Source organism: Leptodactylus fuscus, chromosome 4 (assembly GCF_031893055.1).
Source record: "Leptodactylus fuscus isolate aLepFus1 chromosome 4, aLepFus1.hap2, whole genome shotgun sequence".
NCBI lineage: Eukaryota > Metazoa > Chordata > Amphibia > Anura > Leptodactylidae > Leptodactylus > Leptodactylus fuscus.
The window spans coordinates 180,875,947-180,948,035 of NC_134268.1; the positions used below are offsets into that span (position 1 = coordinate 180,875,947).

General features: G+C 41.3%; 2 protein-coding genes and 1 long non-coding RNA gene across 3 annotated transcripts; 1 reads left to right on the top strand and 2 right to left on the bottom strand.

Annotated features, from left to right (window-relative positions):
* Positions 1-2,135: 2,135 nt before the first annotated feature.
* Positions 2,136-3,940, bottom strand: LOC142199909 (uncharacterized). Its single transcript, XR_012715422.1, has 4 exons — positions 3,847-3,940; positions 3,263-3,298; positions 2,905-2,986; positions 2,136-2,408 (listed from the first exon to the last, which is right to left on the bottom strand). It is a non-coding gene; the product is annotated as an uncharacterized LOC142199909 (long non-coding RNA).
* A 6,903-nt stretch (positions 3,941-10,843) lies between these two features.
* TOMM7 (translocase of outer mitochondrial membrane 7) lies at positions 10,844-23,020 on the top strand. The gene is made up of 3 exons (XM_075269837.1): positions 10,844-10,998; positions 16,289-16,337; positions 22,651-23,020. Exons 1-3 carry the CDS (start codon positions 10,896-10,898, stop codon positions 22,664-22,666), a joined length of 168 nt encoding a protein of 55 aa, XP_075125938.1. The 5' UTR covers positions 10,844-10,895; the 3' UTR covers positions 22,667-23,020.
* Positions 23,021-28,927: 5,907 nt separating this feature from the next.
* IL6 (interleukin 6) lies at positions 28,928-58,301 on the bottom strand. The gene is made up of 6 exons (XM_075272001.1): positions 58,263-58,301; positions 34,035-34,191; positions 33,148-33,317; positions 30,713-30,829; positions 29,846-29,989; positions 28,928-29,104 (listed from the first exon to the last, which is right to left on the bottom strand). Exons 1-6 carry the CDS (start codon positions 58,299-58,301, stop codon positions 28,928-28,930), a joined length of 804 nt encoding a protein of 267 aa, XP_075128102.1.
* Between the last annotated feature and the right edge of the window lie 13,788 nt (positions 58,302-72,089).

The window sequence follows — 72,089 nt, forward strand, 5'->3', positions numbered from 1 at the left end:
TTTTGGACTAGCTGGTACCCGCGACTTCGTCTGCGGTGATTGTAGAAGTGGGTATATACAGGCGCGGGTAAGGTTTTCGTACTGTGTATAAGGTATGGGATATAAAATGTAACTGTGTATCTTGTTGTTGCTGTAATTCTGAGAGCACATGAGACTTTTGTGTTGATTGTAATTTGTATTTCAGCCGCTATACGGTGTTGGTATAAACTGTACATAGTGACTTTGGGACAGAGGTATTTCAGGTTAATATACTTCGATATGCGATATTGTATGATTTATTTTCCGCCAGTACATGTAAGTTTTGGGCACAGGATACTCTTGAGTAAGCAACATAAAGTCTGGCCCTGTGCATGACAGTTTAGTAACTCCATGTGCCTCTTATTAATAGCAATTAACCCCATCATGTCCCTCACATTAACCCCAGTGTAAGAGTTACTGATAGAGATGAGCGAGTACTGTTGGGATCAGCGTAGCCAGCACGCGGGGAGTTAAGCGCGCTGGCTACGTCCAAGCGGAAGTACCAGGTGCATCCATTCATTTCTATGGAGTGTGCTGTTGAGATCGGCTGATCCCAACAGTACTCGCTCATCTCTAGTTACTGATATGTGAGAGACTTGGAGGTAATAATTAAGTATCTTCATTACTGAGGTCTTTTATTAGTACCTCCATATGTCTCACATAGTAGTAACCTTTATATGGGGCACACAGGGGTTAATATGAGGGACATGATGGGGTTTATTCCTATTAATGTGAGGTACATGGAGTTACTAACAATAAACTAATAACCCCATGCCTGACATTAATGAGAATAGGAAGTAAAGGAAGGGAGCTGTGTGTTTCTTACTTTCAGTTTGCTAGCAGCTTCGGCAGGAGCTATCACTATAGCAGGCAGAGACCTGAGCGATTAAGCTCCACCCCCTGGGTTTCCTGCACCCCTCTCAAAGGGGAGTGTCCTTATGCCTCAGCTCTAGCACAGACTTTATTTAACTCTTGCAGGTCCTGTGCTGCTGGCGTGCCAGTGAAATATGGCAGGAGTGCCACTCTTGGCATGTGTGCCAGGGGTTGCTGACCTCTGCTGTAGGGGGTAATATGAATTTTGTGGCTTGCTATGGTCCAAAGTGTGTGAGATTGCAGAGATAGTGATGTGAGTTTGGGTTTTGTGGGGGTCCTGGGAAAAACGTATGTGCGCTATTGTGACGAAAATAGCCCATTGCGCAATCGAGTGTAGGGACTATGTTTGTGGAAAATTTCAGCCAAATCGGTGGAGCGGTTTTTGCGTGATTGACCGCCAAAGATCTGAACATCCAAAGGGTCCTGGGAAAAACGTATGTGCGCTATTGTGACGAAAAGTAGCCTATTGCGCAATCGAGTGTAGGGACTATGTTTGTGGAAAATTTCAGCCAAATCGGGGTCCAAAATGTGTGAGATTGCAGAGATAGTGATGTGAGTTTGGGGTTTGTGGGGGTCCTGGGAAAAACGTATGTGCGCTATTGTGACGAAAAGTAGCCTATTGCGCAATGGGGTGTATTAACTATGTTTGTGGAAAATTTCAGCCAAATCGGTCAAGTGGGTTTTGCGTGATTGACTAACAAACATCCGAACACACAAAGCCACAAACATCCAAACTCACAAACTTTCACATTTATAATATTAATAGGATTTTGCAAATTGCCCCCAAGTCACAATAGGAATCGTAACGGTGCCAAAATGAAATACAACAAGGTGTGATTATGTATTTTGTGTTTATTAGAATAGCAAGATGATATCAATCTAAATATTAATAAACATTAAGGCCAGTCATACACTTTAGGGAAATCATCATGGACAACTCCTCCATATACCTGCACACTCAGCTTGACTGAACAGTATATGCTTGCCAATTGGGCAGTTGAAACCCAAATTCTTGACATCTACCATCAGAGAAGAGATGGAAGGAGCCCTAACCTTTACCTCGCAGGCAGGTTCATTCTATATAAACTGAGCAGGCTTTATTCTCATCTCCACATGTGTTTACGTTTGGGGGGTCCGCTTGGAGACCCCCCGAACGTAAACCTAATCTGCATTAAAAAAAAACAAAAAAAAAAACGGTTACCTTAGGAAACCCACAGACTCCAAAGACTACAATGGGGTCCATGTGGTATCCGCTTGGTTTCTGCATGAAAAATGCGGAGAAAAGTGCTGCTTGATGTGGAGAGGGGTATGGAATCCCTGAACGCAGATGTGAACTGGGCCTTAGGAGGCTGCTTAAAGGTTTTATGCTCAGAAATAATATTTCTTATTGAAGGCCCAAAACAATTAAAAATAAGAACTTGATCATTATTCCGCTTCATCAACTTTGCTCTTCAGTCTTGTTAGTCAGCTGACAATTCCACTGCTGTCATCCAGTTTCTTGATCTTGTCTGTTCACCCTAGTGGCGAAAAAAAAAACTTTTTAATACAGAATTAGTGGGAAAAAGTCTTGGTTGTGGCAAAGCCATGGATTACTGAGCCATCAATATTTCCCTATACAGAATAAGTTGCAAGTAGCTCATAACCATGACTAGCAAGCAGACTATAACCCAGTTCTTAGAACAGCATATATGTAGCCTCAGATAAATCCTTAAAAGCATCAACTGGAGGTCACCTCCTGTCAGGAGTACAATAATCATCAATGGCTACATATCTAGTCCAAGGCTGCGGAGTCAGGGTAGGGGTTGCTAGAAATGTATTGACTCCAAATCTAATATTAAAATAAAAGTTTAGAATATTTAATTTTCTGTAAGTCCAAGACCCCTATTGCTAAAAACAGTTATTTATAAGGATTCTGAGCTGGAGTCAGAAGTTGAGCTTTGATCAACTCTGCAACCCAGGATTTCTCATCAACGTAACAGCATTCATTACACTACAGGCATGATGCCAACTTACCATTATCACAATTGGGGGTTTTCTGGCAGGCTGGCAATGTTGAGTCTATGCCAGGTACAGGTCAGACTTGGATACTCTTGTGCTAAAACAGAAATAAATGGGCCAAATAAATATATGCCCCCTTACCCTGTTGTAATTCTAACAAAGAATCATGATCAAGATGCTTGAGATGTAAAGCGACACACATCCTTACATCAGATTGGAAACTATATGTAGCCTCAGGTAAATCCTTAAGGCATCAGTTACAGAATAACATTTCCGTTCAGGTGTACACTGCTCATCACTGGCTACATGTGTTTCCATCTGTCTGATGACATATATTCTATATACACACACACCCATGTGGGGGTTAACGCACCTTTCTATGGCGGAGCATGGTCATCTGTAATGCAACCTATTAGAGGAGTAAGGGGGAGGGAAGTAAAAAGAAAGGACATAGCATTAGTATGTTGCTAATACATCGATATGCAGCACACAGCAAATGAGAATCAGCTATTAGGTGTTACAAGTAGACCGCCAACCACCCGGTAAGGGTCAGGAGTCAGGCGATGTGCATAGTCTCAGGTAAATCCTTTTAAACATCAAGGATGATACAAGTCAGGGAGTACATAGTCTCATCACCGACTACACACATCACATCTACAGGATATCTAGAAGTCCTTCCAAATGAGCTACCTATTATTGCTGTAACCACACAAACCCTAGCTATAGCCGACTGCTTGTTAATACAGCTTATAGGACTACACTTTCCATGGTCACTTTTGTATAAAAGGCTTCTAGATCTAGATCTAACAAATCTCCAAACTTTGCGACTTCTTTTCCGATATATTACTATACAGGCTATTTATATATAGTACTAATACCATTTAAAATTTCCTTATCTCTGTGAAATTTACAACTGAATCGTATCTAGCCTTGTACTTATTTAGTGGATAATTTTACCTTGGCATCAGGTTTTCTCAGTAGACAGACACAGTAGGTGTATACCAATGGGCAGCACTGGTAACATGTGACGAACAGCCATCTTTGGGAAGCTGAAAGAAATAAGTATGATTGTATGGATAAGGCTCTGCAAAAACTGCAATACTACAAGCGATATCTGAATAAGGTTAAGGCCCAACGTAGCGAAACACAGTTTTGGAAAGAAGTTCTACAAATCTAGAGTCTGAACGAGTCCTAAAACATCTGTATCAAACAAGTTAGCTCCAAAACATCTTTACTTAGGTGCATAGTGGTGGTCTCAGGGAATTTCCTATTAAATTAATAGGAATGTCCCTGCATGCTCTCCCCATCCACTAGCACAGGGGTAGGGAACGTGCGGCTCTCCAGCTGTTGCAAAACTACAACTCCCAGCATGTATACTGGCTCTGCTGTTCTGGGAACTCCCATGGAAGTGAATGGAGCATGCTGGGAGTTGTAGTTTCACAGTAGCTAGAGAGCCAAAGGTTCCCTACCCCTGCACTAGCAGCATCTGGTACCTGGAGTGTCGCTCCCCCACAAATCACGTACTGATAACTTGTCCTGTGGATAGGATAGGCCATCAGTATATTAAACATTAATTTGGGTGGATGGATAACTTGTTTAACACATGCTTATTAATATTCCAATATGGGACCCCCAAATCGCCCTTATTTATAAAGTCCACTGTGCAGGACACTGATCTACTTGCAGAATGTACATATAGAAAACAGTCAGGATTACCAAAGAGGAAGTACATAGAGGCTATATCACCACATAATCCTACCCCCCAAACATACTATAAAAGGCATATACACACTTATGTGTTATATATATATATATCCTCACTTTATATACATCCTGCACATATATCAGTATAGAACCCAGTCAGCCATCCTGGCTGGGCCCTGAGGTTCCAACATGGAGGCCACACGTGGTCAGAGGGTGAAGTCCTGGCCCGTGTGAAGTGCAGCTCTGCAGTGAGTGAATATTAATTCTGCAGACATATAATAATACTTCTAGCATAGGATACATACTATCATTACATAGTAATATAACAGCACACACTGCCACGTTACCGACCTCTCCATAGTCACCGCGCCGACTGAGGAAGGGTGTAGCCCCATAGCCCACCCCTGTGCAAACTATAGACCCACCCATTTGCAGGGGCTGCCGGGCACACTAATATCCGGGGGGTTGTAATCCCTTCTAAACACCCCAGCAGTGTCTTATTCTTTACACCCCCGAAGTACAACATCTTGTCCTGTATATAAAGTCATATTTAAATAAACTTTAAAAAGTTTTTGTCACGTGATCGAGTGTTGTTCTACTTCTGTCCACCAGATGCCGCTATTGTATAGCTAGTGCAATGGAATGCGCTGCTGCAGCTTATTACACGTCACACCTGGCGGGTAGTGGATGTGATATATTAAAAGGAGACCAAGTCCTCTGTATATCATCAAGGAAGACTGTATTATTTTTCATATTACATTGTGCACTATATGCTTGTTGAGATACCAGAAAGCTGTAGGTTCAGTGCAGGTTGAATCTTGTGCAGGTCATATGGCAGTGTAATGTAATGCTTTAGTAGGGTCTTTGGTCACCACCGCAAAGAAACTTATAACTCACTGAGGCGAAGACTCCAATGCAAACCTTCCAGAGGCAAATGAATGCGCCATCCAAGTAGAAATTGTGTCAGGCATGTCAAGTACTTAGGCTATAATAATGTAGGTAAGAATTAGATGTTAGGATAATGAAAGTGCAACCATTGGGGCTCCACTGATGGCAAGAGCAGGGAGAGGGCCTGCACGACCACAGCGACACTCAGATGGGGTTGCAAAGAACCCCCATTTTATTATCGATGGAGGACCCAGTAGTGGAACCCCCATGTATGCCACAAAGCAAACACACCCTTTAACGTCTCTATTCACATGATAAAAACAGCCATGATAAATGGATGAAACGGTGCATTTGTTTTAGTAAGCGATCACTCACATGCCATTTCTATTGACAGCCATTAAAAACTAACCAATAGGGATTTTGTGGCTGTGAATATGGGCAAAAATAGCACACTCTCTATTTTTTGATGGTCTGATGGGGCTGCACAAAACAGATCTGTAAATATCCCCTCTGAAATCAATGTGATGTTATAACAGTCACAGTCGTTTTAGACATTTGTGTGAATAATGCTTTATTAGGGTATAGCAGTTGAGGTATATTTGGAGTTAATCCAAGGTCACACACAGAGGTAAAAGGAATCTGTTACTTACACATGCAGATCAATGGAATGGAATGAGCACCCTCTTGTGGCGGCTACAGGGAGCCAGAATAGCTATCACTGTCAGATCTGTGGAGTCCGACACAATCAGCTGTTTGAAGAGGTGATATCGTCTGGAGATACAAACCTGTGAAGCAGTGGTCAAATACATAAGTACTGCTACTGCTTCACACAGTTAGGCCTGGTTCACATTTGCGTTCAGTATTCCGTTCGGGATTCCCCAAATGGAATAACAAACACATCAAAAAGCAGCTAGCTAAGAAACCATATGAACCCCATAGACTATAATGGGGTCCATGTGTTTTTCACGTGGTGTCTGCACGAATCATGTGGAGAGAAAAGTGCCGCATGCAGTACTTTTCTATCCGCATGATTCATGTGGACACCGAGCGGAAACCACACGAACCCCATTATATTCTATGGGGTCCATGTGGTTTCTTAGCTAGCTGCTTTTTAATGAATTCGGTATTGCGTTCGGGGGGTCCCCAAGCCGACTCCCAAATGGAATACCAAATGCAAATGTGAACCAGGCCTTAATAAACAGGGCTACTGGGTGTTTGGTTGGTTATCTAAGTAGAGGTCATCAATATTAAACTCCTGGAAATCCCATTTAACATAGGGTGTCGCTTAGTGCCAAAATGCTGCAGAATTTTCACAGGGAAATTTTGTATCTTGTTCTCATGTAAGCCACCATAGCAAAAAACACCTGAGGTTTCTCTGCAGCCCCTCCCCCCATGGATTTTAAAATTTGGTTGAACTCTGGAGCAAAAATTGACCTTTCATGTCCTGGGGCACATGCGGTTCTATATACTGCTAGATAGCTGACAGTGCGCAGAATTCAGCGCTCTATCATCTTTCCCGTTCTGTGCCCTCACTGAAGAGCTATTGGTGCCGTTACCGTAGCTCTTCAGTGTCAGAAGGGCATTTAGGACAGTCTGTGAGGAACGCCCCTCCTGACAGTAGAGTCCATAGTGCTGTACTGTGAGAGGGCGATCCTTACCGCCCGGTGATGATACTGAGCGGTGAGGAACGCCCACCCCAGTCTATGGACGAGTACTGTTGAGGGGGGGTTCTTCACTGCTTAGCATCATGGCTGGGGTGGTAAGGATCGCCTCCTCACAGTACAGCACTATGAACTCTACTGTCAGGAGGGGCGTTCCTTACAGACTGTCCAAAACACCCTTCTGACACTGAAGAGCTACGGTAACGGCACCAATAGCTCTTCAGCAGGGGCATATAACGGGAAAGCCAATTTCGGCTTTCTAGCTGTATATAAAATTGTATATAAGCTGTATATAAAGCCGTATATAAACTGTATAAAACTGTATGTAAAACCGCATGTGCCCGAGGACATGAAAGGTCCTCTTTTTAAGATTGAAAACTAGCAGCACGTGAGAGGACTGCATTAACCATAGGGCAAATGGTGCATGTGCACTGGGTCCTATGGTAGTGGGGGGTCCGTCGGATGACCCTGACTGAGTCTGATTGTGCTGTCCTACTGTTTCGCACTGCAGGCAGTGACTGCAATATTATCTTTGTCTTTAGAACACAAACTTGAATACAACAACCCATTTAGTGGGAGCTCACACACAGCAGAATTGTATGCTTGCTTCCATGATAAATGGAAATCTTTTCTGATCTGCAGAAAATCTGTCTTATGTGAATTTACCCTTAAACTGCCAAATTTTTATTGCACTGTGCCAAATTTTGTATTAAATATTCTTATATAGGGAACCAGATCAGTCGCACGATCCCTGAACTCATACAGCAGAACAACATGCAAAGCTTCAGCACCCACTCCGCTCTCCTGGATATGGATAGGCTCCCAGAATTCAACAGGTAAAGTTTTTGCCATGTACTCCGAATATTCACTATTTATGGATCATCAAACGTCAGTACTAGAGATGAGCGAACACTATTCGAAACAGCCATTTCGAATAGCACGCTCCCATAGAAATGAATGGACGTAGCTGGCACGTGGGTGGTTAAGTGGCCCGCTGCCGGCAAAATCTACGTGCCGGCCGCTTCCATTCATTTCTATGGGAGCGCGCTATTCGAAACGGCTGTTTCGAATAGTGTTCGCTCATCTCTAGTCAGTACTTTATCTACTGTAAAACTACAACTCCCAGCCCCAGTCACTTGTGTGGGAGCTCTAATACGAGCGGAGCAACTGGGCATGCTGGGAATTTTAGTTCCACAACAGCTCTAGTGCTGAAAGTTGCCGACCCCATGAACTATATGGTATCCCTACACTATGTAACCCCTCCATTTCCTTGCAGGGTTCACTCACCTGGTGGATTGAGGGTAGTGACTAGAGATGAGCGAACAGTGAAATGTTCGAAGTTCGAATCGAGTAGCCGCTCAATACTCGACTGTTCGATCGAACATCGAACCCCATTATAGTCTATGGGGAAAAAATACTTGTTTAGGGGGAAACCAATATTCGACTCAGGAGGGTCACCAAGTCCACTATGACACCTCAGCAACTTCACAATGCGAATACAGACCCGGCATCCGCTGTAATAGAGAGAGGCGGATGTCGGGTCTCTATTCGCATTGTGAAGGCTAGACTGGTCTATGAGCGCACACGCAGGGCCAGCGGCATCTCGCCGCTTGGCTTTGCATATGTGACCCCGCCCACCAATGACGCAACAAAGCCGGAAGACAGAAGATTTTACAGCAATGAAGACTGGTGAGTATGCGACGTGGGAATACCCCTTTAAGCTGAGCTACCAGCAGAGATTGAGGCCCTTTAGGTGACTTCAGCTTCTTACCAGCAGAGTTTTAGGCCCTTTAACTTAGCTGAGCCTTGCACCAGCAGTGCTTTTGGCCCTTGCAGTGAGTCGAACCTTTAACCAGCAGAGTTTGGGAAAATCAGGGTGGATTCAGCCTAGAAGGATTAGAATTGTGCAACGCAGATGCTGTAGGAATATGAGGAGGAATTGTAGAGGTTGAGCGCAGACATGACAATTCATGTTGGGGTGCTTGACACTGGTGGGCACAAAAATGATGGGTCTATCCAGTGGCTGTTCATTTTGATGAAAGTCAGCCGGTCGGCACTCTCAGCTGACAGCCGGCTGCACTTATCCGTGATGATTTTGAATAGTGTTTGCTCATCTCTAATTATATTCAATGCGGCCTCCTACACCACCGGATATTTTATCCGTGGTGTGGCCGGGCCGCAACTGTGGTTCCCAATTTATAGAACATGTCCATAATGACCATGAATTTTGGCACTCCACTGACTCGCCCATAGAACTCTATGGGCGAGTACGGCAGGACACGGACGTCTGCGGAGTCTATGTTGCCGATCAGCAACTAGTGTTGCTGATCAGCAACTTGCGGACCGTACATTCAATACGATCGTGTAAGACCAGCCTGAGACTGCGGAGAGAGAGGCGGGGGAGCGTTGGAAGGTGAGTATAAGTGGGTTTTTGTGTTAAACATGGGAGAGGGGGGATGACATGACACTGTGGGCAGAGATTAGGGGACTTGAAACTTGGGGAAGAGATGGGGGTCATGAAACTGGGGGCAGAGATGGAGGGGGGACATGAAACTATGGACAGAGATGGGGGGACATCTGGGTGAGAGATGAAGGGGGGACATATAATGTGCTGGTGACTGTAGGAGGATTATACTGTGTGGGGGCACATGAAAAATGAATGAGAATGGGCGGAGTCCACATAAAAGTGGGCAGAGCTAAATTTGCCGACGCACATTTTGTCCCTCTTTCTGTTTTTCAAACGTTGGGAGGTATGCACAATAGTGAAGCACAAAGCTATCAGCTCCAGGCCGGAGACATCACTTTTTATTTTATGGGGTCCAACTGGTTTCTGCCCTTTTCGGGCAGTAACCAGTTGGACCCCATTCTAGTCTATGTGTATAAAGCTCCACTTAACTATTGGGCCCACCAGCTATTGGGAAGAGGCACCTTATGGGCCCCCTAAGGCTCCTGGATGAGACTGCACCTGCTGCACCATTCACGTTACGGCCCTGGCTCCACACTGCACGTTTTGGTGCAGAAACATTGTATATACATTGTATAAAATGATTTTATTTTATTTATTTATTTTTGTATGTAGATTGTGAGCCCCACATAGAGCTCACAATGTACATTTTTTCCCTATCAGTATGTCTTTTTGGAATATGGGATGGAAATCCATGCAAACACGGGGAGAACATACAAACTCCTTGCAGATGGTTTTTTGCCCTTGGTGGGATTTGAATACCAGGACTCCAGCATTGTAGGGCTTCAGTGCTATCCACTGAGCCACCGTGTGGCCCCTTAAGATTTTATTTTTTAAAGTCACATCTGCGCGTTACAGATAGGCAGGCATTGAAAAATGTAAAAATATAACAAATGTAACAGTGGGTACCTAACACAGATTTGCAGAATAATACACCAAAATGCATGCACCTGAGCAAAAGACAGGCAAGTTGTTTGGAGTTTGGAAAAGCAATGCTTAATCTTTTCTATTGACAAACTGAACAAATCCAGATTATTCTTATAGCAAATTTAATGTATAAAATACTTTGATTTAATACAAGGACATTGCAGTGCTGCACACTAGACAGTGAGGACCTATGGCTAGATTGGTTTGCAGCATGAAGTTTTTATGTAGGCCACCAGGTGGCGCTGTAGGATCTGAGCCACGCACCGGCGGACTCTCTGCCTCTGTCTCCTCGTCTCCCGTGCTCCTGTAGTGTTTCCGCTCCGGCTTCTTCCTTCCGGTTTTCTCCCGTGTCCTCCACAGCCATGCCTGAGCTCAGCAAAGAAGCCAAACAGCGCCTGCAAAAGCTGTTCAAGTGCGGACAGTTCACGATCCGCTGGGGATTCGTCCCCCTCGTCCTGTACTTAGGTCAGTACATCGTCTGTAATGCTGCAGCATGTCTGCCTGCTGTACGGAGCAATGTCACTGATGGCGACAGTGTCGCTATTGAACTCACCAGAGCTAAGTATACCTGGTGCCCTTTATGTAATGCAGCACTGCAGTAAAGTGAGACGTTTACACTGTTATTATAGATATGGTTAATACATATAATTGTGTATTTGCTGCAGGCTAATGTCATACCATGTTCCCGTCTAAGACTGTAATATAGACACATACTGTATATCATTGGTATATGCCATAATATTGTCTGGGGCTCCCACTGTTCACCTATGAAGGAACTAGGAGTTTGCAGGAATTCTCTCATCCCTTACGTCCTCCTGGGATGATAGGCTGTTTCTGGCTCCAGGTCATGTGATCAGCACCAGTAAGCAGCCCCTTATCACTTCAGCACTTCTCCCATGTTCACAGGTACTATGGGGACTGGCGTTACTAGTATAATGATGTGTTCAGCCAGCTTCCCCCGATACAGGTAACTGGGCGGTAAGGAGCGCCCCCTTCACAGTACAGAGCTACGGCCAGACTGTCAGGAGCGGCGTTCCTAGTTAGACCATCAGGAATGACCTTCTGACATTGAAGAGCTATTGGTAACGGCACCGAGATCTCCAGCCCTGGGGCACATAATGGGAAAGCTGTCAGTGTGCTGGTATATAAAACGGCAAGTGCCCAAGGACATGAAAGGATCTCTTTAAGATTATTGTATATTTTCGCTGGTTTCCGCTAATGCCGCAGTTTTGTGAAATGCACCAGCAGCAGAATGAGAATATTCACACATCCATGTTTTGCGACAGTCTTTGTAAGTCATAGCCAGGAGTAGAGACTACACAGGCATAAAGTATAATGGAAATTTTCATACTTTTCTGTGTTTTAAACCAGTCCCTGGTTTTGGTTTATGGTCACTAATGCAAAACCGTGTGTGAATAAGGCCTTATGTCATAATCTATGTTATGCATTTAAATGGAAAGCAGTTGGGTCTGGACAACCCCTTCAAATTTTCTGACAAGGAGAAGTGACTTCACTGATTCATCTACTTTGGTCCAGTGTCATGGAAAAGTGAACTTGCTAGGAAGCCGGGAGGTAGTATTCTTGCAGACGTTTGCAAAATGTGCCGGAATCTAAAAATGAGGAAGGAAAAGGCGAAATAGAAGTCTGAAATAAAAATGAAAGAAAAAGTATTTCTCACACTGTTGGTCTGAGTAATGTATGTGTACGTGAATGACATCCCCAGATGAATATAGGATTACTGGCAGGCTGGTAATAAATGGTCGTGCCCTAATATATAATGCAAAATTAAAATGACCCCCCCCCAGAGCTATAGTGACCTACTAGCTAAGTGTACGCAGCTCAGTGATGTCAGTGTGCAAAAATCTGTGATACTAAAAATGGCCATTTACAGGGCTTAAATAGGTTGTCCCAACAATACAAATGATCCCCTGAACACAGGATATGGCATAAGTTGTGGATCGGTGGAGATCTGACCCTGGGGTGTTTTTGTTCTCCATTCTTTAGTTATCTCTGGTAGAGATGAGCGAGTACTGTTCGGATCAGCCGATCCGAACAGCACGCTCGCATAGAAATGAATGGACGGAGCCGGCACGTGGGGGGTTAAGCGCGCTGGCTACTTCCAAGCGGAAGTACCAGGTGCATCCATTCATTTCTATGGAGTGTGCTGTTCGGATCGGCTGATCCGAACAGTACTCGCTCATCTCTAATCTCTGGTAGTCCCAATGTAATAAATGCAGAGGGGGACGCCCTTTTGTGTCTTTCACTGCATTCAGAATGGGGAACCAAAACAGCCCTGTCCTCATGGTTAGTGAGGGTCTCACCGATCTGCATCTCATTGCTTATGCTAGGTTCACACTAGCGTTCAAGTTTCCATTCTTCATATCTGCTTGGGGACCTGAAAAACGGAAACCCTATCTGCTTAAAAAGCGTTTGCCCCAGAAACCTGCAGACCCCATAGACTATAATGGGGTTTGCCAGGTTTTCGCCAGAAATCGCCAGAGGGAACTGTCCTGCTCGTAGGTCTGTACTTTATTACAACAGCTCCATATAGAGGCAATATATACAATGCCCATTCTAAGTGATATCTGTCCAGAAGAGCTTTCTGACAGCTTGCACTGTATTTCTCTGCATTTCTGATAGTTTTTTTTATAATTAACATGGCAATTTTTTTAAGAATTTTACTTAAATGATTATTTAGGAGGAGAACAGAGAAAGGAGCTATACACGGAGCGTTAGACTGTCTGCTCAATTGTCAGGTTTCTCTAGAATGGGACTGAGCCTCCTGTGAAAACCTGCAGGTTATGGAGTAAAAACTGATGAAAATTTTTAATAAAGGCCAATTAGAAAATTGTGATATCACAAAATAAGTATAACAATAATAAAAAAAAATGTTTTTTTTTTTTTTTTAGTGACGCTGGGTTCACACCAGCGTTCGGGTCTCCGTTCTGAGGTTTCCGTCTCCTGCATGCAGAAGACGGAAACCTGTCAGACTGAGTCCGGCCGTGAGCGCCGGTGAGTGTTTTATGCTCTCCTCAGCGAAACCAGGTTTTTTTTTTAAACCGGACACAAAGTCCTGCATGTCCGACTCTGTGTCCGGTTAAAAAAAAAAAAAAATGGTTTCGCCGCAGAGAGCATAAAACACTCACCGACACTCACGGCCGGACACTTTTCAAACCCATTCAAATGAATGGGATTGAAACATGGCGGCAGATTTGTCTTCTGCCCAGTTTCGGGCAGGAAACGGAAACCTGCAGAACGGACTCCCGGGCACAGATGTGAACGAGCTCTAAGTGCTTAGTGGAGAATTAGTCGGATGTGTTACTAATACAACCATACAGATAGTGAGCAAGTCAGCGGAAAATAATTCAGATAGTTTGGAAAGTTGTAAATATCAGCATGAAATTCATCCTGTTTCCATGAGTTATAGGAACTATAATAAGGAGGCAGATCTTGTACCACCCTTCCCCATAACTAGGACTTCTGCTTGTCCAAAACAACTGTATCCTTTATTACTGCCATATTGTAATGCACCGTACAAGATGGTCTAGTATTAAGTTGCCGGTGTATGGCACAGCTTTGGTTTTTTTTCTTCTTTTTATGACGTATTTGCTTATATTCATAGGAGTTGTTGCAAAAACGTCTGAAAACCCCTTCCATACATTCTCTTTCAGCAGTATGTGCAGACATATCTGTAAGCTGTGGAAATCTGCAGCAGAATAAAAATGTACAGCCTTTTTGGTTTTTGCAGATATGCTGTGCTGCAAAAGGTGAAATCTGCACTGAGAATCCACAGTATAAATTGTCATGCTGCAGACTCGCAATCTGCACCAGCGGTCACTGTACTGTAACATGCTGCTGGTTTTCTGCACGCCCTGAAAATCTTCTGCAGGATTTTTACAACACGTGAACATACCCTGTATGTGGGAGATACACCAGAGAAGATTGTCTGGAGCCTGCAGTGTTCACATTAAAATGGGATTCTGGGGTTGAAATATTGTTGACCTTTCCTTACGATAGGTCATCGATTTTATCTTGGAGAGTCCAACATCCAGAACTCTCAACAGATCATCTGCTTGAATGCCGTGACTTCTGCTTCAAGCCAGGGACATCACATCTATTTGTCACATGGCCTGATTGTTGTTCAGTCGTATTCGAGTGAATGGGGCTGAGCTGCAGTCCCAGAACAGCCACTAGACAATGTACAGCATTGTGCTGGATATTCATTGAACATGGCCGCACGCTGTGGTCTTTTTTTAACATATGCTTGGTAGGGGTCCTGGGTGTCAGCCCACTGCTGATTTAATATTGATGAGCCAATAATTACGCCCTAGAATACCCTTTTTATAATATTTGGAGAGTTGTTAGGGAGGCTTTGTCCTTGTTGCCGTTGGTATTTTTTTGATTTTGTTGTGTGTGCTGGTAATAGTGTCTAAAAGAAGTAATTTCACAGCTTAACAAGTTTTTTTGCAGATTTTTTTTCTTTTACCAAAACCGTAGATATCAGAGGTTTCGATTTGATAAGGTGTTAATACCAGTGTTAATGTGCCTTCCTGGCTTGTGGTTGTTCAGTATCGTCACATACAGACCGTAAATGCCCAAACTTAAAATATTATTCCGGAAAGGGTTGCAAAACTATTTTTAATGTCCGTGGACTCCGTCAGAGTACAGTGAGAGCAAATATATTCCAGAGGAGATAATGGCCAACTCCAGTTCATGAAACTTGGAGCCGGTTCTGGCTGATGCAAGTCCAAGACCGTCCATGGCATGATGTTGTCCGTTCCAGCCAAACTGCAGATCCATTCTCTTGTACTCAGATAATCGTCAGTCAGTACAGTTCAGCCAAGAAATGTGGTAGCCACACAGTCTGTTCCAGACTGCACATGGCTATCTGAATCTGCTTTAAGTTGACGCCCCAAGTTGCAGAAATGCAGCTTTTTTTGTTGCAAATTTTGCAGCATTTTTTATTGGTCCATTCCTGGCTTTGGCTCGGAAAAAAAAACCCACAGAAAAATATGCAACAAAAATAGCTGCGTTTCCACAACGTCCGAGGGTAAGATCACACAGAGATTTTTGGACCGGAACCTGAGGCAGAGGCTGCCTCAGATTCCGGTCCAAAAACTGGGTAGCCGTGACTGAAAGCACATATGGCTTCTTTCCTGTGCTGATGATGTCACTTTCATTGGTCACATGGTACAGCGGAAATGCCAAGCACTGCCCCTATACAATGCAGATTGTTATGGTTGGTGTTTGAGTCTGCATTGCAACCTCCTAACTCAATGCTGCGGCCTCTTCACCCAACTGATTATTGGAAGTCCGGGGTGTCGGACTCCCGCTTATCACACGTTGACAACCTGTCCTAATGATAGGTTGTTAATATGTAAGCCCTAGAGAACTCCTTTAAGACAGGATACACTCCCCCCCCCCCCCCCCATGCAGTTTACATTTCTTACATTGAATGTGGTTAATGGAGCCGTCAGGGCTCTGACACATATTTGATAGTGATGACCTGTCCACGTGATAAGTCATTACTATCAGATCAGCGAGGGTCTGACACCCAGCCCTTGCATCGGTGTGCTGTACTGGCCAGATATACAGCAGACAGTCAGATGTAGACTAGGTGGCATCTGTTGTATAGCGGCATGGCTATCGTACTGCAGCCTTGCTCCCATTCATAGATGTTGCCCATTTGTTGCAATTGGTTGTAACATTTTTAGTTTTATGAAATTTTCACCTTTTATTTTTTCCTTCTTTTTAGGATTTAAAAGGGGAGCAGACCCTGGAATGCCCGAACCCACCGTACTAAGGTAAATGTATTGCAAAGAAATATTAAAATGGTCACATTGCAATATGTGCAAATGCAATCTCTGTCGTTTTCACAATGAATGTGTTATAACCTCTTTTTCTTCTTTTGGTGAAATTGATTATAGTGAAAAGTAATGGTTAAAGGGGAAGTATTTAATTTGTGCCATGTTCACAAGGGTACATGAATGTCCGGTTATCTGTCTGCCAATACAGACTGCCTGTTACGTCAGCTTAAAAGGGGAATCTACCACCACCATATTCTCTTCTAAACCACTTACTGCTGTTGTAGGGACAGTTAGTGACATAGTGAACAGAACTTGTGTGTTTGTGTGTTCTTACAATTGACAAAATCATCTTTTAACTCTAATACAGATATGCTTTTCGGTGTACATGTGTCTGCTGGAGCATGTGGCAACCCGAAAGATTGACCAGTTCTCATTTGCTGCACTGTAGAGGTCCTTCTGGATATGTATTAAATGTACATTTTTTTTATGCCTTTTCTAGCATTAAAGGTATTTTCCCTGTCACTAATGGCCCCAATAACAGCATGTAAGTGGTTTAGAAGAGAATTTGGTGGTGGCACACTCCCTTTAAACAGAGAGGTGGATGAACGTGACTTTTTCCCCATTGAAGTGTGTGGTTATGGAGAGTGGCACGGAACAAACTCTATCTTGATTTTATATATAATGACATATCAATAAAAGACCCCCATGTATTAGACAGTTATGACATAACCTTTGAAAATGCCATAAATGTTTAAGATGGGAGTATCCCTTTAGTAATGCCAGGGCCGGAGTTGGTAGGCCAAACCACTGACTGCTCTATTTTTCCTCATCCCAACTCCTTCTCCGACTCCTCCATAAATGGCTGAGAGCCATGGTCAGACAGAAGTAGGGCTTGTTCACATCTGCGTTGTGCTCTCCGTACTGCAGGTTTCCATTTCCTGCATAAAACAGAGCAGGATATGGAAACCTGCAGGAGTCTCTCTCACCCATTCATTTGAATGGGTGAGAAAGCTGTCCGGCCGTGAGTGGTGGTGAGTGTTTTGCTCTCTCCGCCGCGAAACCGGGTTTTTTAATCCGGACACAGAGTCGGACATGCAGTACTCTGTGTCCGGATTAAAAAATCCGGTTTCGCGGCGGAGAGCATAAAACGCTCACCGCCGCTCATGGCCGGACCCGGTCTGTGCTTTCCGTCTTCTGGCATGCAGAAGACGGAAAGCACAGACCGGAGAGTAGAACGCAGGTGTGAACCTAGCGTTAGTGAGGATTCTCTAATTCATTAAAAAGCCAGTCATTGATTCCTACAAAAGTAAATACACCAAAAAACTCTACATCTAATGAATGCTACAATAATCATAATTGTAGAATATAATTAAAAATAACCATTTTATGCCGGGGTCAGTAACTTTTTTCCAACTTTACCCAAAATTGGCCCTGACTCGGACTCCCACTCCTCAGCCCTGAATAATGCTGGGTTTACTTTTTCATGTTGTTCAAAATATTTTTGTATTTTTTAACATTTGGCAAAAATCCTTTATGCTTTTGAGCTGATCCATAGAAGGGTTTTAGAAAATAAATCCCCCGCCCACTCCAGAAATCGCCACAAACTGATGGGATTCCCTTACAAACTTTCTGTTGTAAAGGAATCACATAGTGTGTATGGGCACGTATTTTTATTTTCCATCTCCCGTGGTTTTGATAGAACTAAATTTAGAAATTCATCTAAATCTTGACCGAAACCTCGTATTTAGAAGGAAATTGGTTTCTGCACATCCCTTTTTTTTTTTTTAGAATTGATTTGAGCCTTTATTTGTGAATATACTGTTGTATTGTATTTGCATTAGACACTTCCCTAATACCGTTTCCATTGGGGGTTTCACTTACTACTTTTTTTTTTTTTTTGGTTTTGCAAATTCAACTTGTCACTTCCAACAATAGCTGAAGCCTGCCTTCACCCTGGCACATAGGATGTTGCGTAATGCAAGTTTTATAACACCTCCTGTTATATACATCTCCTGTCCCTTTTAAGTGGAAACTCTTACATTTCACAAGGCTCTTTGTATACCAATACTTCAGATTTTCCACTTACAAACTTTAAGTTCCGTTAAAGGGATATTCCTATATTATAAAGTGGTGGATCGCTAGGATATGACTAGAGATGAGCGAGTACTATTCGAAATTCCTGTTTCGAATAGCATGCACCCATAGGAATGAATGGACGCAGCCGGCACACAGGGAGTTAAGTGGCCGGCCACCGGCAAAGCCGCTTCCATTCATTCCTTATGGGAGCGTGCTTTTTGAAACTGCTGTTTCGAATAGTACTCACTCCTCTCTAGACATGACACCACATTATCGATGGGGTTCTGGCCTCTGGGACTTCCAGTATTCCTGAAAATGAAGGGTCTGTAGCTTTGATTTTTTTAAATTTTCTTTTCGCTTACCCCTGGAAACTGCAGCATTGTTCTATTCGCTTGAATACGGAGAGAATATAGAAACCTCTGACCACTGAGCCACCTTGCTGCTCCACTTACTCTGTACAAACGGTGTCCACAGTTTTGTGCATCGTTTTATTATCCAGACCTATCCTTAAGACATAGTCCCCTGCCGATCCAAAATGAATAGCATGACTTTTAGTACTCCCGCAGATCAGTTGTTTATTTGGGACCACAGCTCCCGACATTACAAGACTCACTCATCACCTCCTTCACAGCCGTGAGTGTCCCAGATACACATGTAGAAATCAGGGCAGAATGGGTTAAAAATGAAACCTTACTGCTAGGACGATATTTTTTGGAATATGGGATGGAAATCCATGCAAACACGGGAGAACATACAAACTCCTTGCAGATGGTTTTTTGCCCTTGGCGGGACTTGAACACCAGGACCTAGCGCTGCAAGGCTACAGTGCTAACAACTGAGCCACCGTGTGGCCCCAATCAATGAGTAATTCTTGAACTATAATGGGGTCTGTTGAATATCCATTATTTTTATGGAAAAGTTAAGTTTGTAGGACTTTTGTGACAAAACTGCGCCGGACTGACACCTGGCACAGATGTGAAACCCAGTGTAAGGTAAATGTATTGCAAAGACCTACTCGAAATGATCAATTCTGACTTTTCAATTGAAATGTGACAAGACTGCAACAAAGAATAAGATTTATAGAAGCAAGCTGTAACATTCTGAGTTACTTTTCCACTTTTTTTGGCTTTCCGGAAAAATGACACTTTTATTTCCTACCTAAGGAAGTTTGCTATAACATTTAAAAATGGAAATATGAAAATTCCCGTATTTCACATTAAACAACCATTCCCTGTTCCCGGCTCTTTCACAGTGTCCATCAATGGATTTAAGGAGCGGAAGCTTACAGGAAACAATCCCACTCATAAGCTTATCTTCAAGTCTGAACTTTGGCCTATTTTTGTGGATGTCTTTACAACTTTGACACTGATGTCTAATGGCTTCAAAGATGGCTAAAAATAGTGTGTAATAGTGCCTATGTAACACGGAAACTTAACTGTGTCAGTATCCGCAGACTTTCCTCAGAATGCAGAGTCATTGCATCACACTTGTGGCATCAGAGTATTATGTAGCTCTAGGAGTATTTGTGCCGGCCATAGCCTTGAATTGTGAAATTCATGGTTTCCGCCTCTACCCACAGTATGATGTTACTACATTGCATCTGCCTTGCTCATGGGTGGCAGTGATGATGGGCTATGAGTCCTTGTACCTGGCTAATTATGATTAGAGGATTAGACTGGGCTCACAAGTTGTGCTGCCGATGCGGCTGAAACTGTGCACACATACGCATCGGTGCGGTTTTTGGATTGATGTGCGGTAAACTGAAGTTGAGCTTCAAAGCCATTTAAAGTTGGACTGCTTCAAGCATAAGCTAGGGCTGGGAAAGTGACCTGTGTCAAAATCTCAGTTAGTTGGGCATTTTACCTTGATTATAATTGATGGCGATTATTTTAGGACATGACCCTTATAAAACCACACCCCAGGTGAGCAGATTATAATAAGGACAGTAATGGGTTAAGGTCTGGGCCCAATGGCAAGTAATTATAATCTGGTCCCATTATAATCTGGTCTAGTAATAAACTGTATATACATCCACTAATACAGTTAGGGCTAGTTCACATGTAGGCAAAGGGGCGGATTTTGACAGCGGATTTCGCTTCAAAATCCGCCCCTTTACAATGGTGGTCTATGTATGTAGACCACCGGGCTTTTTTTTTCCGCTAACGGCGGGCTGCCGCTGGCGGAGAAAAGAAACGACATGCCCTTTCTTCAGGCGGAAGCCGCGCGGCTTCCGCCCCCGGCAGCTCCCTCCTATGTCGGGTCATTCATTTGAGCCGACAGCGGAGGGGAAAACCGCGATGGTCGCAGCAGGCGGGTTTTGACAAGAGAGAGACGCGGCTCACCGCGGCTCTCTCGGTGTCAAAACCCGCGCGGGCAGTTCACGTGTGAACTGACCCTTACTTACAGTTTTGGGACACTGGAATCTAATGGAGGTGAGTATATGTTGGGTGAACTTTGTGAGATTCGTCTTGCAAGGTTCTTACTGCAAATTTGTGGAGGTCCATGGGAGGTGAGCAAACATAAAATACTGTTACTCACCTCCCCTGTGCTCTTGTGCGGGTCCAATCACAGGCCTCAGAGGTCATACAGCATGCTTAGAATACTCTGCTATATAAGTCAATTGGGTCTACTTTATAACATTAGTGTCTATGGCCCATGGTCCATGTCCAAGAGTCGGAGTAACATGGTAAGTAAAAAAAAAAAAAAAACACCAGCAAATATTCTTTAATATGTCTTATATGAAAATGTGATTTAAATATTTGGTGATTTCCTGGTGATGCTTCTTATTTAAAGGAATTTGCCCACCAATACGACTATACTAAAATTGCGGATCATTAGGGGTTTGACTACTGCCGGGGGAATACCCCGGGGTAGATGCCATCGGTATCCGAATCTGGGAAGGATGGGTTATGTTACGAGCTCGGAGAACACAGAATACAGACCACTCACATGCTGTATATCAAAAGTTCTCATTTAATGGCGGGGGAAAAAGGTAGTTTTTATACAACATAGACAAGGAGCTGGCTCGGCTATTCTAATTAGTATAACATGATTGGTTATAGAGCTGTAAGAGAATCCTGGCACATGACTATTGGCTGAGGCCTAATGTAACTTGCATCTCATTATAACTTTCCAGAATGGGATGAACTTTCTCACTGAATAAAGAGAATACAGAATGCTTAATATGTGAGCTGACATCCTCCACACTATGCTCAGATGTATATATGATGACAAGAGAGATAAGGAGACATGCTTGGTGCCAGACCACAGCCTTGGATATAACAGACAATAGCCTACAGAAAGTCTGTGCCTACATCCCTTCACACTCTGAGTGACCTCACCTCATAGTATATGTGTTAGGATACAAAATGGATGACATATACAAAATGGTGTCTAAGAGATACATGACTATAATTGCCCCTCACACTACTATGGTTCATCTATCTTTGAAAAGTCCCATAGCCCCCTTCACTAGAGTTACAGGGACCCTTCTTTTGATTGGTGGGTGTTTCAGCTTTCAGACTCCTCTGATCTACAACTTATCTCCCTATCCTGTAGATGTGGTGGGGGGATAGATAAGTCATTTTGTTGGGTAAAATCGTCAGGTATCTAGTAGTATCCACATCAATTCTGTATCACAAGGGCCGTCATTTTGCTCTCGGCTTCATCTGGTCGGGGAATTTTAGGAGCAGGCTCTGTTTTCTGCAGTCAGAAGGAAACCTCTGAGCAAGCTTTACTTGGTCATGAGTTCATTTTGAATGGATTTACATAACTTTTTCTTACAGAGGAAGCTCCTTTTCTGAAAACTCCAATATAAACCAGAAGTAAATGGAATCCCTCTTGTCGTCACCACCAAATGAGAAGTGCAGGCAAATTTATTGTAATGTTGCTGTGGTATAATTCGCTGATTCGCACATTATTTACTAGTATTGTATGGACAGACAGGCCAGCAATATCAGAAAAATCCTTCTCCTTTGTGACATTGAATGAGTAGCGGTAAAACAACACTTAAAGGAAAGCTTCACATTTGTGTTGTGCCTCTACATCAATTCCTTGAGCATATCTAGCTTTTCTTGCCTTAGCTTCATGGCGTATTGCTAAGGTCTCCTTCACACGACCGTGTCCAATGTACTCTTCAGTAAAAACGGCATGGATGATGAAAGGATGAATAAAAATGACGAATGATCAATAATTTCTAAGGGATTAAATATTTGCATTCTCTTTTATATTTCAGTTTATTATGGGGATGAACGCCCTGACATCACCGATACCTGACATATGAAAATAAAGTAGAAAAGAAGATAAAAGATAAACTTACACCAATGACCAGTGTCAAACTATTGCTCTATACAACATAAAACATGGGAGATACTGCAAACTGATGGCGACCTCTGGATCAGTCAGGTCTCTTTACACATCGCTTTGTGCAACACGTTGTCACCGAAGGAGCGCAGAAGTGTGAAGCCTTGTTTGTGTATTATTTAAGCTTTTTTTTTACTTGTAATGTTTTATGTTGTACACACATGATATACTGCTGTATATTTCTTTCTAAATGTTATCATTGTGCATTATTTCAATAAAGAATAATGTGCAGGTATAATTTATGTCCCTATAGATAGAGAAAAATATTTGTTCTCGTGCCATGTTAGCCAGTGGGTAGGAAATATAAATAAAACCAAAAAAACTTGATAGTCTTCAGTAGTTTTGCATCCTTCAGAAATGGTTTTTAAATTTACTTGAGAAAGGAGCCTAGAGTTCCAAAACGTTGTAATCTGTTATCATTATTAGTTAGCCATTAAAAAGGTATCAACTACTGAAGACGCTCAAGTTTTTTTTAATATTTCCTATAGATAGACGCAGAGTTGAGAGATTTTAGGATGAAGATATTACTGTGATGATTTGGAGCCACACAAGATCTTGACTGTGACAAGTTCTGCAGAAATGTATAGTAGCCATTCCCAACTGGGGAGCCTTGGAAAGCCACCAGGGGTGCTGCAACTGTCTGGTGGGAAGATGGCTAATAGACTAAGACATCCTTAGGGTGCCAATATAGTTGGATACAGTGACCTTTTAGTAATGTCTGCGGCTCTATGTCGATCTGCTGCATCGAGCTGTAGACGAAAAGAACAGAGGAGGAGAGAGCTGTGGGAAAGGGGGTGTTATTTCATGCCTGGGGGCTGTTGGGGAGAAATATTAGGTGCCTGAGGTCCACTGGGTAAATACTGTATATACTGTGTGTTTGGCCACTGGAGAGCCTGATATTATGTGGGGGTCAGTAAGGGAGCATAGTCATGGTAAAAGATTAATAAATATATATGCTGGGCAGGGAAACATAGGATAGTGTAGCTGTGAGGATACATTCACACAGTGCAGTTAAAACTAAACCTAAACTGTATCTTGAAAACCACATACAGTTTTGGTGAAACAAATTTGACATGTTTTTGTTGTAAATTCAAAAACTGCTGGCGGTTTTTTTTTTTTTTTTTTGGGGGGGGGGGGGGGATATGTTTGGTAGGGATGCTCCAAGACGTTTTTCCTTTCCAGGGGTGCCCAGAGTCAGAGAAAAGGTTGGAAACACTTGTGTAGGCTTTGGTGTAATTGCATACAATGCTCAATAAGGGCTGAACAGCTCATGCTATCACAGTTTGGGAAACACCAGGCATATGTGCAACATGTCCATCCTAGCTGTAGGGTAGGAAGAGGCGACCAATCAAGTGATTCAGACCAGGAGACAGAGCCCTTGGCAGCTCTTACCTGCCCCATTGAAGATGCTCGACATAATGACTGGGTTGATATTTAGTTTGCTGGGGACAGACTTACTTTAAATTTGCACATTTAAAGAAAAACCTCCATGACAGATTTCTACTATTATTAAGAAAACATGTAATAATTCCTTGGTTCTTGACCACCAGGTGGAGCCAAAAGTTAAAGGTGTACTTCAGGTGATTTTTGAAGATGGACTATTGTATCTGTAGAGCAAGAGTAAAACTATTTCTGACTTAAATTGTGCAGTTTTAGCATTTTCCACTTTGCAGGCCATTCTGTAGTTTGCATTTCTATCTGACCCAGTGTATGGAGACAATCTACCATGCCTTGCACTCCGTAAGAGGAGGATCTGTCCCATAAACTCTCTCCTACTCAGAAATAGCCCCAAATTCACATAGGACACAAATTGAGCTTACACATGATCAGTATTTGGTCAGTCTTTTACATCAGTATTTGTGAGCCAAAACCAGGAATTTTTGCTCACAAATACGGATGTAAAATAATCTTTCAATTATATATTTTTTTCTGTGTTTTTGGTACCACTCGTCTTTCTGCTTACAAATACTAATGCAAAATACTGACCATGTGAAAATGGTCTAAGGCGCTTTCTGTTCCCCCATAGCTCATTTTCACTCCTCCATCTCCATAGACATGTAAAATCGGAGTCATGGGAACTGAAAGTCCAATTGACATAGCTATTTATCAGCTTAAATAATATATAAAACCAAATAAAATAAAATTCTTGTTTTACTGCTGGTTGCTACAATTTTGTGGTATGGCTTTTGGCCTTGCAGGTTGTACTAGTGAAAAACCTAAAAGGAAAAAAAAAAAAGGTGGTATAGTATAAGGCTATCAAATCTAACCTATAAACCTACCAAGTTGATCCATGAGGCTGATGCCACATCAGAGGAAACCATTCCTTTCCAACTCCAATTGAAGAAGGTCCCTGCATCAACAATCTATCCCAAAAATTTCTAGCTGCCATAACCTGTGATATTCTTACTTTCAAGAACAATATTCAGGCCCCTGCTGAACTTATACAACGGTGAAGAAGAATTTGGATGTAGAAGTGGTCACACAAACGTGCCCCATTGCTCCATTCATTGTCAGTACCAGAGCAACAAATCACATGCATGTCCACCAGAATTTGAGATGGAGACACCGCCACTGGGGCAAATGGCAACCATGTACTCATTACCAATCTAGAGGGACACTTTAATTTAAAATTAACAATTTTAGGATTACAAAAAAAAAGTAATACATGTAAATATATTAGTAAAAAATATATATATATATTTTTTTTTACAATAAGTACATTTGGTAATTTTTCTAAAATATTGTGAGGACTTGTTCTAAGGCGATGACAAGTTGGAATTCTGGAGGATGTTCAGATTGCTTCATACTTACAATGTAGTAATCTAGTCAGGATGCCCTCAGCATGAATTTGGCACATTGTGACGTAGAGGAAGTAGCTTTGACCACAGAACCAGTAATAGATTTACACTTGGAACTACCAGTTTTCTGCACCCCTTGAAAGTTTTCATCCAGTTGTGTCACTTTGGGCAAAGGAAAATACACAGATTACAAGAAGTTCTGTATATGGACCTCCTGTGCGGTGAGGTCTCCATATAGAGACATTAGTGTTATAGGGTTACACTTCAGAGTCAATGAGTTTCCACATGTCTCAAGTTGGGTGTAACCTTTCCAAAACCCAGACTTCCCAGTAAATATTTTTCAGGAGACTCCTAGATTACAGTTCTCTGGTTGAGTAACCGCTTAGGCCCACACTCACTGAATTCGGTGCCAGTTTATTGGAGGATGAGCAATTGACTGGCCCTGTTTGTTCTGCTGACGAGAAATCACCATACAGCATACTAGTCAGTCTACAGACTTCAGAGCTTTCACTTTCGTCCCAGTGGTTTGTTTGAAAAAAGTAATTTCTTGTTTCAGAATTACAATGCTGTGGCTCAGAAGCGATGGCCTAGGAAGGAAAGAAAAAAAGGTTTGGTAAGGAGCCTGCACACAACCCTGAGTGTTACTAGTAGGGTGATATAGAACGGCTGCACAACTTCCCCTAATACCAAAGTGAATCTAAGGTCATTGTCACATGAGCATATGCCTCTGTGTAGCAGTTGTATATGAAGTGCTAAGGACAGGATAGGATCATCTTGTGAGCTTCAGGAAAACCTTCCTAAACAAGATGCAGCCCTGCTGTTGCCTATAAGCATATGGCTTGCATGGAAAGTGACACGTGTGTCAAACATATTGTATTAGCTGAATTGGTATGAATTTTCCATGCAATTTTTTGGAAAAGCTAGTGAAGGCAGACAGCTCAAATTGCAAAGAATGGAGCACTTACATGCTTAGGGCTACACGCAGTATGTAGTTGTACAACTGGTGCATTACCACTTTGCACCTAATGATAGTGAATTGGGAACCGCGAGGTGCCATGACTACAGTGATAGTTGGCGATGATGGATTTCTCTGTGACTACATTTAGGGCTAGTTCACACGGGCACAGAGGGGGCGGATTATGGCGCGGAATCCACGTCATAATCCGCCCCCTCACAATGGTGTTCTATGGAGACCGCTAGTGTTCTTTTTTCGAGCTGCCCTTTCTGCAGGCGGAATCCGCAGCTCGTTGAGCCGTTGCGTCCGCCTCGCGGCAGCAACCTCCGGAGTAGGCTCAAATGAAGCCACGGCATACCTCTAATTCTAAACATTTCATGAATTAATATGGCATTTGAATATACTAAACTTTGTAATATACCTTATTAAAGAGATCTGTTTCCTTCATCACTTATTAAACGGCTTTCCTTCTCATCTTCAATCTGACTGCTGGTTTACATAATTCCTCTCCACATTCATCCTCACACAAAGTGTTCTAAGGAGAAAGAAGGGGTATAGTAGGAGGTTGCTGCCGGCTGGTAATTGATTTATTACCTTATTCTGTGCACTGGTAGCCTCTTATCTACTAGCTTTGCAGTGCTAAAAGTTCACATAATAGCAGTGTAACAGTGTAAACTATATAAATTTGATATTGCTGTGAAAAGTCTGACCAGTAGAATGAAGGTAATTGGTCACTTTTAGTGAAAAGAAAACCAGTTTTTTTCCCCAATTTCACCCAATTCAGATTTTTTTTCTAGCTTCCCAGTACATCATACAGAATAATAAATTGCACCATTGCAATAAAAAATATGGGCTTTGGAAGATGAGTAAAATTTGAAATCATAAAAACAAAAATTGGCTTGGTCCTGAATAGGTTAAACAAATCCCATCCACACACTGCTAGAAAAATGTGCAGCAAGTCAATGTCTAGCTGTGGGTCCAACATGTTTTTCAAGGCCCAACTGCAGGGGCAGAGCCCATAGGGAAAACTAGCTGATCTGGTGCAGGATCGTAGCCACTGCGGACCTGCAACATGTGGCCTTAGCTTTAAGATGCTTTACTACCATTGCAGGATCGCTAGGATGTGTTTTTAATTATTTGATCGGTGGGGTCTGATGAAACAGACCCCCTCCTCTCCACCACTGACCTTCAGAAAGAACAGGGTTCAACATTAGTTACAGGGGACGTCTAATCAGAGAATATAGAGGGCAGGCCTGAGACATTCTTAGATTATATGGACATCTATTCAGTGGAATTGTATGGCACGTTGCTTCCACGTTGTTCACTGGTTATGTAGTCAGCCGTCAGCTGATCATCATTCAGGCTTATTATGAAAGGGCTGATAAAAGTTACCGCCCTCTTGTATAATAAGAGTCAATTTATATGTGACTATATTTGCCATGTCTTTTAAACTGGTGGGCAGATAAAAATGAATGGCAAAATTTTGAGGGTACATTAACAATCAAATCATTAAGCATATTGTACTTTGTGACAGGTCCACTTTTTGCCACCTCCACCAACTCCAACTCTTTGCATCCATCAATAGTCATGGCTTCACCGATTCTGGTGCAGTTGGAATTGTTTCTCCAGTTTCAGTACAAGCTGTCAGGTGGGCGGTCCCTGTCTTTATACATAATTACGATCTACCTTCCTGTCCGCATGACTCTTGCGGAGACCGTGGGATAAGCACATGGACCCCATTATAGTCTATGGGGTCCATGTGCTTTCACTGCACACCGCTTGCCAATGCTTTCGGTAGTCCGTTCAGGGGGTCCCCATGCGGACTCCTCTTAACGGATCACCGACCCAGATGTGAACGAGGCCTTAACAGGGAGTAAAAATGCTGCCCTGTAAAGATGTTGCTATGTGTACAGCATGGATTATTTTATAAAAGCATAAAGGTATATAAAGATACAATTTGATTTTTATTACTTAAAAATAATTTATTAGACAAAATAAATAATGACAAGAATAAATAATAAAAAAAAAATAATCCTGATGTTATTTTCACTGAAAATACTTGTGTGCGATCACACTATAGGGTACCGTGACTGCTCACACTGCATGCTAACACATGCCTGGCAAACATGTCAAAGACTCTCTTAGGATAGGTTTGGTCTATAGACCGTATGGGTTGGTTAGACTTATACAGTACATTGCAAAGAGAACACTTCATACAAATAATATAAAATAAATACAATAAAAATATTACTGAAAAATAAATATTTAAATAAAAGAAGATTCGGAAATAGATTATAAATAAAATAATTAACATTTAGCGACATAAATCAACGTGGGTGTTCCGATAACAGAACGGCAGAGGTTTACTACATAGTAGTAATTTGGTGTAAGTGTGTTCATTTAGAAACCTTCACACTGTTACGTACAGCTCGCGCTGTCTTCTGCATGTACTCCGTGAAGGACTGCAGGATAATATAGCTTGTTTGAATCTGTTTCCAAGGATCTTTAGATCTTAAGTCAGCTACTGTAATCCCAGATGTGTCTTCCTTGGAGTCAGAAGGAATTTCTTCCAGCTAGAATACAAGAGATAAGTTGAGTATTATTATTGTAAAACTTACTATCCACTACTGTAATGTTATAATAATATACTTAAAGGTTTGAGGGGTTTTCAACAGAGGCAGAACTTGGGGTAGGTGGGTACTTAGGACACCATTGGAGATGGGGTACACGATTATTTTTTTAGGACGGACAAGGGCAACTTAACCCAAGAACCTATACTGAAACCCTTGCCTTGAGCACGAAGACTTGTTACATTATTAGTGACTCATCACAAAGTTCCCTTGTACGTTCTGCAACCTCAAACCAGGTACGTTGCGCTGCCTTTAGATGTCATAGCTATATTCAAATATAGCAAGCACAGTTTTGTACATTTTTTCGTAAGCAAAAGTTATTCTCCGATTGCACGCTCTGCTGCATATTATAGAGAAATAGAGTATTTTTAGTCCTAGATATAGATTTGGGAGGGATTATCTTGCTGAGTGAAATTGTTACTTACGTAAGGGGGTAGCACGTGTTACGGTAATAGCAATACCACATATTTTATATAGCAGGAAAGTACAGTACTCACAAAATGAATGTAAATGTAGTTATACCGTACAGTAAGTTACAGATTAGGGAATGGTAGGGACTATATTTCAAGAGTAGCTTGTTGGGTAGCACCCATGGCATATGCCGTCCAGCTATATCTTAAATTTGGCTTAAATTTGTTAAATTCGCAAAACAATTTCATATTTCAATCCAGAAATGAAACTTACGTCTTTCACTTTGTTTGCCAGCTCGGTGCTCCTGTACTGTATAAACTCAAGGATGTCTTTGTTGCTTGGCATGGCTTCCTTTAGAAACTCCAAATATGTCTGGAACCTCAGAAGATCACTGTAGATTTTGGGCAGACATTTTTCCTAAAGAGAAATAAATGTGATGGTGAATGACAATTTTATATTAAGATGGAGTAATTATTCTCATAGATATTAGCGTAAACTGACAGTCTTAGATCCCTTCTCAAGGATGTTTTAGTAGAGGCGGCTTACATTATATAGAGGTGACCTATATCCTCAGTTCATTAAATTAATAACTGTCATTAGAATTTATCACTTTAACTGTCATCCTTAAAGGGTATGGCTGAGATAGTTTAGACATTTAGCTTTAACGAAAACCTCTCACCAACTCCTCTAAGACCAGGTTTTTGCCTCATTTAATAGACGCTGCTCCACTGATTCCAATGCAGTTAGATTTTTACTGTAGCCCCCACAATTCCTGAGCAATAACTGCTGTTCATTTTGGTGCTTCAGGTCATTTAGGTTCTCTACTGTCAAGTGAGTAGTGTCAAGCAGAAGCAGGCAAGGGGTGTCATTCTTAGCTTTGAATCACAACCCCTTGCCTACAACTGCCCACTTGCCAGTAAAAAGCCTAAGTAGCATAACAGGCACCAAAACTTCCTGCACTGATTGCTCCCATTTTGGTCTTTTCTTTTGGTGCTCTTCTCTTGGACGTCAATATGATCCTTGTAAATAAGTGTTTTTTAATTTATGATACAGTCGTTTTGGTGTAAATGAGCTTTTTGTATTAAAATATACTTTAGTAATTGTATTATACTACGCTCAATAACATGAATATTTCTGTACCTTATTGAAATTGGTGCTCAGGCATCCAGACTTGCTGTGTTTAATTTCTGGGAGTTCCAGGTCCGCTCTTAGGAAATGTTCAATACTGCTACTACACAGGTTGGGGATTTTGCACATCTACAAGAAAAAAAAATACAAATTATATTTAATATAGAAATGGAGATGAAAATCAACAGGTTTCATTACTAATAATGCTCAGAATACTCTGTCACTCTGTATATAGAATGTGGTGACTCACATTGGTGACCAAAACTGGGACAATTTGCATCATGGCCAGTTCGCAGACAGACAAATCATATATATCCTCCTAAAATGGGAACTGATTGCACCATATAAAAGAGTGGGTTTTTTTTTTTAAAGGAATTTGGTGTTAACTCACAGAATGAGTGGAACCCGAACTCCATGCAAATGTAATGCTAACCACTGAGCCACCATTATATTCATATTATTACTAGAGATGAGCGAACAGTAAAATGTTCGAGATTCAATATTCGTTTCGAGTAGCCGCTCAATATTCGATTACTCGAATCGAATATCGAATCCTATTATACTCTATGGGGGGGGAAATGCTCGTTTCAGGGGTAGGCAACGTTCCATCAAATTATACTTACCAAGTCCACGAGTGAGGGTCGGGCTGGATCCTCCGAGAAGTCTTCTCCGTGCAGCGTCCCCGCGGCGTCTTCCGGCTCTGAATTCACTCTGCCAGGCATCAGGCATCTGTAGGCATTCCCGCACTACAAGTGGGCATGCGCAGTCGGCTCTGCCCAGGCCCGATGCCTGGCAGAGTGAATTCAGAGCCGGAAGACGCCGCGGGGACGCTGCACGGAGAAGACTTCTAAAGGTAGGAGAAGAACCAGCGTTGATTAGCCGACTGTATAGCATTCAACCAATCAATGCTGGTTCTGCATCGAACTTTTCCATTCGAATAGCGAGTGGTACTCGATCGAGTACGAGTATTTCGAATACCGTAGTATTCAATCGAATACCTACTCGATCGGGTACTACTCGCTCATCTCTAATTATTACCTATTTTGGTGCATCGTGGAACGATAAAACCACACGCTGGCGATATACAAAAGACCGACTGGGGGGCGCTGACTATGTACAAAAGACTGACAGTAGCATTTCATGAGAGTCAACTCTTTATAGTGAGCAGAACCAAATAATCCAGATCACTAAAAAGAGTCAAAATCCCCATATGTAGTTATTATTGACCTATAAGGCCTTATGTATCAAAACTGTCTAACAGAAAAATCACAATCACAGAGCGGTTGGTATTTCACCAGAACAACTTAAAAAATGAAAGTTTAGTTCTGATTGGTTGCTATGGGTAACATGGACGTTTTTCTGTTAGCCACTAGTATATCAGCTTTTAGAAAAATTTTATATTTGTACAGACATAAAGCTTAATGAAAGATTTTTTACAAACTGAATGTACAACATTGAGCAGTAAAGCACGTGAGCTCAAGATGTAAAATGTGCTGTGCTGAGACGTTTGTCTCCGGGAATATGGCCGCATCATAGTGAGCAGAAATGACACAATTGTAGAGTATTTGGTATACAGAGACACAGGAGATGTGCTTAGCTGCCTGAACACCCCAGGGACTGTGACAGCTAAGGCCGAGACACCTTGTAATATCTTATTTACTGGCAGAGATGTACAGGGAAAGCCAGAGAAACTATGCAGGGAAAATAGCGAAAGCAACCAGAAGAAAAGTTCACCGAGAAGAAGCAGCAATGCAAAGTATTACATCACTGACCCAAGTGACAAAGCTATAAGACTCTGCATCGACACTACTAAATATATATGGAATGTAGGCAGAGAGAGTATAAGGTACAAGTGCTCAAACAGCTGGTCAGTAGAGGTGCTGAGAGTCTGACCCTAACTGACCCAATACTCAGGATAGGCCACTAATATGCTGACCTCAGAATACCCCTTTAAGGGCTTGTGTATAAGGATCTGTTTTGTGCAGGGCTGTAATAAGACTTCCATAGAAGTACACAGAGCCTCTGCTTTACCTCTACATTTCTCTGTCAGGTTCCATACCAATATAACAAAAAATTGTGGCAAGCACCACCTGGATAAAATGTGCTAACTAGCCACATGGCCTCCATCCATTGTTGTATAGGCTGCATGCAAAGCTCTGCTATGTACTCAAACCCTAAGCCTCTATTTACTTGACTGTTTCATGACCATTTTGCATCTGTGGGGCATCTGATTCAATGGATCCCTAATAGATTTGAGTCAATTGGAGGATCTGAGAAAATGGGCAAAAATACATGTCCAAAAAAAAGCTATCCAAATAAATATGTAAGAAAATAAATGTAAGAAAATAAAGTAAATATATGTATATTATTACAGAAACCATCAATGATAACGTCAGGAAGATATATCATATTCTAGCAGCAAGGATATATAGTTTGGCGATATTCACCTCTGAGCATAGCTTGTCAGCCTCTTTGTATAAGACATTTGCCACGTGTTCAAGATCTCCTTTAGTCTGACCACTGGTTGGTTGTTTGGTGGATATCGGTGCTGACCACACAGCTGGTAACATTGCATTTATTGCCAAATAAACCAGGAGGCATGCCAATGACGTACAGCCTGCAATAGGAAATGATGACAATGTAAGAAACTTACTAATACTTGTAAGTCGTGGCTACAGTATGTCTTAAGAACCCTTGACATAACATGTTCACATATCCTCATAAGACTTCATTTTATTCTATGGTTCCTGGTCTGTGCAGAATGAAGAAATATTATACAGCTAAAAGGGAGAAGATAGATAAACCACTGTCTAAGATGTTTCTTGAAATTTCTTATTGTAGAAGGCAATCTGAATATTAGTTGCTGGTTTTGTAGAAGCCAACCCAATATTTTAGGGTTCCAGTATATAACATTGATCTGATTTATGCTACAGAATATGTTGGCGCTATATAAATAAAGTTATTATTATTATTTAACATACTGAATGGAATAACTTTGCCAATATACTATTGCTAGGAATAATAAAATGCATACAGCTAAATGTAGAATATAGGAGTTATTTTATATTATAGACAATTTAAAGATAAGATGATAGCTGGTTACTGAATGGGGGTTAATATTATGTTAATATGTGTGCCCATTTATCCAATATATATACACACACTTTGCAATTAACACCATAGAAGATATGTAGTAAACAGTTACTTCTCTCGAGAATATTGCATGGTCATGGTAATACGGGGTTAACTAAGCAGTTCCTGTTATGTAATGCCCTGTGAAGCAGCGGAGCTCCCTGTGTCTGATAGTTCTCATCTACTAATACATTTCACTTACTTGTACTCTCCATTTCACGTGCTGATTTCTTTTCTTTCCACACTTGAGTGGATGAGCCCCTGGAAGAGTTGCTTCTGAATGAATGATCTCCATGTCCTCTCAAGTTGTATTTATTGAGAATTCTTGGGGAAAATCCATCTGAGGGCGTGTAGTCAGCCTATTGTGTAAGCATATAGTAAATTAAGAAGCTGAATGCTGAGTTTTCTCTGACAATTCCTTGAACGCGTAATCTATCTATCTATCCATCTATCTGTAACTATTTTAGTATTCTGGGATTTTTAGCAATGCTTTTTTGTTCACTATGAAAGTGATGTCTTAATCTGGATTCTCGCTAGATACTAATGCCTGTGCTTTACATCAGTTGTGTCCCATAGAGTACAGTACCAGAACCCATCTTACTACCTCATAACCTTAGCTTGATTTAATATTAGTTTAGATGGAAAAAGGACCATACTTTATTTTAATATTGAAGTCAATGCTGATGGACACAACAGCAAAGTCTTCAGTTTGTATCCATCATTCTGATGTTTTTAATGTCTGTTGTTCTGATCCCCTGATGGATCAGTGCAGTAGTGAGAGGAAGGTGCTCAGCTCACCCCACATGTGCTCTTAACTCATTTGCACAGGAATAAAAAGCATCTTTTTGTCAAAATCAAGCAGCAATTCTACAAACATATCCTAGCACTGTAAGACTTCTTGGAATAAAATTCCTTGAAAGATATTGTTCCAATTTGGCCTTATTCCACCACGTTATACTGTCTAATTAAAAGGTGACGCAAATCATGTTGTATATCTTTCAGCTCAACAGGAATATTCGGAGACCCAGAGGGACCTTCCGAAAAAATCCTGGAAAGAAGACTGGCCCATTCATTTTCTTTAGTGAGAAAATCCATAATCGAACCCAAATATGGCAATACAAATAGAATTAAATACCAGTAGGAAAAGAACAAAAACAAATAGTATTAACTTATAAATCACCAGAAACGCCTGGCTGACAATAAAAAACCATGCTAACCCTCTAAAAGTGAGTATATTGAAATATACCGATATAGTTCTAATGTATAACAAAATACTCAAAAATTCAGAATAAATAATCGATTCATTTTATTTGATATTCAACAGCACTAAATAATAAAACTAATTAAAACCAATACACAGGGTAAAGGTCTCACTCCGCTCCAAATATGGACACAATGTATATAATAAAGCACCAAATGCTATCTAATACTGATAGTATGTGTCCCATAAGTGCCAAGATAAAGATAGTTACAAGATATACATGTATAGAGTAACTAGCCAGTGCAAAAATATATAAAAATCACATCCACAGCAATTATATCAGCTTAAAGTATATGCAACCACTGTGACCTTGTGAAATAATGCGGCAAGCAACAGGCTAGATAGACATTGCACTATAATTAGGAACAATAATGTACTTTAGGGAATATATAGCCATCAATATTACCAGCATGTGCAAAAAATCATGCATAACATGAGCAAATATAAGATAATCAATACACAACCAATATCTGTAAGAGATTAGGACCTGCACCACAAGCCCCTACATATGATTTGCCCCTTTTGCTTTGTCAGGGGTTTTCCAAATTCTAGTACTGAGCACTATAAGGTAGTGGAGCTGGTTTAATAATGATTTTGGTGCTGACAGGCTCCCTTTTACCCCTTGATACAAAATCACATACATGTATGCGATTAAAAGCATGAGTAGGTGTATGGAGAGGACAGAGGAGCTGAGCCCTCTCTATACACAGCAGATGCCGGCTGTATAATACAACCAGTACCTGCTGTTAACACTTTAGATGCTGCGGTTGAACACAATAGCGGCATGTAAAGTGTGCAGGCTCCATGGGCATATTTTCCCAATCACTGCCCTCTGGCCAATCATCAGAGGGTGGCAATCGGTTGCTATGACAGCCGGTAGCCTATGGAATCTCGTCAGGCTTGTCAATACTGTGGTTCTATTACATGCTGCCATACGCAGCGTGTAATATAAGTCAATGTATTTGACTATACACTGAAATACATTAGCATTGCAGTCTAGAGTATGAGAGATCAGACCCCCTAGAGTTCAAAGTCCGTAGGGGTCTGAAAATAAAAGTAAAAGAAAAAAAAGTTTTTAAAAGTATGAAAAAAACCCCCAAAACATATAAAAGTTCTAATCTCCCCCCTTTCCCTAGATCACATATAAAAATACATGAATAAAAATAAACATAAACACATTAGAGATCCCTGCGCTCAAAAATACCCAAATTATTAAAATGTTACAGTATTTATCTCATACGATGAACACCCTAGCGGGAAAAAAAATCTAAATAGCCAAATAGCGTTTTTTTCAACACTTTACACCCCATAAAAAATTAAACAAAAAGAGATTCAAGCGTCAGACCTTCCCCAAAATGGTATGACTAAAATAACATCTTGTCCCGCATAAAAATACGCCATACCCAACTCCAAACACATAAATATGAAAAAGTTACATGTGTCACAATATGACAGCACACATTTTTTTTTCTATTTTGCAAAGTTTTAAATTTTTTAAAAGGTGTGAAAACATTACAAATACTATATAAATTTGGTATGGCCGTGATCATACTGACCCACAGAATACAGTTAACATGTAATTTTTGCAACATAGTGAATGGCATTTTCAGACACAGAGATACCTAATGTGTATGTGTTTCACAGTAATTTTCTACTTTTAGATGTATTCCAGGGAAAGGGGGTGATATAGAACTTATAGTTTTTTATATTATTTTTTTTAGATTTGTTTAAGACTTTTTTTTTTTTTTACTTACTAGTTTATTAGCCCCCCTATGGGGCTTGAACCTGCAATCACTTGATTGCAAGTCCCATAGACTGCAATACAACTGTCTTGCAGTGTATGGGAGATTCTATACATTACTTTCAGGCTAGTCATAGACCAGCTGCAATAGTAATATTCCTATGACAGGGCTGTGAGCCTTCATAAGGCTCCTGGCTATCACAGGAACAGGATGGCTCTTGTTATCTCGCCACGCTGGAGCTGACTTGCAACTTCAAAGGTACGGGGCTGGTGAGGACCAGCCCCTGGGACTGTTTTTACACTTTAGGGGGTCTTTGAAGTAGTAATGCCTGTTATCAGAGTGTACTCTGATCGCGGGCATTAGCTGCGGGTCTCTGATGTACATTACAGTGGAGGCCCGGTATCTAAGATGCCCGCTCTGGAGCCGCCATCATCTTTACACACCCAGCTTCTGCCGTAATAACATGGTGGATATTGGGATGGCTTCGCTGGGACACTCTCTCCTCCAAGCCTAGGGCCCGCACATTGTCCGACTCCTGCAGCTGTATGAATGCCCGCTGCAGGAAGCCGGTGGAGGCAGGAGTGGGGCAATGCTGCGACTCTGCTCCTCCATCTCCACAACACTCACATTCGAACTATAAGACACCCCCCCAATTTCCTCCCAAATTTTGGGGAAAAAAGTGCCCCTTAAAAAGTGCCCCTTATAGTCCAAAAAATACAGTATGTAGACGCAGAATTAATATTTTATGTGTGACTAAAGTTCTTAAGGTATGGGGACACTCGTCCACATTAGGGAGAGCGTGTGCCTACATAGGCAGTACGGAGACTTACAAGTCATTCCTGCTCCGCTGGGGATTATGGGTAAAAAATATGCAAATCTATTCTCCAGGATGGAATTAGGAGAACAGAGTGCACTCTGTACACCACCCTATAGAGAGCAGCATCCTTAACAATAGGCCAATAGGCCGAAACAGCGCTGTCCATAGCTGGGAATCTGTTCCTTTTGGAACAGAAATACTGATTTAGCAATTAAATCCACATCATGATTAAAAGACTTTATAACTGAGTCGTTCATGATGTTAAGGATGCTGCCCTCTATAGGGTGGTGTACAGAGTGCACTCTGTTCTCCTAATTCCATCCAGGAGAATAGATTTGCATATTTTTTACCTAAAGTTCTTAAGTATGTAAGAAATTATATCCTGTTGGGTTTATATCAATAAATATTAGACCATTTATTAATGATTAACTTAGTTTTCATTTACACAGTGAAGTTAAAACTGTATCAAAACTACACTAAAAAACTAAAAATGTGATTTTTACAAGTGAACCCTGTTATGTAAATGTATGTAGTTATTATTGTTTGGTGTTACGGGTTGGTATACTATGTCATTTGATATGATACAATCTCACCCTTAAACTTGATCCATTGGGAATTAGGGAGGAGGGTCCTCTTGGAACCCGTATGGTGAAGGCTTTTGATTGGATTTGTAAGTTGGTGACTTATCGAACCCTATGTACTATGTACAGTTAAGTCCTGTTGCTCATTCCTTGGTTCAACTTCATTTTCAGTGAATTCTTGGCTCAACTTTTTAGTGAAAAAAAATTTGAGAAAAGAGTGTAGTCATTCAGCTATTTTTTGTCAGTGAGTGTTCAATAACCGTATAAATTGAATCACTTTTCAGTGTCGAAAAAATGTTCTCGTCCAAGTCTGTTTCCTTTTAGTTCCAGTCTTGGTAGTAATTCTCTGGCATGATCCTCCAAGTGAATCATTCACAAGTATAGTAGTCAATGTAGAAGAAACCTTTCCAGTTTTAAGTAATGAAACTTATTCACTTTCATGGACGAAAGCTGGACTGTTTCATTGTGACATAGTATGAGCGCGTGACTGTAATACATTGTCGTAATACATTAATATACCTCATCAGCTCTTTCTATAATAAACTACCGTCATGATATTGCCAAATGTTGTGCCAAGTAACAAGCATAGTTTTGCCACATCAAATTTGATTTGTAACAGTTTTGTGAATATTTCTAAACTCTATGGTTGCTAATTCTCTAAGGCCCGGTTCACATCTGCGTTCAGTATTCCGTTCAGGGAGTTGGGAACCCCTCCTGAATGGAATACCGAACTTAATGATAGGCGATGAGCAATGAAAGCACACGGACCCCATAGACTTTATTGGGGTCCGTGTGTTTTCCGCACGCTGTCCTGTGGAGAGGAGAGTAGTTCATGAAGTACTTTTCTCTCCACATGATCCATGCGGACACTGCACAAACAAACGCATGGATCCCATTAAAATCTTTGCTCACTGCTTGTCAATGCATCCGGTATTCCATTCCGATCCCGAACTCCCCGAACGGAATAAACTATAAAGTCCAGTTAAATAAGCTGGAGCTATAAACACTTATTGACAAAAAATAACAAAACCCACATAGAAACGTTGGATTGCTTCAAAACTCAGCATTTATTTATATCTCTGGCAGATACAGTGGCGTAACTAGGAATGGCGGGGCCCCATGGTGAACTTTTGACATGGAGCCCCCTCCCCTTCCTGACCGACACCGAAGACCTCGACCCCTCGCCGCATTCTTGCGTGCTCTATTATGCCCCATAGTGGCCCCTGCACACAGTGTAAGTAAATAGGGCCTATTAAGAAAACTAAAACAAAAAACGCAAGGGTAGTGGCTGGCATCGGGCCCCTAATGACCCAGGCCCTATGGCAGCTGCTACCCCTGCTACACCGGTAGTTACGCCACTGGGCAGATATGTAAATGATTACAAGCGTGGTCTGATTAGACACTGGGCCTTGTCACAAGAGGGCATAAAAGTGCTTCCTTTGCTGCCCTATAAAAAAGGTTGTCTAAGGCTGCTATTGGGTTGTGTACATCTTGGAGAGAGATTGTTAACTGCTAGACATGATTCATGCTTAAAGAGGACCTTTCATCAGATCAGGCACAGGCAGTTCTATATACTGCTGGAAAGCCGACAGTGCGCTGAATTCAGCACACTGTCGGCTTTCCCGATCTGTGCCCGGTGTAAAGCGCTATCGGTCCCGGTACCCGGAAGGGCGTTTCTGACAATGTTTCCTTATAGCATACTGTATTTTTTCCCCATCGGAGCCTCTATGACCATTTCACATTTCAGACACTAGCATGTTTCACTATGTAATGCTATGACACTAAATTACATTTTTTTGTGTAATTTCACTTCCACAATCTAGACAAAGTTAGCACCTTCATTATACACCACTGTCTCTGCCCAGGCCAATTGCATGTGCTTAGCAATTCCTTGTGGTTATCAGAAGTATCTTTGGTGTCTTGGCAGTCATTATTTGTCCTTCCACTGACAACCAGCCACCATCACCTTCATTTGCAGTGATGTCATGAACAAGAAACCTGGACTGTTACACACTAGAACAAAGCACATTAAATGCTGACAAACACCATGAAATGCTCATGTTGACATGCTGCCCAAACTGTTGGTGTGATGATCTGGAGACTTGGTTACCTTAGTAGTGATACAGCTCACCAAAATGTGCAGGACATTCTGCAGCCACATGTATTGCTCACATGTTTTGGCTTCTGGCTGGTATTATTCAGAAGCATAAATACTTGCAACCCACACACTGGGAGAGTTTCCCAGGAATGTCACCCCTAAATTGCAACTCTTTGACCCGGTTCCCATGGAGTAATGCGCCGCTCATTCTGACACGTAAACACGTGTCAGAGTGAGGTGCTTCAAAACAGATCCCATTGAATTCAATGGGTTCCATCTTACGCGCGCTACACATTGACATCTATGGAAGGCTTTTTAACCCATTGATTTCAATGTGTATCGCGCATAAGACGGCACCCATTGAAGTCAATGGGATCTATTTTGAAGTGCCTCACTGTGACACATGTTATGTGTCAGAATGAGCGGCGTGATACTCCGTGGGAATGGGGCCTTTCATCGTCAGTCACCAGATTTATTGCCAATCAATTATTTATGGAACCAGCTGGGATGCTACAGCAACTTCTGTGTGTGCAGGATCTACAGGCCCAACTGTATGCCTCCATGCCCTACAGTATCTCATATTGTATCTAGGCTAGAGGTCGCCCAATATGGGACTAGGGCCTCTTCAGTTGTACAGTTTTCCCCAAAAAAATGTTACCTTTGGCTCTACCATTGTAATCACTTACATATATTATCATTACATTTGCACATAGAAAGTTTCTGAAAATCCCAACAACTCCTCCTTGGGGGGATTTGTCAATGAATGTAAAAAGCAATAGTGCGATAGTAATGTGTCATGTGCAGACAAGAGATGAGTAGCTAACTTCCTGAGATTTCTGGATCACATCAGCATCTTTCGTGGCCACAAATTGATGAAGCAATGGAGAAATAATAACCTTAAGGGCAGTGGGGTAAGGGTTGATTTGCCAGATTTGCCTTCATAAAGGAGGAAAATCTGGCAAATAAGATCCCACCCCTGCTGCACTTGAGGCTGATTTGTATAGCCATATAAAGATGATTATGGCTTCATTAATTTCTGGCCACAAAAGTAAAGTTCTGTTCCTATTAAGGGCTCGTACGTAATAGTATTATTGGCTGCAGTGATGTAGTATGTGAGTCCATATGATGATTAGCTTTATAGAGATAAAGCTCCTCTGACTTACACTGTATGTACTGTGTGTGCAAATTTGTGCTCTTACCTTACCTTCTGCTTGTAAGAGTTTACTGGGAGAAACCTATCCCAAGCAGGAAGACCAGAGGAGTCCGACTGACGCTGCAGGATAGAGGATACACTGAGAATCTGCAGTATTAGTGTGAGTTAGGCAACAGAAATTCCATGTTGTTAATCTGTCACTGGCCAACCTAAGGCCAGGGCCCCATCTTGCAAAAAAGCAACATTTTATATTACCTGCAAATCCCCACATTACCATTACCATCCATACATTGCTGAAAACAATCTGCAGTGGAAATGCTACGATTTCATAAATGCTTGTGTTTTTGTAAATCACATCATGTCAATTATATCTACGGAAGTGCTGGCGTTTTCTGCATAGGTATAATAGAGGCAGAAAGTCCGGAGAGTAAGGTTGAGCGATCGTGTTTGGAAAAAATCGGATTCCGATCGGCGATCGAGAAAATTTCACGATCGCGATCGGAATTCCGAACACAATCTTTTTAGGTGGGATCGAGATTGGTAAAATTTCCCACAATGCCTTCACACTGAGTATATAGTGTATACTCAGTGTGAAGGCTCTGCTGCGGTTCCATAGGTATGAATGGAAGCAGCCGGCACGCAGCCTTAACCCCCCTGCACACCGCCTGCCTCCATTCATTCTAATGGGAGACTAAAGTAACATCTCTAGTAGCTACTTACCTCCAGAGATGGCTGCTCCGGTGTTCTTCTCCTCTCTGCCGCTCCACGTGATGACTCCCCTCCCAGTACCCGCCCACACTCTCCTAACCCGCTCACACTCTCCTAACCTGGGAGGCAGGGGACAACGAGGCGAAGAAGACTGCAGCGTGGAGCGGCAGCGAGGCGAAGAACCTCGGAGCAGCGGAGCAGCCATCTCTGGAGGTAAGTGGACACCAGGGGGGACTAAGTAGCCAGAGGATTAAAAAGAAATCCTCTGGCTTCTTAGTGATTCACTACACAGCGTGGATTCTAACATTTGTTAGATTCCATGCCGTATAGTGAATAGGATTGCTTTTAAAATCCGACCTCCGATTAATAAAAAAATCCCATTGACTTGCATAGGGATCGGAATTGGGATCGAGATCGGGTTCGAATAAAAAATGATCGGAAATCGGATTTTCAAATCGATCCTGAAAAGTCAGGATCGGCTCAACCCTACCGGAGAGAAAAAATCTGTGGACTTTCTGTGATAAATGCTGTGGAAAAACTGCAGTGTGTTGCCTCCGCTGTTTTTATTGCAGTGTTTTTCGGCTGCATCTCGCTACATGAGGCTCTGCTTTAGATAGGACTTAAAGGGATCCTATCAATCAGAAAGTATTTTTTCTCCCTAACACGTCGGAATAGTCTTAAGAAAGGCTATTTGTCTCCTACCTTTAGATGTCCAGATGCGCCGCTGTTCCGTAGAAATACCGTTTTTTTACTGGTATGCAAATGAGTTATCTCGCAGCACTGGGGGCGGGCCCCAGCGCTCAAACAGCACTGGGGGCGTCCCAAATGCTGCACAAGAACTCTCCAGCGACACCTCCATCTTCTTCAGGAACATCCTCTTCTTGTGTTTTTTTCCGGCGTAGGCGGTGAAACTTGTACTCCTCGGGCCTGGGCCTGGGCAGAGGCAACTGCGCATGCCCACGGCCACAAGAAAAATGGCCGCTTACACAGTAAGTAAGCGGCCATTTTCTTGTGGCCTGAGGGCATGCGTAGTCGGCTCTGCCCGAGGCCTACAAGTTTCACCGCCTGCGCCAGAAGAAGACATATGAAGAGAATGTTCCTGATGAAAATGGAGGCGTCAGTGGAGAGTTCTTGTGTAGCATTTGGGACGCCCCCAGTGCTGTTTGAGTGCTGCGAGAGAACTCATTTGCATTCCAGCGAAAACCGGTATTTCTACGGAACAGCGGCGCGGAGAAGAATAGCCTTTCTTAAGGCTATTCTGACGTGATAAGGTCAAAAAATTAATTTTAAAATTAATAAAAAATTAATTAAAAAAAAGGAACACAAAGCAGCAGCGCAGGGTGAGCTGTTCTGTTTAACCCCTATTTTCCTCTATGGGAGACACACCATAGAACAACCGCATATGACTGTTTTGGGAACTCTGGACCTGGCGGATGGGAGACCATGCCCTATAGATTGGAATACCCCTTTGCTTACAGGAAACCCCCCATTGAAATGAGGGGCTAGTTGTTTGCAATGATTTGGAAATTTTATTGTAGATAAAAATATTTTGGACACATTTTACACCTAAACTTTCACAAAACATTTTGTTCCCCATGAAATTCAACAAAAACTTTGAGATTGGTTCAGTGTTGACGCATCATCTCCGTATACCTTGTGTGGTAACAAATGATCGATATTGAGCAATGCAGATCTGCAGTTACCACTTAAGCGTCAATGAATATTCAATAAGAATGTAACTTCCCCTCTTGAGTTTCAGTAGAAATCACTTGTTTTGCACTAAAATAGATGTTAACAGATGACCCTGCACATGCACATTGGGTGGAACAGATCCTGCTGAACACCCAAATTTTTGATTGGAAGCCTCAGTAAAGTTCTGCGTGTGCCTATGGCTAAAAACAGGATGGGCCATTAAGAGTCCCATGATATATGACTACTGCTGACTAAGTTCAATGGGGAGAGAAGTGCGTCAATGTATGGTATAAATGTATTAGTAAATCTATTTTCTATTGGCACTCAGCCAAATCCCATGTCTAACCTAAAAAATAGTGTTTTATAAGTGGCCTCAGATGACTAAATCTGGTTATATTGAGATTGATATAAGGTTTATGTCTATTGTAACTATCCAATCCTTCGCTCTAGGAATACAAAGCTTGTCATTCATTAAAAGAATTTTCAAAACTGTGATTCAGCGCTATCCATTGAGAAGATATTGTTCTGTAGTTGTAAGGGGAAGTGTTAAAGGGACAGTACTTATTGTACTCTATATAGAAATGAATCCACAAGTGCCACTTGAGCTGTTACTTCAGTGGCATTTGCTGTTTCCCTAGAAAATTTATTCAACTGCCCCTAACCCTGCCCGTGTCCATTTGGCTCTACTCAACAGCAAAAAAGTCAATGGTACCACCGCACACTCTAAAATTATATGTGGTGCTAGCGAAAAAAAGGTCCTTCAACCCAAATATAGTAGTGAAAATAGATTTTGCTGCACACACTTTTTTGTGATCAAAGAAATATAGAGATTTATTTTCCAATATAGTTAACGCTTTTTGACACAATGCAAAATATTGGTATAGAAAGACAGGCTAGATCATTTGGATATGATGTTTCGGTCCTTAGACCTTCATCAGAAGTGATCTAGTGTGGTAGCAGGATCAGTATAAGTGTCAAGGCTCTAATGAGTCCCTGGCACCCCCATACATTAATAGTACTCTTTCTGTTGTATATAATGTATACAAATTATAATGCCCCCTTAGTATCCGCCACACAGTATAATGCCCCCTTAGTATCCACCACATAGTATAATGCCCCCTTAGTATCCACCACATAGTATAATGCCCACTTACTATCTGCCACACACTATAATGCCTCCTTAGTATCCACCACATAGTATAATGCCCACTTACTATCTGCCACACACTATAATGCCCCCTTAGTATCCTCCACACAGTATAATGCCCCCTTAGTATCCGCCACACAGTATAATACCCCCTTAGTATCCGCCACACAGTATAATGTCCCCTTAGTATCCGCCACACATTATAATGCCTCCTTCAGTGGCGTAACTAGGAATGACGGGGCCCCGTGGCGAACTTTTGACATGGGGCCCCCCCAAACCGATGCCGAAGACCTCAACCGACCCCCTCCTCAGAACTCTATTATGTCCCTTAGTAAGCCCTCACACAGTATTAACCCCAATAGTGGCCCCTGCACACAGTATTAACCCCAATAGTGTCCCCTGCACACAGTATTAACCCCAATAGTGTCCCTTGCACACAGTATTAACCCCAATAGTGTCCCCTGCACACAGTATTAACCCCAATAGTGTCCCCTGCACACAGTATTAACCCCAATAGTGTCCCCTGCACACAGTATTAACCCCAATAGTGGCCCCTGCACACAGAATTAACCCCAATAGTGGCCCCTGCACACAGTATTAACCCCAATAGTGGCCCCTGCACACAGAATTAACCCCAATAGTGGCCCCTGTACACATAGTATTAACCCCAATAGTGGCCCCTGCACACAGTATTAACCCCAATAGTGGCCCCTACACACAGAATTAACCCCAATAGTGGCCCCTGCACACATAGTATTAACCCCAATAGTGTCCCCTGCACACAGAATTAACCCCAATAGTGTCCCCTGCACACAGTATTAACCCCAATAGTGGCCCCTGCACACAGTATTATGTCCCACTGTGGACATCCATAAACAATTATTATACTCTGGGGTCTTTTCAGACCCCAGAGTATAATAATCGGAGACCCGGGGGAATAAAAACATTTAAAAAAAAAAAACAGTTGCTTACCTGTGCCCGGCTCCTAGGCTGTCGGCTGCCGGCTGCCGCTCTTGTCCTGCATTAATGACGTCGGACGTCACATGACCCGGGAAGCAGACCCGGGTCATGTGACGTCAGAGACGTCAGACACGAATGAGGGAGGCCGGAGGCAGGATCGTGGAGAGGTAAGTAACACTGTTTGTTATGTTCCTTACGTTTCCCGGTCCGCTGATCATTATACTCGGGGGTCTGCAAAGACCCCCGAGTATAATGATAGTGTTTGTGGGGCCCAGCCAGGATCGGCAAGTGAATGGGGCCCGTAACGGACTATTTAAAAAAAACAAAAAAAAAAACGCAGCGGTAGCGGCTGTCACCGGGCCCCCTAATGGCCCGGGCCCTGTGGCAGCTGCTACTGCTGCTACCACGGTAGTTATGCCCCTGGCCTCCTTAGTATCCACCACACAGTATAATGCCCACTTAGTATCAGCCACACAGTATAATGCCTCCTTAGTATCCTCCACACAGTATAATGCCCCTTTAGTATCCGCCACACAGTATAATGCCCCCTTAGTATCTGCCACACAGTATAATGCCCCCTTAGTATCTGCCACACAGTATAATGCCCCTTTAGTATCTGCCACACAGTATAATTCCCCCTTAGTATCCTCCACACATTATAATGCCCCCTTAGTATCCACCACACAGTATAATGCCCCCTTAGTATCCGCCACACAGTATAATGCCCCCTTAGTATCCTCCACACAGTACAATGCCCCCTTACTATCTGCCATACAGTATAATGCCTCCTTAGTATCCGCCACACAGTATAATGTCCCGTTAGTATCCTCCACACAGTATAATGCCCCCTTAGTATTCTCCACACAATACAATGCCCCCTTAGTATCCGCCAGACAGTATAATGCCCCCTTAGTGGCCCCTACGTAGTCTAAAGGCCCCTTTCAACTGGCTTTCATTCTTTTCTGGAGTGCTGCGGATTATACTTTACTATATATTATAACTGTAGGGTGTTACCGTTTCTATGAATGCCAACATAACAGACAGTAGAGCTGGCTTTTTTTTCAAGAATATTAGTAGAAGTTGATGGACCGTGTGCCACAATTATAGTGTTCAAAAAGTTACAAATTTATATGCAAGCCCCATTTCTGTATGACTTTTTACCCTTTTTCCTCAGGTCACAATACTGTTTGGAAATGTAGATGGGGCTTAGCGGTTGAGTCAGGGCTGTAAAATCTGGGCTAAATTTTAGCCGAATTCTAGATTTCAGTTTAGGCTGAAATGTGCCTTGAAATGAGCCAAATCTTTTAAGAGACTTGAGCCTAATAAATGTGAAGCAGAGAGGACTTTTCTCAGTATAAATCCAGTGGAAACCCACTGAATCCCATTATAGCCTATGCAGTTTGTGAGGGTCTGTCAGTGATTTGCTGCAATGGTGACTTGAGCACAATCGGAACATCATCAGGAACAGTCATCAAGGACTTCTAATAGGAGGCCAGGCTGTTGCTGCTGGAGCCGTGGACCTGTACAGATGGTGATATACAGTGCTTTACGAAAGTATTCTGCCCCCTTGAACTTTTCAATCCTTTGCCATATTTCAAGCTTCAAAAATAAAGATATCAAAGTTTAATTTTTGGAGGAAGAATCAACAACAAGTGGGACACAATTGTGAAGTGGAACAAAAATTTATTGGATATTTTAAACTTTTTTAACAAATAAAAAACTGAAAAGTGGGGTGTGCTAAATTATTCTCCCCCTTTACTTCCAGTTCAGCAAACTCACTCCGTTCAGTTCAGTGAGGATCTCTGAATGATCTAATGTTGTCCTAAATGACTGATGATAAATAGAATCCACCGGTGTGTAATCAAGTCTCCGTATAAATGCACCTGCTCTGTGATAGTCTTAGGGTTCTGTTTAAAGCGCAGAGAGCATTATGAAGACCAAGGAACACACCAGGCAGGTCCGAGATACTGTTGTGGAGAGGTTTAAAGCCAGATTTGGATACAAAAAGATTTCCCAAGCTTTAACCCCTTAACGACCGGCCCATAGGGAATCTACGTCGGCACTTGCAGGTCCTTCCTGACTGCCCTATAGGAAAACTACGTCGGGCAGTCAGGGAAGGATTCCCTGTAAGTGCCGACATAATTGGATGGGATTTTAGCTGTATCTAACAGCTAAGACCCCATTCCATAACCCCCCATCGGAGGGGTCTCCGATCGGGGGTTTTTAACCCCTTCAGTTCCGTGATCAAACATGATCACGGAACTGAAGCGGTTCCGTGACGGTGCCGGCTGAATCGGCACCCCCCGCGGCGAGATCGAGGGGTGCCGATGTCTCTAACATGGAGCCTGGGGTCTGGCCAGTGACCCCAAGCTCCAAGAGACCCCCCATACCTGGTTGATCCTGCCCGGGGTAAGAGGAAGTCAGACGCAGGCAGCCCCTGCGTCTGACTTCCTCCAGACGCTGCAAGACACTGACAGCTGTGTCTTGCAGCGTCTAATAGAGAATTAGTGATGCTTTTATCAAAGCATCACTAATCCAAGTGTCCTAAAGGGACACATGACAAAGTAAGAGAAAAAAAGTGAAAAATAAATAAATAAAGTGTCTGATAAAAATTAATAAACTTATAAAGCCCCAAAATTCCCTTTTTTCTATAAAAAATGAATTATATTAAAAAAACCCTAAAAGTTAATAAAAACAATACATATTTGGTATCGTCGCGTCCGTAACAATCTGAACAATAAAACTGCAACAATATTTAATGTATACGGTGAACGTCGGAAAAAAAACCCGGAAAAAACCCGCCGGAAGTAGTGATTTTTCGCCATCTCACCTTACAAAATATGTTATAAAAAGTGATCAAAAAGTCATAATCACCGCATAATAGTACCAATAAAAAGCGCACATTGTCCCGCAAAAAATAAGCCCTGAACCAACACTGTCAACCAAAAAATAAAAATGTTACGCCTCTCAGAAGATGGTGATACAAAAAACATTGATTTATGTCCCCAAATGTGTTTTTATTCTACAGAATTAGTATCGCATTAAAAAATAACATAAATGAGGTATCGCCGTAACCGTACCGACCCGCAGAATAAAGGACACATGTTACTTATACTGTACGCTGCATGGCGAAAAATTTAAAAGGTAGAATGCAATGCCAGAATTGATTTTTCTTTAGAAAATCCAGCAAAAAAGAGTTAATAAAATGTATTCAATAAGTTGTAGGCACCCAAACATGGTGTCATTACAAAATACATCTCATCCCGCAAACAACAAGCCCTTATATGGCCGCGTCACCAGGAAAATAAAGAAAATATAGCATCTAGTAATGTGAAGACAAACAACCCCAAAATCGCCAAATCATTAGAACACAACTGGTTGCGGCAGGTAGGGAATATATAATCTGTGCGAGCGAATATCAGGGGACACCCCAGATTTAGAGCTTATGAGCGAAAAGACACCAGAAGTGCCCCCAAAGTGACCCCCAGAGTGACTCCCCCAATCATAGGAGCTACTGGGACATAGTAGGGAATTTGGTGTCTGCAATGTTCTTCGCACAGCTTATATATTCCCTCTTCGCCATCCGCTGTGCAGTCACGTCCGGGATACTAATACTCACTACACCCCCTGATATATTCTTTCAGGGGTGCAGTTTTCAAAATGGGGTCACTCCTTTGGGGAATCCAATTTTCTGGTACCTTACAGGCTCTACAAACATGACATGGCAGCCAGATACCAAACATTTGAATCTGTACTCCAAAAGCCGCATCGCGCTCCTTCCATTCTGCGCCCTGCTGTGCACCCAAACTGCAGATTATGCCCCATGTATGACACATGTATGACACTGGTGTACCCGGGATAACGTGCGTAATGTCATATGTGGGTATAAACTGATATTAGGGCACAGCCGGACACAGAAGGGAAGAAGGGTTATTGGGTTTTTGGAGCACAGACGGTTTGGTTTTTGGATGCCATGACACTTTTGCAGAGCTGAAGCGCCAGTAAAGTGGAATCCCCTGATATGAGACCTTATTTTGGAAACTACACCCCTGAAGGATTTATCCAGGGGTACAGACAGCATTTTTAACCCCCAAATGTTGCTATAACTTATTATCCATAAATGAATACGCAGATGATTGTGAAAGGTGAAAATGACCATTTTTCCAGGAATCTGTCATTTCAGTGCATAATATATTGTGCCCACCTTGTATCAGAGATGAACGCTCTGAAAGCTGTTGTGCCCGGGATACCCGCTTACCAGTGTTTGGAGTGTGTATCTCTGCTGACATTAGTCGGGCACAACATATCAGATACTGAAATGGCGAATCTCTGGAAAACTTCATTTTTAACTTCTCATTATCAGCCGCAATTTCATTTCTGGAAACCAAATAAATGCAACACTCAAGGGTTAAAAATGCTCGCTACACCACTTGATAAATCCCATCAGTGGGGTAGTGTCCAAAATGGGGTGACATGTCTGCGGATTCCACTTTATTGGTAATTCAGGGGCTTTGCAAAAGTGACGTCCAAAACCCAAACTGTGCTCCAAAAACCAAAATAGCGCTCCTTCCCTTCTGTGCCCGGCTGTGTCCAAACAGCCTTTCTATCCACATATGGCATTAAGTCCGTTATCCGGGGTACACCAGTGTCATACATGTGGGCATACACCGCCATTTGGGTACACAGCAGGGCGCAGATGTGAAGGAGCGCTATGTGCTTTTGGAGTGCAGATTTAGATTGTTGGTGTTTGGACACCATGTCATATTTGCCGAGACCCTAAAATTTCCCCTACAAAATGGGGTCACTTCTTGGCGAATTCCAGTTTACTGGCACCTCCAGGGCTCTGCAAAAACAACATGGCGCCCCAAAAGTCCCTCTAACTCTGTACCCCAATAGCTAAAAAGCGCAGTGCTCCTTCCCTTCTGCGCCCTGCTGTGTGCCCAAGCAGCAGTTTACACCCACGTATATAATTTTCTGCCCCTCGGGATGGCCCCTTAATAGTTTTAGGAGTGTAGGTCTCTGACAACACAAAGTGGGTGCAACGTATTGGGCACCGAGATGGCAGATTTCTTTCAAAATTTCAATTTTCATTTTGTACATTAATTTTTGGGAAGCATTTTTAGGCTCAAAATGATAATACCCCTTGATACATTCCTTGATGGGTGTAGTTTTTAAAATGGGGTCACATCTGAGGACTTTCCATTGTATTGGTACTTTAGGGGTTCAGCTAATGCGACATGGCACCTGAAAACTATTCCAGCAACATCTGCCCTCCAAAATCCAAATAGCGCTCTTCCCATTCTAAGCCCCACCATGTCCCCATACAGCAGATTATGGCCACATATGGGGTATTGCCGTGTTCAGGAGAAATTGTGTAACAAACTGTGGGGGCTTTTTCTCTTTTAACCCCTTGTGAAAATGAAAACTTTGGGGATAAAGGGACATTTTAGTAATTTTTAACCTACACATCCCAAGTTTAGTAAAATCTGTGAAATGGCTATAGGGTCAAAATGCTCACTATACCCCTCAATGAATACCTTAAGGGGTCTAGTTTATAAAATGGGGTCATTTATGGGGGTTTTCAATTGTTTTGGTAACTGTAATCTTGTTTGAATGTGCAATGGGCCTGAAATATCTGCAAGCAAAATTTGTGTCTTGAAATCCAGTTGGTGCTCCCATCTTTTTGGGCCCTACCGTGCGTCCGTACATAGAATTAAGGCCACAAAGTGTACATTTTTGAACACGGGAGAAATGGAGCCATCTATTTTGGGGTGTTTTTCTTTATTTTCATGCCTTGTGTGCAAAAAAACTGCCTTTAAAATGACTCTTTTGTGTAAAAAAATATGAGAATATTTTGTTTGACGCAAATTCTTTTAAAACCTATGGGGTCAAAATACTCACTATACCCCTCAATGAATACCTCAAGGGGTCTAGTTTATAAAATGGGGTCATTTATGGGGGTTTTCAATTATTTTGGTAACTCAAATCTTGTTTAAATGAGCAATGGGCCTGAAACATTTAGAAGCAAAAATTGTGTCTTGAAATCCAGTTGGTGCTCCCTTCTTTTTGGGCCCTACCGTGCATCCGTACATAGGATTAAGGCCACAAAGTGTACGTTTTTGAACACAGGAGAAATGGGGTCATCTATTTTGGGGTGTTATTTTCATGTGTTATGTGCAAAAAAAACTGCCTATAAAATGACACTTGTGTAAAAAATATGATTTTTTTTTTGTTTGACGCACATTTTCTCAAAACTTATGGGGTCAAAGTACTCTCTATACCCCTCAATAAATACCCTAAGGGGTCTAGTTTATAAAATGGGGTCATTTATGGGGGTTTTCAATTGCTTTGGTAACTCAAATCTTGTTTGAATGTGCAATGGGCCTAAAATATCTGCAAGCAAAATTTGTGTTTTGAAAACCAATTGGCCCTCCTTACCTCTTAGGCCCTACTATATGTGCTTACATAGGACTAAGGCCACAAAATGGACATATTTTAACACGGGAGAAGTGGGGTGATATATTTTGGGGTGTGTTTCTTCTTTTTGATGTGTTGTGTGCAAAAAAACTGGCTTTAAAATGACATATATTTGAAGAAAATGAAAATGTCATTTTTTTCATCATTTGTAATAATTCTTGCAAAACAATATTTATTTGATCAAAATACTCACTAAACCCCTCAAAGAATACCTGAAGGGGTCTAGTTTTCCAAATTGGGTCATTTAATGGGAGGTTCTGTCATTATTCCACCAATTCCTGTCTGCAAACAGAGCTTGGTACAGGAAAAAATGACAAACTCAAAATTTCCAAAATTTGCTTTTAAACTTGATAAACTTGTAAATTGTCTAAGTTACTCAAATATGCTAAAATTATTTCAAATATGCTTGAAACACAAAAGGAACATTTGGAAGTATATAACTACTAACTTTTTTGCCCTGTATTATTGTGTATATGTGAGATATCGCAGCTAAAAATGGAAAACATTGAAAAATTTTCAAAATTTTCAGCATTTGCGAGTTTTTAAATAAATTTACGCAAGTTATATCAGTCTAATTTTACCTTCTCAGTAAAGTACAACATGTCACGAAAAAACAATATCAGAATCGCTTGGATGCGCTATACTGTTACAGAATTATTCACTGATAAAGTCACACAGGGCAAATTTCCAAAATTTGGCTTGGTCATTAAGGTCCAAAATAGGCCGGTCACTAAGGGGTTAAACTTCGCAAGGAGCACTGTACAAGCAATCATATTGAAATGGAAGGAGTATCAGACCACTGCAAATCTACCAAGACCCGGCCGTCCCTCTAAACTTTCATCTCAAACAAGGAGAAGACTGATCAGACATGTAGCCAAGAGGCCCATGATCACTCTGGATGAACTGCAGAGATCTACAGCTGAGGTGGAAGAGTCTGTCCATAGAACAACAATCAGTCGTACACTGCACAAATCTGGCCTTTATGGAAGAGTGGCACGAAGAAAGCCATTTCTCAAAGATATCCATAAAAAGTCTTGTTTAAAGTTTGCCAAAAGCCACCTGGGAGACACCAAACATGAGGAAGAAGGTGCTCTGGTCAGATGAAACCAAAATCGAACTTTTTGGCCACAATGCAAAACGATATGTTTCGCGTAAAAGCAACACAGCTCATCACCATAAACACACCAGCCCCACTGTCAAACATGGTTTTGGAAGCATCTAGTTTGGGCCTGCTTTTCTTCAGCAGGGACAGGGAAGATGGATGGAGCCAAATACAGTACCATTCTGGAAGAAAACCCATTGGAGTCTGCAAAAGACCTGAGACGCAGATTTATCTTCCAACAAGACAATGATCTAAAACATAAAGCAAAATCTACAATGGAATGGTTCATAAATAAACGTATCCAGGTGTTAAAATGGCCAAGTCACAGTCCAGACCTGAATCCAATCGAGAATCTTTGGAAAGAGCTGAAAACTGCTGTTCACAAACACTCTCCATCCAACCTCACTGAGCTCCTTGTTTTGCAAGGAAGAATGGGCAAGAATTTCAGTCTCTCGATGTGCAAAACTGATAGAGACAAACCCCAAGCCACTTGCAGCTGTAATCGCAGCAAAAGGTGACGCTACAAAGTATTAACGCAAGGGGGCCGAATAATTTTGCACGCCCCACTTTTCAGTTTTTTATTTGTTAAGGTTTAAAATTTCCAATAAATGTCGTTCCACTTCACAATTGTGTCCCACCTGTTGTTGATTCTTCCCCCACAAAATTAAAATTTGATATCTTTATGTTTAAAGCCTGAAATGTGGCAAAAGGTTGAAAAGTTCAAGTTCAATACTTTCGAAAGGCGCTGTATATATATATATATATATATATATATATATATATATATATATATATATATATACATATATATATATATATTTTTTTTCATTTGGAGTATATAGGTAGAACAACCTATAACCATACTGAAATGAATAACATCTAAGTAAGTTGTGTTTTTTCTGTAAAATGACATCATGAACAAGATCATTCAAAGATTACATGCTAGGGAACTCCATGAGACTACTTACAATAATGACTGTATTCCTGAGAACCTTACAGCCCCAAAATGCTAATTTTAATGAAGGGAGTCCACAGTGTAGTCCTGGAGAAATACTGTACTGATACTTCCCCATCTTAAAGACAAACCGCAAAAAAAACAGCCATGACAAGTAAAATGAAACTTGTCCATACCCAGATAAACCATCCAAGCAAAACCCCATCTAAAAATAGCAAAATGTTGCTATTCATACCCTTTACAGTAATTCAGACAATGACCTTCTCCAAATGAAGGCCAAAAGACTGAGGATTTCCTTCAATTTTTTTTGCATAATTTTAAAAAAAAATTAAAATCTGTGTTTTGTAACAGTTATAGAAAGCTAAAACAGACAGATACAGCAAGGGTTCAGCAATGTGAAGGATTCAGCGTTCAGTGCGCACATCTTTCAGTACTTCTGAACACAGTATAAATATAATATTGCTACATAAAAACTTGGTTTAAAAAAAAATATACTCAATGGCCTAAATTGAATATTTTATATTGAATTATACAAACACTACAGGATTCGTGATCCAGGTCCAAAATCATGGAGTGTTTAGGAAGTGGAAAAACCCCTCTAAGGCCCAGTCCCTATATTGCGGAAACGCAGCTTTTTTCGTTGCAGATTTTGTTTCGGTTTTTTGAGCCAAAGCCAGAAGTGGATTAAACAAAAGGGAGTAGTATAAGAACTTCCTATATATTCCCCATTTCTTTTGTAGCCATTCTTGGCTTTGGCTCAAAAAAACGCAACAAAATCTGCGACAAAAAAGAAAGCTGTGTTTCTGCAACGTGGGGCCTCAGTCTTAAGTACAATCTGGAACTCTGTTGCACAACCCTAACGGAATGAGAGAGAAGTTATATTGAAAAAAAAAAAAAAAAATGATAGAAGAAAGAGACAGACTAAGGAAGAAGAAGAGAAAAGGAGGAAGAAATTAGACGGGAAGACTAGGAGAGATTTATGGAAAAGACTAGCCTCTGCCCGTGACTTCCTTCTGTGGATTGTTGGCGTTGATGATCCGCCTATATTCAGCAAATTGTTGCCGTCAATGGTTTACCTGCTCCGGCATTTCGGCAGCTCTCAAGCTGTCCTGCTGATGAACTTATTCCTCACACCGTGCCTTTGATTGTTCCAGCATCTCAGCAGCTCGCTGGGACACCATATAATGAGCGTGTTGTTGATGTTGATGATCCGCCTGCTCCGGTGTTTTGACAGCTGTCAAGCTGGCCTGCCACTGAACTCGCTTCTCGCGCTGTGCCTGCGATTGTTCTGGCATCTCAGCAGCTCGCTGGGATGTCATATAATGAGCGTGTTGTTGTTGATGATCTGCCTGCTCTAGCGTTTCAGCAGCTCTCAAGCTGGCCTGCCACTGAACTTGTTCTTCGCGCTGTGCCCATGATTGTTCCAGCATCTCAGCAGCTCACTGGGATGCCATATAATGAGTGTGTTGCCATATAATGAGTGGCTTTGATGATCTCCCTTAGCTCCGCTTGAGGAGAACTCTGTTGACTTCTGGTTTCCTTCATAGCTCTTGTTATTTGAGACAAATTAGATTTTCGTTTTCTTGGAATGTTTAAAATTGGTTAACTGCCAATTTGGATTAAAGGTGTTTCCCATGTCAGTTTGTCAGTGCTGCCTGGAGCAGATCAGATAATATGCAAATGCAGGTACACAATCCAGGGTTAGCTGAGTGTTTACGCAGAGAGATAACAGACCTGGGACCTGAAATAAGCAGCTGCAAGAGCAGTGTAATATAGTATGTGAACATAAATTCATAACAGTTGTGAAGACTGTGGCACTGTGCCAAATTTCATTCAAATCCGTTCACCCTTTTTTGCGTGATTGAGGAACAAACACCAAAACATACAAACATACAAACACACAAACTTTCACATTTATAATATTAGTGGGATAAAGGGGATAATGGAGGGATGTATTATGCTAAAGAGGACCTTTCATGTCCTCATAAATATATGGTTCTATATACCGCTAGAAAGCCAAGAGTGCGCTGAATTCAGTATGTGCCCTGGGGTCTGGAGATATCAATGCAGGTAGTTTCGGCACCAATATCTCCCAACTGTCTGAAGAGCATTCCTCATAGCTCAGCATCATTGCTGGGCTGTGAGAAATGCCCCCCTCTCCCCAGCAGCACTCTACCATAGCCCTGTACTGTCAGAGGGGGCGTTCCTTACCACCCAGTGATGACATGAAGCTGTGAGGAACCCCCCAGAACAAGTTTATAGACAAGTACTGTCGGAGGGTCGTTCCTCACAGCCCAGAGCTATGAGGAACACCCTTCTGGCAGTGGGGTGATATTGGTGCTGAAACACATCATTTTGCACCAAAATTATAACTTTCCTCCCTTTTTGCACCACTTGCGAAAATTGTATTAATCTAGTTGGGGTAGTAGGGAATGTATAGGCACTGCAACCTGGCAAAGTAACAGGCTTCAGTTAGCATGTTATATGTTCAAGTTCAAAGAGCTACAATTGGAAAATGATTGAACAAGTATGGCTTGTGTGCGGGGGTTGCTAGGAGAAATCCTATTGGGCAGCAATCTCCTCAGACTCACCCATAGACATGCACTCTTAGATAGGCCAAATATGCATGTTTATTTCAAAAATTCTCTTGCACCACAAAGCGCCAACTATCAGGAGACTGTTGGGGCAATTATCACGTAATGTGTATGGCTGCTTCAGATGCTGTTACTTATTTCTGCCAAGTGATGGAAGACCAAGACGCACCACTCTTTACTCCCCACTACAAGTTTTCATTCTTACATAGTACGGTTGAAAGACATACAGTGGCTTACAAAAGTATTCATAACCCTTGATCTTTTCACATTTTGTCACCTTACAACCACAAACTTAAAGGTATTGTATGAGAATTTAAGTGATGACTAACACAAAGTAGCAGATAATTGTGAAGTGGAAAGAAAATGATACATGTTTTTTCAAAATCTTAATTAAATCAAAATCTGAAAGTCTGCAAAAGTCTTCAGCCCCCTATATCAATACTTTGTACAGCCACCTTTCGCTGCAATAACAGCTGCAAGTCTTTTGGGATCTGTCTCTACCAGCTTTATGCATCTAGAGACTGAGATTTTTTCCCATTCTTCTTTACAAAATAGCTCAAGCTAAGCCAGATTGGATGGAGCGCGTCTGTGAACAGCAATTTTCATGTCTTGCCACAGATGCTCAATGGGATTTAGGTCTGGACTGTGACTGGGCCATTCTAAAACATGACTATTCTTTGATCTAAACCATTCCACTGAATCTCTGGCTGTATGTTCAGAGTCATTGTCTTGCTAGGAGCTGAATCTCCTTCTCAAGTCTTTTGTAGCCTCCAACAGGTTTTCTTCCAGGATTGCCCTGTATTTAGTTCTATCCATCTTCCCATCAACTCTGACCAGCTACCCTGTTTTAGAAAAGCCTCCCCCCAGCTGCCCCAACCATGTTTCATGGTGAGTTCAGGGGGATGAGCAGGGTTACTTTCCCACCATACATAGAGCTTTGCATTTAGACCAAAAAGTTGAATTTTGGACTTATCTGACCAGAGCACCTTCTCCCATATGTTTGCTGTGTCCCCTATATGGCTTGTGGCAAACTGCAAACAAGACTTCTTATGTCTTTGTTTCAACAATGGTTTTCTTCTTGCCACTCTTCCATAAAAGCCAGATTTGTGGAGTTCACGACTTATAGTTGTTAGATTCTCTCACCTGAGCTGTGGATATCTGCAGCATCTTCAGAATTACCATGGACCTTTTGGCTGCTTCTCTGACCAGTACTCCCCTTGCTCTGTCAGTTTAGGTGGACGGCCATGTCTTGCAGTTATAGAATAATTTTGCCAATTTTGGATCATGGATTGAACAGTGCTCCTTGAGATGCTTAAAGCTTAGGTAATCTTTTTAGAACCTAATCCTGCTTTAAACATCTCCATAACTTTATGTCTGAGTGACCTGATGAGTTCCTTGGTCATAATGATGCTGTTTATTCACTAATGTTCTCTAACAAACCACTGAGGCCTTCACAAAACAGGTGTATTTATACTGTGACTAAATTACACACAGCTGAACTGTATTAACTAATTAAGTGACTTCTGAAGACAATTGTAGGCACTGGATTTTATTTAGTTGCATCAAAATACAGGGGGGAGAATACTTTTGCATCTCACACTTTTCCCATTTTTATTTGTTTAAAATTTTGAAAACATGAATTTTTGTTCCATTTCACAATTATCTGCTACATTGTATTGGTCTATCACTTAAGATTTCAATAAAACAGGTGCCATTCACACGGAGGAAAATGGAGAGGAATTTGGTGTGGAATTTCAACGCTGAAAAAAAAAGCCTCCCATTGACTTCAATGGATTCCTTTTTTGGCTAGCAGAAAAAGGAACCCATGGAAGTCAATGGGAGGCCTTTTTTTCAGCGCTGAAATTCAAAACCAAATTCCTCACCATGTTCCTCTGTGTGAATGGACTCATACATTTACGTCTGTGGTTATAAGTTGATAAAACATGAAAAAGTTCAAGGGTAATGAATACTTTTGTAAGCCATTCTATGTCCAACAAATTCAATTAGGGCTAGGTTCACACCTGCGATTGTATTCTAATCGAGGTTTCCGTCCCTGAATCTGCTTAAAAAATGCATTTTCTGCCTTTTTCGGGCGAAAACCGGGTGTAAATCCAGCAGACTCCATTAAAGTCTGCTTTTTAAGTGGATTTGGTTTCCGTTTGTCAGGTCCCCAAAGAGAAACCCAAATGCAGATGTGAACCTAGTGTAAGATGGAGTGAAATAAGCTATGAATAGTCTCTCTAACAATAAAATTGGATGTTGTCACACATAGTATTCCTAGAAATAAAGTTTAGATGCAATAGCTTTCTAGGAGATGAGCTTGCAAGTCTCAAATAAAATGTATTCACACAATTTAGCAATTTGCTTCTTCCTGCCAGATTGCAGGAAGGATGTATAAGCTTGGAAAACACAAGGTTAACCAAGAGAAACAACTACTGTAGGTATTTGGCCGTCTTTGTTACATGGTGTTTCGATGTTATTTTACTGTATATTGTTAGCAGAAATCGAAAAAAGCCTATCGTAAATCCAAACCACATTCAGCTTACGGTGCCAGGGACAGGGTCCATCTGCATATGAGTTCATCTGGGAGACCCAGTGTGTTAAAAGCAAATTGAAAAACAAGCAGAGCCGATCCCTGGGTTGCTACATGACTGAAGTCCATGTACTGTACATTATAGTGTTAGGGTTTGTTCACATCTCATTTTAACCCTTTGCTGGGGCTTCCTTTCATACATTAGAGTGCCCAAACACAGCTTTTAAACACATACCATTCACATTTATAGGGCAGATTGTATCTAAAGAATTTAAATGGCCACTAGCTTTTCAGAGAAGTTAGTCTCAGTTAATAGAACATGTGATCCTGGACCAAAATATAATGCACATTGAGAGAAAATGTTGCTGCTTTCTTCCTGAAAAACCGTCCTAAAGTTCCTGCCACTAGGTGTCTACCTTCCAGGTAATTTGCAGTTAACTCCCTGTTACTAGGGAAGTTTCATCCATAGATGACCAGTGTGTGGAGGGAGGAAGTTCTGTTGTGTCTTCACACAGTGAATAAAGAAAGAGGGGAGGGGTTGATTTTCTTCACAGCCTCCAGATGTGTCTGCAAACTGTTTGGACTGGACAATGTGCATATATCACAGCTTATAATGTAAGAAAAGTCTCCTATGTACTTGTAGATACTTCTGGCTGTTTGTGACATTACAAATGTGATTTAAAGGGTTGTCCCATAACAAGGATCCTATCTATACTGCTAGTTTATGTGGATATAAGACTTTTTCTAAATACATTGCGTTATCAAAACTGCTTTGTTTGGCCACTATCTTAATTTATTCACTTCATTGTTTACATGCGGTTCTATGACCACAAGCCCCGAACCACAGGCTTATCTGTCCCGAAGTAACGTAGCTGCCTGCTCTCAGGAAGGGAGGGAGGGGCTAAATGCTTGGCAGCAGCTCTGAGCTGTGTATGTCTGACAAGTAACGGAGCTCCTCAGATAGGGGAAGGGGGATGTGAAAACTCTGGGATTTCTGAGCTCTTATCAGTTGGTTTAATTGGATTTGGCTGATAAGGGCTGAGATAGGGAGTCCCGGTACCTCTGTATGTAATGCAAACTGACTCAAATCCAGCTCTGTTACATCAGCTTCTACATCAGCTTTATACTGTGGTAATGTATTTACAACCAATCCCTCATTACTGACTGAAACATAGCAGATAGCAGAGCAAGTGAAACCCCGCCCACCAATGTGCCAAGAAAACCAGGAAGTGAACAGAGCAGACAGCATGCAGGTTGGTGAACAAGCGTGATGGGAATACCCCTTTAATTCACAGAAAGCAAGCAGTTTTCCTTACTCTGATCATAGATTGCTCTTTTTCTGTGTCAGGGATCCTTTTTATCTGCATGTCTGCATATATTTGTCCTATATTTGCAGTTCAGTTTTCCTGGATCTCCTACATTATGCATTTGAGATATTTTACAGTTACTCCTGGCAGAATTACCTGTAAACTAGTATTAGCAGTAGTAATGGATAGGGTAGGGCAGGAGACTGATTCCTATTGTACATGTCCCCTGTCTCAGGAGCAAATGCAAAATGTGCTGCAGGAAAATTGATAGGAAATCACAGACGTAGAACAGATTGCCCAGCAAATCCCTGCAGATACTTCAACTTTTCATGAAAACTCGGGTATCCTTTAACCTTGGCCACATTTGACCTGCTTTCCATTGGTGTTTGTTTTATTTGTACCAGGCAGAAAAATGTAGTCAACCACTGAAATAGAAAAGAATCAATGGCCAAATATTGCAATGACCAAGTCAAAGTCCAGACCTCAAGCCAACTAAAATGTTGTGGTGGGACCTTAAAAGAGCTGTGCAAATGGATGCTCACAGATGTGATGTGGAGACTGACAAAGTCATCTAGAAAACCATTACTTTAGGTTATTGCTTCTAAAGGTGGTTGTACAAGCTAATTCATGTCTCCAGCATCGGGGAACATAATGGGAAAGCCAACAGTGCACTGAATTCACCATACTGATGGCACTGTAATGGTATATCAAACCGCATGTGCACGAGGACATGAAAGGTCCTCTTTAATACGTAAGTGTGCACATATACAGTAGTGCAGTCTTGACTAATCTAAAAAGTTGGCGTTTATAAGCCATCAAAATGGGCTAATGTTTCTAAAAAAAAATCATTGCTTTTTGCAGTATAACTGTCACATGAGAAACTACGGGCGAGCACCTTTTCCCAAAAAAAGAGTAATTTTTGGAGCAATCTTTGGAGTGTCATACACAACTGTGCAATCAGGGCACATGGCCAAATTAATTACATAAAACTAATTAATGAATTAATTAATTTTAAATTGCAGAATACATTTTGATGACAGATGTGCCTTAATCTTTCAAAAAACATTTTTTTTTATTCTTTATTATTATTCTTTATTATATATACTGTTGAACTTTGCACTGTCTTACTCTATGAATCTTGTTTGTAGTTTTAGACATATTTATGAATCAGTCATAAGGACCTTCATAAATATAATCTATCTCTCTCTCTCTCTCTCTCTCTCTCTCTCTCTCTCTCATCTATCTATCCATATCTATCTATCTATCTATCTATCTATCTATCTATCTATCTATCTAGCTATCTCTACACTACCTGTAGATTTTTACACAGCTAGTACAATCACAAGATCATGCAGATTACGTGATGAAAGAAACCATTGTGTCTGTTTCAGTTCCTCTACTTTTCCTTGGTAGTAGCTGTTTATAAATATCAGTGTGAATGTGCTTATGACACATAAAAGTTAGACTAAACATAAATTATACACAATAAAATAAAAACTAATTTCCAGCAATTCTAACCTTTATTTTGTTTTTATGTTGCAATTTAGGATGAGAAACATATAATAGACCCTTGTCTATGTGTTCCGGGAGCCTCCGTCCTGTGCCCTATCTGCGGTAGGACAAAAAAGTTGTTGCAGTCCTTCAATTATAAACAACATAACTGTGACTGTTTTAAGAAATTTCTGATAATACGGTTAATGCCTTAGTCCTGTATTTAACCCCTTCTCACCACAGCCATTTTTTGACTTTCATTTTGTATTACCTGCCTTTCAAAAGCCATGTTTTTGATCTTTCCTTCATAGAACTGTGTGAGGGCTTATTTTTTACAAGTCAAATTGAAGTTCATAATGGTAACATTAAATATTCCATAGGATGTGCTGCGAAACTGGCAAAAATAGTGATCGGGGTGAATTTAGGGAAAAACTTTGTGCCATTTTCTTATGGGTTTCGTTTTGATGGCATTCACTGTGCAACCACAATGACATGTTACCTGTATTCTGTGGGCCGCTATGTTTATGGAAATAACAGATTTACATAGTTTTTGTTATGTTTAACGCCTTAAAAAAATCCAAAACTTTACAAAAAGTCATAGGAGTATTTGACATCCATAACTTTTTTTTTTTTACATGGCTATATGAGGGCTTATTCTTTGGGAGATGAATTGTATTTATAGTTGGCGCCCTTTTGGGACACATAATGTTTTGATTATCTTTTATTAAAGTTTTTGCAGGATCCATGTGAAAAGAAAATTTGTGAAAATAAACAATTTACTCGAAATCACTGTGTTCTGATATCTATACGTTTTTACATTTATTGTTCATGGAACTATTTGAGTACTCTTTTATGTTCGTGAAAAATGTAGTATTAACCCCTTCCCGCCGATGGCATTTTTTGATTTTCGTTTTTCGTTTTTGACTCCCCTCCTTCTAAACCCCATAACTTTTTTATTTCTCCGCTCCCAGAGCCATATGAGGTCTTAAATTTTGCGGGACAAATTTTTCTTCATGATGCCACCATTAATTATTCTATATAATGTACTGGGAAGCAGGAAAAAATTCAGAATGGGATGGATTTGAAGAAAAAATGCATTTCTGCAACTTTCTTACAGGCTTTGGTTTTATGGCGTTCACTGTGCAGCCAAAATGACCTGTCCTCTGTATTCTGTGTTTCGGTACGGTTCCAGGGATACCAAATTTATATGGTTTTATTTACATTTTGACCCCTTAAAAAAATCCAAAACTGTGTTAAAATTTTTTTTTTCTAAAAGTCGCCATATTCCGACGGCCGTAACTTTTTTATACGTAAGTGTACGGGGATGCATAGGGCGTCTTTTTTTGCAGGGCCAGGTGTACTTTTTAGTTCTACCATTTTCGGGAAATGTTATTGCTTTGATCACTTTTTATTCAAATTTTTATCAGAATCAATACAGTGAAAAAACGGCGGTTTGGCACTTTTGACTATTTTTCCCGCTACGGCGTTTACCGAACAGGAAAAATATTTTTATAGATTTGTAGAGCGGGCGATTTCGGACGCTGGGATACCTAACATGTATGTGTTTCACAGTTTTTAACTAATTTTATATGTGTTCTAGGGAAAGGGGGGTGATTTGAACTTTTAATACTTTTTATATTTTTTTATATTTTTTTTACTTTTTTTAAATTTTTTTTTGCATTTATTAGACCCCCTAGGGGTGTTGAACCCCAGGGGTCTGATCACTAATGCAATGCATTACAATGCTAATGCATTGCAATGCATTGCAAAAAATCATCCTTTCTTTTGCAGGCTGCATAGACCAGCCTGCAAAAGAGAGAATTTGCAGACAAGCCTGGGAGCCTTGTAAAGGCTCCCGGCTGTCATGGCAACATGACGTCGGCCCTGGAGCATGCTCCAGGAGCCGGCGATCACCGGCAAAATGGCGGCGCCCATGCGCCGCCGGGAAAATGGCGCCTCCGGTGCTTTTGACCAAAGCACCGGAGGGGTTAATGCCTCCGATCGGTCCGGGGACCCGGGCGGTCACCATAGTTACAGACCCGACATGCGCCGTACTATTACAGCGCATGTCGGGAAGGGGTTAATTGGTGCCATATTCTGGTATGTCCAACTTTTTGATCACTTTTAGGCCAGCTCCCCATGAATCCTGTCCATACATTGCAGAAAAATACAAACTCTGGGATTTGCAAACCATTGCGGTTTTGGTAATCGCAGCATGTCAATTATACCTACAGAAATGCTGCTAATTTCATTATAGGTATAAATGAAGCAGAGGAAACCTGGGACCTGTTGCGAAAAGCTCTGCTGGAAAAACTGCGATATGTTCCTGGCACGGTTTTTACAACATCGCTTCTTTGCTGGTTGGCTGGTGTCCTAGTGCTGGGACTTAACCACTAATCATAAAAATGATGGGATAGGGAAGAATATTTTTTTGAAGGATAGGTGTCTAGTAGAGATGAGTGAGTAGTACTCGATCGAGTAGGTATTCAATCGAATACTACGGTATTCAAAATACTCGTACTCGATTGAGTACCACTCGCTATTCGAATGTAAAAGTTTGATGCAGAACCAGCATTGATTGGCCGAATGCTATACAGTCAGCCAATCAACGCTGGTTCTTCTCCTACCTTTAGAAGTCTTCTCCGTGCAGCTTCCCCGCGGCATCTTCCGGCTCTGAATTCACTCTGCCAGGCATCGGGCCTGGGCAGAGCCGACTGCACATGTCCGCTTGTAGTGTGGGCATGCGCAGTCGGCTCTGCCCAGGCCCGATGCCTGGCAGAGTGAATTCAGAGCCGGAAGATGCCGCAGGGACGCTGCACGGAGAAGACTTCTCGGAAGATCCAGCCCGACCCTCACTCGTGGACTTGGTAAGTATAATTTGATCGAACGTTGCCTACCCCTGAAACGAGCATTTTCCCCCCATAAACTATAATAGGGTTCGATATTCGATTCAAGTAGTCGAATATTGAGGGGCTACTCGAAACGAATATCGAACCTCGAACATTTTACTGTTCGCTCATCTCTAGTGAAATGGAAAAGGGGTTGCAGACTCCATGATCATATATTAATGGCATATCATGAGAAAATCCTTAGAATACATTCTTGTTCTAAACCTGGGCATGTTTTACGGTTTGCCAGCTATTTCAGTTAACCAGTGATACAAAGAGAACATCACATGAAGGGATTTCTTTATTCTTTCTTTCATTCACCATGTCATCACATATTATATATTATTAGTCAGATACACCCATCACACATACTATTTCCTGGAAAAAAAACTATTTGCTGTCTCAGCTGGTATTTCCTCTCTAAAAAATGGTAGTATCTAATTATATAACTTAGCTGCAGAAATTCCTATTAACAATTATCTGCACCTTAATAATACAATGTTCTTAATTGTTTCTGCAAATTACGCACTGTCATGGTGCCAATGTCCAAGTGACCAGTGTCGCCACACGCAGGTGTTCTGTCAATAGACAGGCCAACATCACATTCTAATGGGTAGAATCAGAGGTAACGCTGATTCAATATGACAGAAGCTATCAGTCTGTGATCGTTCTCTGCAACTGTTTAATGTCTGTTGCAGTCATCCTATGACAGAAGACAGCAACGGATATTAACATCAATATTGTGAACACCCCTTTAATGTTACACTTTCATTATATTTAGTGATGATCTCACATATCTCCTTTAAGAATATTTGGGAAACCGAACCATTATAGAGACTGGACAATGCACTTCGGATGTAGTTCTGTGACAGACTCCACAGTATAATCGTCCATTGAATGCAGCATTCAATGGATTCTGGGTCAATCTGGAATCTGGGTCTATTCAGTGGATCACATAACTATGAATGCTTCTTCCTTTTCCTACTATTGTTTGACTGTTTTTATGCTGATGTATACCTGAACTTGCTTACGTATGCAACCAATTCCATTGTGACATGTATGTAAGGCTCTGTTCTCATGGAGTAACGCGCCGATCATTTAGACACCTATACACATGTCAAAGCGCAGCGCTTCAAAACAGATCCCATGGACTTCAATGTGTGCCGGCATACGCACGATACACATTGAAATGAATGCCAGTCTTTGTAACCCATTGATTTCAATGTGTATTGCGCGTAAGCTGGCACACATTGAAGTCTATGGGATCTGTTTTGAGCGCTCACACTCTGACATGTGTATACGTGTCTAAATGAGCAGCGCGTTACTCCGTGAGAACGGAGCCTAACAATGTGTTTTCTGCCTGGAAAATTGCCCGAGTACACTGTTCACTAAACAAGACACAACAATATTGTGGGAAGTGGGTTAAAAGGAGTCTATCAGCAGTAAAATCATTGTCAAACTAATGACAGTACCTTGTAGGGTGTCTTCTACAATTTCCAAAGATTTTAATGAAAATCAGGGTATTATTCTTATGCAAAGTAACAAAACGGCTATAGGGCCTTTACTTTCTGCTCCAGGTGACCACCCCTAACTGCAGACAAAGTGTGACAAAGTGGAAGATGTCACTCAAGCAAATCATTTTAGGGTCTCTGTAAACGTGGCATGGCATCCAAAAAACAACAATCGTATGTAATGACATCATTTTTGGGTGTCTATAAATTTTATTAATAAATATTATTTTTTAGTGGATTAAAAAAAGAAACAACAATTCCGGTATTGTGTTTTACCTTTTAATTTTTTGGCCATTCAGCGTAGAGCATAGTAACACATTACCTTTATTCTGTGGGTCGGTACAATTATGTCGGTATCCAAAATATAGTTTTTTTATACATTGCTAATTTTGAAGAACAAAAACCCATTTATGGGCAAAAATCAATTATGCATAACATTTTTATTGTTTAGTTTTTAGTATTTTTGGTATACAACCTTTCCTTTTTAATGGTAGTATTTTGGGCGTATATACCGCTATGACTTTTTCATGACTTTTTCATGACTTTTTATAGCAATGAGGTGAGATTACAAAAAAATCATTGTTTCTGGAATTTTTTTCAGGTTTTTTTTGCAAAAAGCAAGCGCTAATCAACGGAAAAAAATGAAAAATATGGCAAAAAACTTTAATTGATCCTATTTAGAAACTTCCTACTCACTACAGAAGATGTCTTCATATTTATACCACTTACCGGTTCACAACTGCGCATGGGTTTCTGTTTGAGAAGTCCACTTGGGGATCCCCCGAACGGAAACCTAATCCACATAAAAAAGCAGTTATCTAAGGAAACCCGTGGATCCCATAGACTATAATGGGGTCCGTGTGGTTTCCGCATGAAAAATACGGAGAGAAAAGTGCTGCTTGTAGGACTTTTCTCTCTCCATTGTTCATGCAGAGAGGGGAACGGAATGGCCCAAACACAGAAGTGATCTGGGCCTTTAGGTATTGTTTTCCATTTGATGGCTATAATTTGTTACCTTTCATTCCAAAGTATATCAGTTCATCCTTGACAAATAAAATGAGTCAATATGGCAAGAACTCATCAGAAATGACAAGTGATTTGTAAAGCAACTAGCCACTACTTGTACAGTACTGTATATATGAATCTAATGTATATCGCATATAAACCAAGAAATGGAAACCTAATAGTTATTGCCTCTATTACATGTCACATATTGTCACAGTGTTATTTTTTGAATAATTGAAAAGTCTACGCTTCAATAGAAAAATTCCTAAACCTGTCATCCGAATATATTATCAATATTTTGTCCGTACCTGCTGACTTGGTTTCATGGGAAGATACCTGTGCGGGCTGCTGTACATGGTGTGCCGTGGTCATGGTTATAGTGGGGTAATACTAATAAACTACAGCAGCTGCCTGACAATGTGTGTTACTTTGCATGTAATTACCATTTCCAGGGAACATTGGGTATGGGCACCTTGAAGAATTTCTATTCTGTATCTGTAAGAATAACCTGAGGTTTTTAAAGCTGCTCAATAAAGGATTCATTTGAGCTGATATCCTAAATAGATTAGTTAAAGGGTCACATTTCGATCCATCACTTTCCCTTCTGAAACTATCCACGTTACATGTACACCAGTCTTCTAAGCTACACTTAGGTACTTTCCATGTTTCCTGAGAAACGTATTACCCTGATTTGTATAGTTCATTTAAATGTGTCCAAATTTCGAAATGATTTTACAATTTTAATAATTTTTTGATTACGTGGCATTGACTTAGAAAAAACATTCCTTTACACAGGAGACTTGAAGTCTGTTTGCGCTATTTCTCATTAAATGCTGTTATACAGATCTATAGAATTTCAAGGTTCTTTCCTTCTCTATACAGTTGACTCAGAGGCAGACATATAGCCCGTGCAGTTGCACAGGGGCTCAAGGAAAACAGAACCATTGCCAAATAAGTTGTTGTTAGAGACAATGGACAATATGTGTCTAAAACATCTTTGTCGTGGGTGCATTTGTGTTCAAGGTATTTACCAGAAATATGTGGTTTGCTTGTGTGGGTGGCTAGAGTCTATGATATACTTCTGTGTGTGGCATGCATTTCAAGTGTTTGATGTGTGTCTTATATATATATTTCAGGACTAACCCAAGGTTGGATGGCGTGCTTAGATCCTCTTTGGTTGCCTTTCCCCCATCCATCGTAGGCAATCAGGCTATAAGTGTGTATGTATATATGTGTATATATATATATATATATATATATATATATATATATATATATATATATAAAGATATACACACAGACCCTTAAGGTCTGGTCTATTGTGGGTCATAAAGGGGTTTTCTCCTGCTCCGTATTCAACCTGAGTGCTCTTATTCATTTCTATGGGAGCACTGGACAAAGTAATAACCACCACCAGTCCCCCCATATTTACATTCTAAGTATTTTTTTATTTGGGAAGCTATCCTTTGCCAACAAAACAGGATTTTATTTTATTTTTTTAAACGCTTGCAGACAGTTTTGGAAGAAACTCAACAGGGAGGTTGTACCAAACATCTCAGAGAACTAAGCCCAGTGGATGTAGACTCACTCCAATCCTTCTGTCTCTTCATGTAATCCCAGACAGACTGGATGATACTGAGATCAGGGCTCTCTAGGGGTCATATCTAGAGATGAGCGAGTACTGTTCGGATCAGCCGATCCGAACAGCACGCTCGCATAGAAATGAATGGACGTAGCCGGTACGCGGGGGGTTAAGCGGCCGGCCGCCATCAAAGCGGAAGTACCAGGTGCATCCATTCATTTCTATGGAGCGTGCTGTTCGGATCGGCTGATCCCAACAGTACTCGCTCATCTCTAGTCATATCATATTGATTTCTTTCAGATTTATCTTTCATTCATTCACTTAGTTTTGATAATTGACAAAAACAGAACATTAAGGCTTTTATTTTTTAAGCCATTTTTACGTTTCAGAATTTGTGGCATGTCTGGCAAAAATTTTTGCACAACCGTAAGTTATGCATTGGATTTCAGATTAGTCTAGTCTGGAGTCATTGATGTCCTAAAGGAACAGAACTAAATAGGAAGCCTGTCACTGCTCCACCAAATCAATTCTCTATCTTTCCTGAAACCATTGCCCGGATGTAAAATCCTTGCCAATCCAGTCTTTGGCGTCAACATCTAACAACTGTATAACACCGGAACTCTATATGCAAGTCTGTCCCACAGGGGCCTTTTATAGGGCCCAGTGCAAGTTAGTGTGCCATTGAAGCAAGCCTGACAAACATATAATCAATGAAAGGCCCCTGGACCTTACAACAGATTTTAGACCATATTATTTGTCTTTACTGACATATGTACATGTTAATAATAATATAATAATAAATTTTATTTATATAGCGCCAACGTATTCTGCAGCGCTGTACAATTTGTAGGGTTCAGATACAGACAGAAAGATGCATTACAAAGAAAGTCATTTCACACAATGGGACTGAGGGCCCTGCTCGCAAGAGCTTACAATCTATGAAGTAGAGGGGGTGACACAAGAGGTAGCAGGGGTGGCATTGCTTATACAGAGGTCAGACAATTTTGTAATAGAGGTGACTGTCATTACACAAACATAACACTTTATGAGCCATCACTAGTGGTGTCCTTTAACATGTGGATGGAGCTTGGACCTATAAAGTTAGCCTGAAACAGCATCATATCATGTGGGGTAATGTGGGAGCGGAGACAGAGGAGGGTTAGATTTTGGGGATTCTAATGACAGTACGTAAGGTTTTACATTAGGAATTGTGATAGGCCTGTCTGAAAAGATGTGTCTTTAGTTTGCGTTTGAAACTGTAGAAATTGGGAGTTAATCTGATTGTCCGGGGTAGAGAATTCCAGAGAAGAGGTGCAACTCGGGAGAAGTCTTGTATACGAGAGTGGGAGGTTCTTATAATTGATTCTAAGACTTACTGTATAAAATGATACTAATGAAGCAGACACATATTTTTTTTTCAATATTTTCAATATAAACTGGTTTATTTGTAGCAATTGTAATTGTTGGGTCAATTATTTCATTAGGTCCTAAAAAAAACAATAATATCACAACCCCTGACTCACAAAGAGTCATCCACTAGCACTCAGGAGAGGAAAAAACCCCTGTGGAGGAAACCTCTGGGGACCCATGGCTGACGGACTGCCCTTCCCTCTGGGCATTAAGAGGCTGTAGAAAACATAGTAACTGCGGCATTGCTGGCAATGTTGCCTTTACTAGATATTATTGAGCATGAACTTGCATGAGCTCAATACTTAAGACCCTTTTACAGGGGCCAGAAATCGGGCAAATGAGTGTTCGTGTGAGCGCTCATTACTGACCACTAGCCTGTGTAAATAGGGCACTGACCTGCAGACAAAAGAATAAGCACTCATTTGTTGGCTGATCGGATTTATATGTATAATATACTGACTGTCGAAGACTGCCTTCACAAAGGTCTGTGTATCAAGTATCTAACACAGCCTTGCAAATATCTAGTTAGAAACTGTCTAAGTCAGCCTTCCCAGGTCTATGTAGTGACTGTCCAAGACAGCCTTCACTAATGTCTATGCAGTGACTGTCCCATACAGCCTTTCCAAGTCTATATAGTGACTGACAGCCCTCTAAAGTCCATGTAGTCACTGTCCAACACAGCCTTCCCAATCCTCTATAGTGACTGTCCAAGACAGCCTTACCAAGTCTAAATAGTGAGTCTTTAACAGTCTTCCCAAGTCTATGTAGTGACTGTCCAAGACAGTCTTCCCAAATCTGTATAGTGGCTGTCTAAGACAGCCTTTCCAAGTCTACATAGTGGCTGAGACAGACTTTCTAGTCTAAGTAGTGAGAGTCTAAGATAGTCTTCCCAAGTCTATTTAGTGACTGTCTCATATAGCCTTCCCAATTATATATAGCTCTTATAAAGGTAAAACACGCCAGCTACATCCCAATTATATATAGTCAGTGGTCCAGTGCGATCATTTGCATATGGACACACTGCATTCCAGCCTGAGACGCATGACGCCCCACAACTCTATTTCCGCCCACTAGATGAAAACCGGACGTACGGAATAATAACATTTAATACGCATATGCATCTGTGCCATGCGTTCCAATGTGAAACGCATGACACTCCGAGAATCTCAACAAGGGGAAAGGACCACCCCCGGATGTAGGTCGAGCGGTCGCTTCAAATAGGAGTTGAAAACAGTACCGCTTT

What these genes read in the sequence shown, in the direction of transcription:
- TOMM7 (XM_075269837.1), top strand. Translation starts at nt 10,896, where the DNA reads ATGCCTGAGCTCAGCAAAGAAGCCAAACAGCGCCTGCAAAAGCTGTTC. An exon ending in CCCCCTCGTCCTGTACTTAG is followed by an intron (nt 10,999 to 16,288) that starts GTCAGTACATCG and finishes CCTTCTTTTTAG; the next exon opens with GATTTAAAAGGGGAGCAGAC.
- IL6 (XM_075272001.1), bottom strand. Translation starts at nt 58,301, where the DNA reads ATGGTAATTCTGAAGATGCTGCAGATATCCACAGCTCAG. An exon ending in TGCAGATATCCACAGCTCAG is followed by an intron (nt 34,192 to 58,262) that starts GTGAGAGAATCT and finishes CTTACACAATAG; the next exon opens with GCTGACTACACGCCCTCAGA. An exon ending in TGAGCACCAATTTCAATAAG is followed by an intron (nt 29,990 to 30,712) that starts GTACAGAAATAT and finishes ATTTCTCTTTAG; the next exon opens with GAAAAATGTCTGCCCAAAAT.